This window comes from Ranitomeya imitator, chromosome 4 (assembly GCF_032444005.1).
Source record: "Ranitomeya imitator isolate aRanImi1 chromosome 4, aRanImi1.pri, whole genome shotgun sequence".
In the NCBI taxonomy this organism is placed as follows: domain Eukaryota; kingdom Metazoa; phylum Chordata; class Amphibia; order Anura; family Dendrobatidae; genus Ranitomeya; species Ranitomeya imitator.
The window spans coordinates 670,965,113-671,035,438 of NC_091285.1; the positions used below are offsets into that span (position 1 = coordinate 670,965,113).

Here is a 70,326-nt window from a genome sequence, read left to right on the forward strand (position 1 = left end):
AATTGAAGCATTAATGTCCTGTTTAGAAACCCAATTTCTTTCTTCAGGAACATATAACTTTCAGTCAATTAGATCGAATAGACTCCTATGACCCACTTGCAGTCCAGGTTTTCATTAACATGATAATTCCTGCTAGAATCTTGGAGGGAAACATGGAAGGTTTAGAACTTGGTAGAGAGGACAAAGCGGCGAAGCATGACAGCTGTAGCAATCTTAAGAGTAGGAAGCAATTTCAGTCAAAGGGTGACTGCAATGATTTCTTTAACCACTTTGAATAGGTCAATGTATCTAGGAGAAAACGTCATGAAGGGGACCTTCAGTTCAAAGTCCCTTGGAGAGAGCTGAACCTCATCACTGGGAGAAATATCTGGAGTAGGATGTCTAGAATAATCTGCATTCTTTTTAGCCTTGGTCCCAGATCGGTCCGCGCATGTTTAGACAAACCCTTTCTATGAAAAAGATAGAGAAAACTGCACATCCTTAATCCTTGTATAAAAACATCCAAATTTTATTCCATCTTGATAAAAGAACAGCATATCATAGTATTGCATATATCCTACAGAAAACCTCTCATGCATGTCTGGCATGTAGCTTCCCTTTCCATGGTAGGAGGCAATGGAAGACAAGATTTCAGTCCAATCGTCTGGTCTCCGTAACCAAGTTGTTAACGGAAAATTTAGCCTAAAGGGGTTGTCCATTACCAGGACAACCCATTCTCAGTCCTCATGTTTGACCTCAAAAAAAAACAAAAAAAAAAAAACACCTATACTCACCTCCTGTGCCGGCGCTATTCCTGCGGTGTTGGCACTCGCGTTCCCAGGGCTCTCGTGTTGTTGTTATGACACATGAGCGCTGCGCCCAATCAGTGTTGGCATCACTGCTCCCGCCTTCGAACAAATCGAACATGAAGAAAGAATCAGGGCTCCGTGGACTTATTAGTTCTCTCAGTCTCATTATTGTTCTAAGAATGGTAAACATAAATTTAATCCAATAAAATTCTAAGTACTTTGTACAGAACTCTCCAAAAGGTAGAGTCAAAATGAACTCAGTCCAAGACAATGTAGGCAAGAAAATAACACAAACAAAAAATATCCCACGAGGCAAAAGGCAAGCAAGACACTGGGACAAAGCCCCTATCTTGGACAATCAGTCCCACCACTATCCTTGGTCATGGATTTTGCTGCTGTCCGAGTCAGTAGACAATTAGGGACAGGGTTCCTGAGGAATGGACAGAGGTTGTAAATGTCTTAGAGGTGCCAGTTCAAAAACGTTTCAAGTAGGAAAATTTGGTACATGAAGCAACAGACTTCTTAACGTCTTGTCTTCACTTGGGACACCAGTACAAAAAAAAAGTAATGAATTCTGCAGTAAATATGATTAAAGGATACCCAGAAAGGATTGAGGCCAAGAACAGACTTCCCAGTGAAGTTTTTCTAAAACAGAGGATTACCCCGTGAAGGAACATTGGGAGACATGGGTGCTAGAATGCACTTGGCTTCAATGACGTGGGTAGGAGTCTTCTCAGAGATAAAGGATTGACAGATCTGGGGAAATGCATCAGTTTAGTAATTTTTTTCCAGTAGAACAATAAGAATAAAGTTAAAACTGAGAGAAGAAGAGCGACCGACATGCTTGGCGAGGATTCAATCTACCGCTCGATTCAAGACAAGATATTAGTTAGGTCAGTATAGTCTCTTCAAACTTATCTCCATCCAGAAGCCGGAACTTCAAGCTAATATATGAGCAAGAAGTTCACGGTCAGAGACAAAACAGTTATTCTCTACCGGAGTAAACATTTTGAAGACGCAACAGCAAGGGCGATTCTTGGTCTCATTGGGCTGCTGCAAAAGCTTGGCTCATACTCCTTTGGAGGTAGCACATCCAAAAATAAAATTGGCTAGCTAATGTCATGGTGATGCAGAATCGATGCCGAGAGGAAGTGAGTCTTGAAGACACTAAAGGCTTGTATTGTGGAATCTGACTAATTCCATAATTTGCCATTATGACTGAGAGCTATCAAAGAAGACATATTTGGGAATAATTCTTGATGAACTGCAATAATTGACTACAAACTTTTGAAGAGCTTGAAAGCCCACTTGTTGTCACCATATTTGAATTGCTGAAGACTTTTCAGGAGCCATTCATAGGATATAATAAATCCTAAGAATGGAAGCTCCTGGGACTCAAACAGGCATTTCTCTAGCTTGCAAAAAAGCAAGTGAAAAACTAAACAAACATGAAGGCGGTCAAAGGCAGAAATATCAGTATATCGTCCAGGTACAAGAGTAGGTACCGATTCTGTACATCTCAGAAGATATTGTCCATGAAATGCTGAAACAGATCAGATGCAATGCATAGGCCGAAGGACACCGGAGGTGACCATCTCAAGGGTTGAATGCTCTTGCCCATTCATGCCTCTCTTGCGATTCAAGCCTGAGGATATGCGGTTTAGTAAAAAAATGGGAGCTCTTCATCTGATCTAAGAGTTATTAGTAGTATTATTATTTACTATTATGGCGCCATTTATTCCATGGCGCTTTACATGTGAGGAGAGGTATACATAATAAAAACAAGTACAGTACTATACAAGTCACAATGGTACAGGAGGAGAGTGGATCCTGCCCGCGAGGGCTCAATCTCAACGGTGAGGATACAGTAGGTGAAGGTAACGCTGGTCGTGCAGTGGCTTGGTCGAGCGGTGGTTAATGCAGCTTGTAGGCTTGTCGGAAGAGGTGGGTCTTCAGGTTCTTTTGAAGGTTTCTATGGTAGGCGAGAGTCTGATATGTTGTGGTAGAAAGTTCCAGAGTAGGGGGGATGCGCGGGAGAAATCTTGTATACGATTGTGGGAAGAGGAGATAAGAGGGGAATAGAGAAAGAGATCTTGTGAGGATCGGAGGTTGCGTGTAGGTAAGTACCGGGAGATGAGGTCACAGATGTATGGTGAAGACAGGTTGTGGATGGCTTTCTATGTCATGGTTAGGGTTTTGAACTGGAGTCTTTGGGTAATGGGGAGCCAGTGAAGGGATTGACAGAGGGGAGAGGTGGATTAGTCAGGCAGCAGAGTTTAGAATAGATTGGAGGGGTGCGAGAGTGTTAGAAGGGAGGCCACAGAGTAGGAGGTTGCAGTAGTCGAGGCGGGAGATGATGAGGGCATGGACTAGGGTTTTTGCAGATTCTTGGTTGAAGAGTTCAGAAATAATTGTCAGAAGACAGCAATCTTTAATTGTAGCCTTGTTTAAACTTTGTTATTCAATAGCGAATACTTCAATGGTGTAAGAGATCCATTCTTTAAAAAAAAAAAAAAAAAAGATGCAGATTTCTGAATGAAGCTCCTCTTCAAGGTGTATTTTAGATATCAAGACATTGTCTCCATTTCTGGAGGAGACTAAGGAAACATGCTACCTTTTAGTGATTCTTTATCTGGGAGGAAATGAATTTTCAAATAAAAGCCGACGATGTAGACCTATGGAGTTTTGTGGAGAGAATAATGTCAGCAAAACCCTGATAAAGAGGTGAAAAGTCGAGGAATTACTTTTACATCACATTGCAAACAGGAGTACCCAACCAGGCAAACAATCAACTACTGTTCTAAAAGCAACTAAAATTAGTGCAAAAAACAGGGAGAATAGAAAAAGAAATATCTTCGCCTATTTAGAAGATTAAAAGTAGTCATTGTGCTGTTTAGTATCTTCTTGCGTATGCTGAACAGGGACCACTGAAAGGTAAGAAGAATATTTTCTTAAGAGATTAGAAAGAAAGTTACAGACAAACATGTTAAACGGTAAAGGCTATAAGACCATCAAGGTCCATCAGTATCATATTACACCATCTGTCGCTGTCTTGGCCAAAGTGGACATCATAAAAGACGACCGAGGAGGAAACCACTGTTGAAAAAATCATATAAAGGCATAACTGGAATTTACCAAAATGCATATTTACCTGCCACAAAAGCTTCTGGGAGAATACCATTTGAATGGATGAGACAAAACTGGAAGTTTTTTGGCGTCACATCAGCTCTATGTTCACAGACACAAAAATGAAGCCTACAAAGAAAAGAACATTGTTCCTACTGTGACACATGGAGGAGGCTCGGATATGTTTTGGGGCGGCTTTGCTGAATCTGGCACAAGTAGGTTTTTGTTGAATCTATGTAAGGTATAATAAAATCTCAAGATTATGAAGGCAATCTAGAGCCAAATGTGCTGCCGAGTGTCAGAAAGCTTGGCCTGAGTCGCAGTTCATGGGTCCTCCAACAGGATAATGACCCAAAACACCGATAAAAATATCAAAGAATGGCTGAGAGGAAAGCATTGTGGCTTCTATGAGCCCTGATCTAAAGCCTAGTGAGCATCTGTGGACGGAGCTGAGACCTGCAGTCTGGAGAAGGAGACTTCACACCTGAGACAGCGGGAGCAGTCTGCTCAAGAGAAGCTGCCAAAATACCTGTGGACGAGGGCAGAAGTCTCACTGAGCATTACAGAAATTGTGTGTTAGCCTCAAAGATTGTGACACAAAATATTAAGTTAAGAGGACCATCAATTTTGGCCACGCCAATGTCAGTAGCTTTTGTTTTCTCTGTAGAACCACAATTCAGAAGAAATGTCTAATTTTCACTATTGACATTCAGTAAATTTAAAGTGAAAATTGCTTTTTTCAGTTTCACGTTATTTCAGTGACCACAGTGGGGATTTCTTACATTAACAGAAGGTAAGAACAATTTTGTCCACGTGCGTACGTGCAGTCGTGGAAGTGAGCGTGCTGAACGACGCATTTCAGTCCTGTAAGTTGGGGTACAGCGCACGGCCATCTTTGGCCGTCCAACAGAATGAGTGGCCTAGAGGTGCGCTTGCTCCACTTCCGCTCCAATCAGATGGAGCTCTGCCCCGTTCTTGGGATCAAATCGAAGGAAATGATGTGCACTCTAAACAAAAGTAGAAGGGTGCAGGCTGAACGAAAAGTCCCAATGTTCATGAAAAAACAGCCGCACTCAAATAGTTTGAAGATTTATGCCAAAAATATATCTTTATTTGTGCGTACAGACATCACCAGGTGCTTTATGACGAATATGGGTTGCGGACAATAAGGTTAACGTTTCGACCAGGGGTGGCCTTTGTCAAAACCTCACTTGTGGTAAGGGTGCAGAGAGGAAAAAAGGAATCAGTCCAATAAAGGCGGTGCCTGTAAGAACGTGGGGAAGCTATGGCCGAACCATTGGTGATGCTGTACGTCCCTACGTTCTTACAGGCACTGCCTTTGTTGGACTGATTCTTTTTTTCCTCTCTGCACCCTTACCACAAGTGAGGTTTTGACAAAGACCGCCCCCCAGTCGAAACGTTAACCTTATTGTCCGCAACCCATATACGTCATAAAGCACCTGGTGATGTCTGTACGCACAAATAAAGATATAATATTTTTGGCATAAATCTTCAAACTACTTGAGTGCGGCTGTTTTTCATGAACACCGTTCTTGGGATCGTCGGGACCCAGTGGTCAGACCCTGGGCGATCAATAAAGTATGAACATGGCACAAACCCTTTAAGCAGAAAAGTACAAATTAAACAAAATTGAAACGTTTCCGAAAAGATTGTTCAAGCTGATCTGGGTTCAGATACTTATTCTTACAAGAACTTTTCAGACATAATATAGGGCTCCAGTTAAATTTATGGCCTACAAGATCTGATTTTATCTTTGCTTAAATGCTAGCAAAAGTACAGAAAAATTCTCAAGGGTTTACGTACTTTTTTTTTTGAGCACCTCTGCATTTACATCTACACGTTAGTGATTGCTCTATCGCACTGGATGGATCAGGCTGCGCTACGTAACCTGTCGGCGATACTACCATCCCGCTCAGGATTTGGGAGCTACAATAGGAAGATGGCCGTGAACACAAGGTTGCCCTGTCTCCCAGATATATGATGACAGGTGAAGTGCAGAGGAGGAAGACTCGGTCTGATCTTTCTACCAGACGTATGGAGGGAGGCGGAGGGGAAAGCTGCAGCTATGATTTCGTGACTGTCATGAACACCTAATCCTATATATTTCATTAGGTAAAAGGTATTCATCTGTCTGTAATCAGCCCAGGAATTCAGTTCCGATCCTTAGAACACCACCACCCCCATTTGCTTTCACATATTTAACCCTTTGCCGCTCTGAGTAACGCCAAAAAGCATAAGATGGTTTTCAAGTATAAGTAAAATTCCTGCGAAAAAAAAAAAAAAAAAATATATATATATATATATATATATATATATATATATTTTATGTAGGAATATTTCACACACTATATATATTATTTATTTATACACACAGTGCATGCACATAGATATTTCCTGGGGTAAACAATTATATAGACACACCCACAAAAAAAGATAATATACATACATGAAGAAGATCGATAGTTATATATAAATTACAGAGTGTATATATTAGAGTGCTTTTAGGAAAATTGCAGATAGAATGGATGGAATGATGGATAGATACATAGATAGATCGATGATAGATAGATAATAGATAGCAGATGATAGATAATAAGTAGATCATAAATAGACAGATAGATAATAGACAGATCATAGATAGAAAATAGATAATAGACAGATAATAGATATAGAACCCTAACCCAATCCTCATGTATAAGGTTTTTACCGGCATATTAGACCGCAGCTTTCATAATGTCATGGAATCTGGGCCATAAAAAGTTCCTATTTTCAGAGAATGTTTTTTACTATGTCAATAATACGAGACTGAAGAATAGATCTGCGCAATAAAAATGAATCTTTCACGCAATGAGCCATGTAAGTACGGAAGTGTATAGATAGATAGATATAAGGTAGCAGGAAGGATAGATAATAGATAATGATCTATCAACAAATAGCTGAATAGATAGGACAGACACAATTATGAGACAGACCTACAGATAAAGTTTATTAGATGTATAAAAAGTTACCATAAGTCTTCCTATGATAGTACGTTCATATATATTATTATGGGTTTATTAAAGTAAGGTCTAAATATTGTTTATTATCTTCCTCTCCACATATTCTACAAAATATACACACACGTATACCACAGTACTACATGAAGCACATTCTTTGGTGTGGGTGGGTGACGCAGGTTTGAGAAATCAAAGAAATCCTACTTTAATTTTTCAAGCACTCCCCCCTACCCCCGTAAGCACCATGTGCTTTATATGGAGAGATCCGGTACATGACAGGTTAAAAACCCTCCCCAGCCGCCACGTATAAATTTTAGGGGGACTGGAGTTTTGTTTTGCAGAGAGAGTGTGATACGGTATACAAGATGAGGTACGGGGAACCCCTCTGGGTCACCCTCCTGGTTGGACTGCTTGGATCTGTGGCCCCCGCAGCTTTGGACTCTACTGGGGGGATACAGGGTGGAGGACCATCTCAGCAAGGTATATTCATTTATTTATCATGAGTAGGGTATAATGCCCCCTAGTGGCAGAGTTACCATGAAAAAAAAAGAGACTGACATACCTAAAAATGATGTCTGCTATATGTATATTTAATAAATAGAAAAACTTGTTCAGGTACAAAATTAAGAGAAATTTCTGCTTTAATAATATAATTAAAATATATTTGATAACGTCCCTTACGTTGAGTATTATATTGGTTTCCATGATGTGCCATGTTATGTTTTATAGTCTCTGTGCTACATACTTTCTTATATAGATGTTATATATTAGATTATGCCACATTGTGCCACATGTGCTCGCTTGTGAGCTGGATATACATTATATGTCATATCTTCTGGGTCCCGCTATCTAATGTACAGTGGGTACGGAAAGTATTAAGACCCCTTTACGTTTTTCACTCTTGGTTTCATTGCAGCCATTTGGGAACTTCAAAAAAATTATTTTTTTTTCTCATTAATGTTCACTCTGCACCCCATCTTGACTGAAAGAACAAAACAAAAACAGAATGTAGTAATTTTTGCAATCAGAAGCTGATTGTGCAGGGCGCTAGCGATGGCGGCGATGTCTGTGCAGATATAAGACTACATGTGTCGTGTGATACTGAAATCTCTGTGACACGTTGCAACATTGGATGTATGGATTTCCTATGGCGTTTCGTTGTCACCTCCTGCAACATAAGGTGGCAAATGTTTCCAAATGTATTGGATTTTCAATTGCTGGTCACAAGCCACACTTATCATTGTTTTCAATGTAGGACTTAATCTTGCAACTTGGCTATTTATTTACAGGAAAAAAGTCACAAAAAAGTTGCATGAGATAAAGTTGCACAGACATTTTTGTTCTGCAACTTTGCAGAGAACTGTTGTCGCATGACACGTCACCATGTAACCCCTTCGTAATGACAACTAATATCTACGTCCCCCATTTGTCTCTTTACAGATGCTGGCAGTTTCTCGCTGTTATCAGATGGTGCCCCCCGCCCACGTTTTAGGAGGAGACTGCAGTCAGGACGACCTCGTATGGAGGATCGGGAATGCCGTCTGAAGACGCTGCTGCTGCGAGTTGGAGACCTCGGACTTGGCTATGACTCTGAAGAGACCGTCCTATTCAAGTACTGCGGTGGCGGATGTGCGCGATCCCGTACAAACCACGACCTGACTCTAACACTGCTTCTGCAGAAGAGCGACCTCCCTTCTCTTCTGGAGGAGAAAATATTTGGAGGGCCCTGCTGTCGCCCCACGCACTATGAAGACGTTGCCTTCCTGGATGACAGTCACCGGTGGCACACAGTGGAAAAGCTGTCGGCGGCAGCGTGTGGCTGTGTGGGGTAATGAGCCACCGGCGTAACGTAGAGCCACTCAGTAGTGAACTTATTTATGAATGTAATCTGTTTGGCCCAGGCCAAGGTGCAACAAAGTGATAAAAGGCAAACCCGACTACAGAAAAAAAAAAAAAAAATGTAACAACTGCACAGAAACATGGCTCTGAAAGATGGGATCTGGTTTGCTGATAACTTTGCCCCCTTCTTGCTTAGATCCAGAAGGTAAAAACGCCCATGTCCATATCCACCTGCCACTAGAGGAAGCACTGATAGCAGGACAGCTTGTTGCAGGGCACCAGGGCTCTCACTGGCATCGCTGGGCATCAAGGCTCTCACTGGCATCGCAGGGCTCTCACTGGCATCGCTGAGCATCAGGGCTCTCACAGGCATCGCTGGGCATCTGGGCTCTCACAGGCATCGCTGGGCATCAGGGCTCTCACAGGCATCGCTGGGCATCTGGGCTCTCACAGGCATCGCTGAGCATCAGGGCTCTCACAGGCATCGCTGAGCATCAGGGCTCTCACAGGCATCGCTGAGCATCAGGGCTCTCACAGGCATCGCTGAGCATCAGGGCTCTCACAGGCATCGCTGGGCATCTGGGCTCTCACAGGCATCGCTGGGCATCAGGGCTCTCACAGGCATCGCTGGGCATCAGGGCTCTCACAGGCATCGCTGAGCATCAGGGCTCTCACAGGCATCGCTGAGCATCAGGGCTCTCACAGGCATCGCTGGGCATCTGGGCTCTCATAGGTATCGCTGAGCGTCAGGGCTCTCACAGGCATCGCTGAGCATCAGGGCTCTCACAGGCATCGCTGGGCATCAGGGCTCTCACAGGCATCGCTGGGCATCAGGGCTCTCACAGGCATCGCTGGGCATCAGGGCTCTCACAGGCATCGCTGGGCATCAGGCCTCTCACAGGTATCGCTGGGCATCAGGCCTCTCACTGGCATCGCACTGACCAGACTTTTCAGTTGGATATGATCAGTACTAGATATGATGTGAATCGATTTGGAGTATTTAACCCAGCGGATGGGAATCCCAGGAACCGCCTCCTAACCGTTGCAATGTCACATGCACATCAAGACACAATGATGACATCATAACAGACCGGCTAATCCAATGAGTAGCAATGGAGGTCGTCTGGTCAGAGATGGCAGTTCTCACAGAACACATTTTGCAAATCGATTTGCACTCTCTCTAATTAGGACAGAGGGGTACAGAAATGATTCAATACACTGACAACAAGCAGACTAGGTTTTGGACTCACACCATGACCGATCCCATAGACAGGTCATATTATATGCCCAGACGACCCCTTTATATGCATTTTGGAAAACCTTTTTTGATAATGAGGTTGTTTTCTTTTTCAAGTTTTCCATATGACAATCTCTATAAAATAAAAAGAAAGAAATCTTGCCATTTTCACACTAGTCACCAAGCCTAATAGTAGACTCATACATACTGCTCTGCTTGCAACACTTTTCAGCAGTTTCATTACCATCACAGATGGGATTACAATGACAAATAACTCCTCTATATGCAGTAGATAACACAAGATCAACCAATCTCAGGTCACGTTCCCTTCACTATCGCAAAGTTCCTGTATACGATTAAGCGATCGCTTATCGTATGTCAATCAGTCAGAGATGCTCGAATGCAGCCTGTGTCCATGTGGCTGCTGAAAACAACAGCAACTATGAGTCTAATATTAACCTTCATTGCAAGATTTCTGATTTTTTTTTTATAGATTGTGATATGAAAAACTGTGAACAAAAAATCCTTTGTGACACAATAGGTCGTTTTCTGATGACACATTACCTTTAAATAAAGACCTGTGAAGTACGGCTCTGAACCTTCTAGCAAACCTGTGATGAGTGGGGTGAGGACATTGCCACGTATCTGCCCTCATGCTCTTTTTATATAAGTAGTCTTGCTTTTAGCAGCCAGTAAGATGAAGAAAAAAAACTATTTATGTACAAATAACTTATTTATTTATTCCATTGTAGATCTGAGACAAATAAAATGCAATTGATAAAAAAAAAAAAAAAAAAATCTACGCAGATCTTCATTCTTTTTTTGCAACCAAAAATGGACGTCATTTAGTAGGATTGTCCTGATCACTGATGGAGACGGCACTGTGGTGGGGTAGTAATAGTCCTACATGGGCCAAACGTCACCCCTTTATTACCCTTCCACTAGATACACAGAATTACCGTATATACAGGAAATCATCATTAAAGCTTAGTTACCTTTAGAATTGTATCAACAACAGGTAAAACCATTTCTCTCCACTGGATCATAAGTTAGGACAGGGGTAAAAGTCAGAGCAAACCATCAGCAGCGGTACTCTAGTCCTGAGACCATCAGCTCTCGGGAAGATTTCTGCAGATTACGGAGATACGGCGATCTCGCGGCACCGGCATGCCATTGAAGAAGGACTCCTCTCCGCGCAGGATTTCATGTGTAAACTTGTAGCGAGCGGCACCGCTGAGATGAAAAGTGAACAAAGTGTGAGTGACGTCCAAATAAAAATAGACAATGCAGCACGGCCATAGGATCTTACGGGTAGGTGGCCATACAACAGAGTTGGTGCAAATTGACTCAGAGGACTCGGTCCATTGACCACATCAGTAGTCTGTGACTGCTGGAGCCTTCACGACCACCTCTTACACAACGGCATGTGTCTCTCCTCTTGATTAGCCGGCCTGTCATGATGACATTGTTGCAGAGTGACGTCGCTGCAGGTCGGCTAATCAATAGAAAAGATGTGGATGCCATCAGGTAAGAGGCGGGTCTCCCATCCAGCAGCCACATATTACCCAGGTGGCCAACGGACCAGGTCCTTCAATCGATCTGCACCAACTCTCCCATAAGCCTTTTAACCTAGCCATTCTCCAGCCCCCATTAGATCTGCATGGCTGCCTCTACTGTTAATGTACATGCTCTCAATAGGGGATATCTTGCTGGCAGACACCTCTGGCAGCAGGTTTTCTTCTGAGAACAAACGATTGGGCATGTTAACATCTAACGTGTCCAATCCACCTTCCCTACTTCCAACATCTGCCATTAGAGGAAAGTCTGGACACCCCATACACTTTGCATAGACGGCTGGGTTCAGTCACCATTAGTGCAATGGGTACGGCCATTTTTAACAGGATCAGCTAACAATCTGCGAGGTCTTTCCCTAAAGGTACCTTCACACTGAACAACTTAACAACGATATCGCTAGCGATCTGTGACGTTGCAGCGTCCTGGATAGCGATATCGTTGTGTTTGACACGCAGCAGCGATCTGGATCCTGCTGTAACATCGTTGGTCGGAGCAGAAAGGCCAGAACTTTATTTCGTCGCTGGATCACCCGCTGACATCGCTGAATCGGCATGTGTGACGCCGATTCAGCGATGTCTTCACTGGTAACCAGGGTAAATATCGGGTTACTAAGTGTAAATGTATTTACCAGTGTAAATGTAAAAAAAAAAAAAAAAAAAACAGTACATACTTACATTTCGGGGTCTGTCGCGTCCCCCGGCGTTCTGCTTCCCTGCACTGTGTCAGCGCCGGCTGGCCGTAAAGCAGAGCACAGCGGTGATGTCACCGCTGTGCTTTACGGCCGGCGCTTACACAGTGCAGGGAAGCTGACGCCGGGGGACGCGACAGACACCGGAATTTAAGTATGTAGTGTTTGTTTTTTTTACATTTACACTGGTAACCAGGGTAAATATCGGGTTACTAAGCGCGGCCCTGCGCTTAGTAACCCGATGTTTACCCTGGTTACCCGGGGACTTCGGCATCGTTGGTCGCTGGAGAGCTGTCTGTGTGACAGCTCTCCAGCGACGCTGCAGCGATCGGCATCGTTGTCTAGATCGCTGCAGCGTCGCTAAATGTGACGGTACCTTAAGACACGAGTAGAGTAATGGAGCACACAAGCGTGAAGCCTGGACTACTGACCTCATTATATAAAGGCAGCGTCTGGGCAGCAATAGATCTGCGCGCTCCTCTCCATTTTCCACAGACACCAGGCGCATGACGCTGCTGGATAACAAGCAGATCCCGGCAATGGTGCCACCACAGAACTGGTGAAGGAGAGTCAGCGTGAGCTCAGTATAGGAGTCCTCTACTCAGTGCCAGGACCTAGCCTACCACACATCCTCACCTTCACGCTGTCCACGTGCGGTTTGATGTATCCATCTTTCTGAAGGTCTAAGACATGGACGAGGGACAGCTGGTTCTCTCCGGGGGGGAATGCCTTGTCTCTCACCCTCTGTATGACAGCGGAGGAGTCTGGGGACCAGTGCAGACGCTCAACCTCCCGGAAGCCATGGATCGCCTGCAGAGAGAGAAGATGTACATATGGTAAAGTAATGGCAGCGCAGCCCATCCACCATCTGCTGGCTATCGGGGGCGAGAAGAAGTCGGGCACTTATAGAGAAGTACTGAGGAGTGCAGCTGTGAATCCAGCACTTGGGATCAGGAAGAAAACACTTATTAGAAAGCAGCAGTAAGGTGCATGTCTGTAGGCAGCAGCAATCTGATCCATCAGTCACCTGACAGGACACGTTGTCTTAAAGGTATAGTTACATCTTCATAAAAGGAGTATAGTCAGTTAAAAAAAAGCAATTTTGCAATTTACTGCTTGTTAAAATTATTAACCGTTCTTGAGATGTTAATACTTTTTTCTTTTGTTCGCAGCTCGTTGCCTTGGAGATCGACCACTGCTGCAAGACAGCAGAACACACAGTGCTTACAAGCTATGAAGCAGCGGTGGTCGGTCTCCTAGGCAACGAGCTGCAAAAATAAAAGTGAATATCTCAAGAACGGCTGCAAATTTTAAGAAGCAGTAAACTGAAGACAAGCTGGAATTTACAAGAGCGGCCCGTCTGTGGCGCCGGGGATATCCCGATTTTAGGGCGAATACTGATAAGTGGCCCAAACACATCACAGGGGATATGACCCTATTCAGACGTCTGCGGCAGAGGGGCGACATTGTGGGGAAGACGTCCCCGGGCACTCACGTCATCCCAATGGCCGCTCTCATAGCGCTTCTTCCTCAGTACAGGCTCCAGCTCCCGGCACAGGGCGGCCTCCTCCTCGGCAGTAATGAAGTCCGGCTGCAGGGTGAGGCCGGGGGACAGCTGGGACAGCACGGCTGCGGAGGACGGAAACACCTGGTTATCCGGCAGCGGAGCCGCATAATGGAACCGGCACCAGATTCCCGGTGTTACCACAGCAAGACCCCGCGGCCTATTCACAGCGCAGAACCACCGCCGAAGGTTACCAAGGCAACAGCGACCACTGGACGCCGCCATCTTGTGACTGCGCACTGCATTCTGGGATGGGCAGGGAGCGCTACTCAGGAAGTGCCCGAAGTAACCAATCAGATCTCAGCTCTCTTTGTAGCAAGGCACTTTGGAAAATGAAATGTGTTACCTGATTGGTTGCCATTTTTATCATCTTCCCCCCCTCCTCACTGTAACTTGTTCATAGTTTATGGGACTTGTAGTCCTCAATTCTTTACTTTTATAATCTTCCCAATTTACCATGGAGAAATAATGCTCAGTGCACACATACTCTGTTTTATTGATAGCACTATACAATGATATTCTTGTCCACCAATCTCAAATTATTAGTGTAAGTATCCAAAAGCCCATCACCCAAACACCAGTCTGTAATAATCTGAAATATAGCACAATCCTGGTGCTCCCCCAACATAGTAAAGGTATATCTGGTAAAATAGCATCTGCAGTGCCCCCATAATAATAGCGATATCCAGAGTGCCCCCATAATAACAGCGATATCCACAGTACCCCCATAATATCACCGATATCCACAGTGCCCCCATAATAACAGCGATATCCACAGTGCCCCCATAATAACAGCGATATCCACAGTGCCCCCATAATAACAGCGATATCCACAGTGCCCCCATAATAACAGCGATATCCACAGTGCCCCCATAATAACAGCGATAGCCACAGTGCCCCCATAATAACAGCGATATCCACAGTGCCCCCATAATAACAGCGATATCCACAGTGCCCCCATAATAACAGCGATATCCACAGTGCCCCCATAATAACAGCGATATCCACAGTGCCCCCATAATAACAGCGATATCCACAGTGCCCCCATAATAACAGCGATATCCACAGTGCCCCCATAATAACAGCGATATCCACAGTGCCCCCATAATAACAGCGATATCCACAGTGCCCCCATAATAACAGCGATATCCACAGTGCCCCCATAATAACAGCGATATCCACAGTGCCCCCATAATAACAGCGATATCCACAGTGCCCCCATAATAACAGCGATATCCACAGTGCCCCCATAATAACAGCGATATCCACAGTGCCCCCATAATAACAGCGATATCCACAGTGCCCCATAATAACAGCGATATCCACAGTGCCCCCATAATAACAGCGATATCCACAGTGCCCCCATAATAACAGCGATATCCACAGTGCCCCCATAATAACAGCGATATCCACAGTGCCCCCATAGTAACAGCGATATCCACAGTGCCCCCATAGTAACAGCGATATCCACAGTGCCCCATAGTAACAGCGATATCCACAGTGCCCCCATAATAACAGCGATATCCACAGTGCCCCCATAATAACAGCGATATCCACAGTACCCCCATAATAACAGCGATATCCACAGTGCCCCCATAATAACAGCGATATCCACAGTGCCCCCATAATAACAGCGATATCCACAGTGCCTCCATAATAACAGCGATATCCACAGTGCCCCCATAATAACAGCGATATCCACAGTGCCTCCATAATAACAGCGATATCCACAGTGCCCCCATAATAACAGCGATATCCACAGTGCCCCCATAATAACAGTGATATCCACAGTGCCCCCATAATAACAGTGATATCCACAGTGCCCCCATAACAGTGATATCCACAGTGCCCCCATAATAACAGTGATATCCACAGTGTCCCCATAATAACAGTGATATCCACAGTGCCCCCATAATAACAGTGATATCCACAGTGCCTCATAATAACAGTGATATCCACAGTGCCCCCATAACAGTGATATCCACAGTGCCCCCATAATAACAGTGATATCCACAGTGTCCCCATAATAACAGTGATATCCACAGTGCCCCCATAATAACAGTGATATCCACAGTGTCCCCATAATAACAGTGATATCCACAGTGCCCCCATAATAACAGTGATATCCACAGTGCCTCATAATAACAGTGATATCCACAGTGCCCCCATAATAACAGTGATATCCACAGTGTCCCCATAATAACAGTGATATCCACAGTGCCCCATAATAACAGTGATATCCACAGTGTCTCCATAATAACAGCGATATCCACAGTGCCCCCATAACAGTGATATCCACCGTGCCCCAATAACAGCGGAGTACAGCACTTGACCATGTCCATCAGTCCCACGGGCAAAAACAAAGTGTGATAACGTTGTATGAACATCTCATAAAGCTCTGTTCACACGTTTGCTGCTTTTTTTCTTTGTAAGATCAAATAAAAAAATATTTTTTTAATTTGCCGTGACTCTACCATGATTCTCAACCATATCGGGGACAGTGATGATAATGTGTGCAAAACTGTAAAGCGCTGCGGAATATGTTAGCGCTATATAAAAATAAAGATTATTATATTATTATAATGACCGCACCTCGTGAACGCAGCCTCAGGACACCTCCGCACAGGGTGGACTTGCTGCAGATTTCACCCTCTGCGGTGCCGCATACAGTGACGCCCGTGTTCCTGGCGCAGACCTATGGGGGGGCCGTAACGCTTCTATTTCACCTATGGAGATGGTGGTACGTTAGAGATGAGAGAATCCATTCACAAGACCTAGGGCCCTGTCTAGGTGTGTGATTACCTGTCAGGCCTAATTTTGCCTCAGCAGTTCAGGAGTTAATAGTGTGCAGCTGATCCCCACAGGGCAATTAGAGGGAGTTGTTATATATCACCACAGACATGGCAGCCATTTTTCTGTAGTTTACTTTGACACTGGCGACCATAAGTCAGCAGCGTTGTAGAAGACAAATCTAATACTGCGCTGTAGCTGCGCCTTCTCCCAAGAGCTCACAATCAGCAGACACTGGTAAGGAGTGCTGTGTCTTATAGTCCCGTCAGTCGTTTTTTTTCCAAAACGTGGCAAAAACCTCAATGACCCCAAAGTGTGAACACTCCCTGTGCTGCCCTACTGCACGTGATGGCCTCACTGACTGCTATGGAAATTACTTCTATTGACCTTGGTTGTCATTTGTTTTAGTGCATTTGTATATGGAAATATTGTAGCTGGATGGTGTTTACTGTATAGAGTCCACGGACACTAATTACTAATGTGCCAGCTGCCGAAAATAACCGTCCTGTGTAGCCTAGGTGCCAGGGAAACATCAGGAAGCCTTGGAGGGGGATTATTGGAATAAGCGGTTACAGGGTAATAAGAGGATCAGGAGCTGGGTTACTGTAATAAGAGGTTACAGGGTAATAAGAGGATCAGGAGCCGGGTAACTGTAATAAGAGGTTACAGGGTAATAAGAGGATCAGGAGCCGGGTTACTGTAATAAGAGGTTACAGGGTAATAAGAGGATCAGGAGCCGGGTTACTGTAATAAGAGGTTACAGGGTAATAAGAGGATCAGGAGCCGGGTTACTGTAATAAGAGGTTACAGGGTAATAAGAGGATCAGGAGCCGGGTTACTGTAATAAGAGGTTACAGGGTAATAAGAGGATCAGGAGCCGGGTTACTGTAATAAGAGGTTACAGGGGTAATAAGAGGATCAGGAGCCGGGTTACTGTAATAAGAGGATCAGGAGCCGGGTTACTGTAATAAGAGGGTACAGGGGTAATAAGAGGATCAGGAGCCGGGTTACTGTAATAAGAGGGTACAGGGGTAATAAGAGGATCAGGAGCCGGGTTACTGTAATAAGAGGTTACAGGGGTAATAAGAGGATCAGGAGCCGGGTTACTGTAATAAGAGGATCAGGAGTCGGGTTACTGTAATAAGAGGATCAGGAGCCGGGTTACTATAATATTAAAAAAAAATAAAAAAATCAGCGCAATAGTGAAGATTAAAACACACAAATGATGCCAGATTAACCACAATGTAACTGTGGAATCTTTTATGGAAACTGGGGTTGCAATGCATATTGTCATGATTAAGTTATATTTTAATTATTTTTTTTTCACTCCAATTGGATTAGTTAGTGAATATTTAATTATATTTTTTGGAGAAATCATAAATATTGGTCTTCTTTGAATTCATTGGGTTACTGTAAAAAGTGTCACGAGCTGGGTTAATGTTTAGTTTTTCAAGTTTAGGGATACTAGGAGACATTTTATGGATTTAGATTAACAATAACCCTAATGTCCATTTGTTTTTTTCCCTTTTTGTGACGATTCTCTGCCCTATAAGAGGTATTAGGAGCCATGCATCGCTCGTCAGGGATGTCAGACAAAAATGTCCGTGAACTTCTGTCAGAGAATACGGAGCTGAAGAAATTCCATGAGCAGATGAGGAGAGAAGTGCAGGCCATCCTCGGCAGACATGAAGGCGTCCTCAGCGTGGTGACTAGAGATGTATGTCTGTCACGTCACAACCTCCTATTCCACCGTGAATGTCCACCTGTAAGTTTATTTTTACCTATGATATGTCGTTCAGGATTCAACAGCAGTAAACAAGCGTACGGGAGCCGGACGTACGAGACCCAACCGTGTTGGGGATGTTGGGTTAACAGCAAGCCTAAAGAAACAGTGGAACAGCCTCAAGCAGCTGGTGGAGATCCTGGAAGCTCGAGGTGAGGAGAAGAAACTAATTCTACTCATTGTGTGGAATTGATGGACACAGGCTTTGTAGCAATGTGTCCTTAGGCTGGCATAGCCAACAGTTCGATGTTTGATGCTTTTGTCAAGGCTTCACCTTATTTACTTTTCTTCTCTGTAGCGACGCAGGCCAATGTGATTAGCGTGACTGACCATGAGAAGGAACTGACCCGACTCAAGAAGGAGGTAGAGGAGCTTAAAGAAGAGCTAGGACAGAGCCAGGAGTTGATCACTCAACAGCAACAGCTATTACAGGTCTGCGGGGTGCACGGATGGGGCGATACAGGATGTTGAGGGTTTCGTTTATTGCCTGATTGGCAATTTTGCATCATGGATCAGATAATATAGGTTATACGAAGATGGAAGTGTGCTTGTATAGGCCATTGAGATGGAGGGGGGTAATTTTTTCTTTTTTTTTTTTTTCTTTTAAGTGCATGGGTATTGGGATCAAGGGGGTATGGAAGCTTGATTGTTTGGCTGATGGCAAGAAAGCAGAGCCAGTGACTGCAATGGTTGCTTGTGGAAAAAAGGAGCCAATGGCTGCAATGGTTGATGGTGGCAAAGTGGAGTCAATGGTGGCAGTGGTTGATGGGAAAGTGGAGCCAATGGTGGCAGTGGTTGACAATGAGAAAACAGAGCTTGTGGTGGCGATGGTTGATTGTGAGTAATAGGGTCCAATGGTTGACGGTGGGAAAGTGGAGACAATTATGGCAATGGTTGACGGTGGGAAAGTGAAGCAATGGTGGCAATGGTTGACTTTATGAAAGCGGAGACAATGGCGGCAATGGTTGACGGTGGGAAAGTGAAGCCAATTTTGGCAATAGTTGAAAGTGGGAAAGAGAAGCCAATGGTGGCAATAGGCAGACTTCTGGACCCACTGAGCTCAGGTTGTAAGAGATCAAAATACTTATACCAGTCTTTTCCAGGGCATAAATGCATATGGTGCCAGCCAAAAGGGAGTGATAACCAGTAAGGAAACCATTGTTAGAATATATTTATTAACCCTGTTCTGGAAACATTGAAGGTTTTTCTATCCATGTCTTGCCCAGGACCAGTTGATGCCACTGCCTGGTGAGGGTCAGCAATCTCCTCTCTGGGATGCATACTTCTTGGAAGAACAGCTGAGATTACAACAAGACCGTGCGGCCTTCGAGGAGCATAAGCTGGCCTTTCAGGATGAGCGGGATAAGTTTACGGAGGCGGCTATCCGTCTGGGAAGAGAGGTAACAGCAGAATCATTGCTTATGTAACCTCATTATGATAATAGGACGGGGCTCAACAACTTGATCTCCAAATGTTAGATCCATGTTGTCAGACTAAACTAATCTTCTGATAAAGTGGAAGTCAACTAGTCCATAGTTAAGATGAAACCAAATGTGGGGAGGATCTCCTCCCCCCCCCCCCTTCCCCATTGCTGCCATAGCCCTCAATTCTTGAGAACTACATAACCTGTCCGTCTTGGGATCTCTTCCATTTCCCAGCAGCAAGGCTTTGTTAACCAGTGAGTAATGTTTTCTGCAGCGTCTCCAGTTTAAGGCCGATCAGGCTCTTTTCATGAAGCAGCAGTTTTTGAGCATGACCCCTAGTCTGGGGACACCTCCGTGGAAGAAGACTCCTCCGTGGTCATCACTTAGTGAGTACGCTTATTTCCTGAGGTTGTGTATAGGGCATGGCAGGTATTTGGAACAAAATACTTGACAAGTTGGATTATAGCCTAATTGACTCTTTGTTTTTACGCTTCACCACGACAGCACCCACAATGAGAGAGGGACCCGCCCATAGGAACAGGAAACCTACAGAGATAAAAAGGGCGCTCCTCCTCTCCTCCTCAGTTGGTTTCCTGTTCTTATCGGAAATCCCTGGAATACCTACATGGACGGAGGTGGTTGGAGCACCTCCAGATTACCTGAGCCTGTGCACTCGCCTGTGTGGTTTCCGTGCGAACAGCAGGGGCTGCGGCGTGAGTAGCAGCGTCGGGGGAGCCACTGCATGCTGCCTCCCCCCTCGTCTGATCACATTCCTGGCAGGTTCCGGGCAGCAGGCCCGACCTATGGAGTGGAGGACGCAGAAGCGGTCGCTTCTAGGAGGTGGCGCCGGCGGCATCTCCTGGGTAAGTGCGCTCTGCCTCACTGAACCGGAAGTAGTGGGATCACTTCTGGTTCACGGCCCCGGCGCGCTGGGAAAAAAAAAGCCGCACAGTTTAAATTTGGAGCCGGGACACAGCAATCGTGCTCAGAATGGCGTCTCCGGTGCAGGAAGAGCATCCACTAGCAGTGGAGCAGGATAGCGCTGGCAAGGACAGCAGCGTAAAGGCTCAGTCTGCATCAAAGCCTTTGAGAAAGTGGTTGCTCTGCTAATGGGTCTGACACTCATACAAGAAGAAGTAGAGATACGGATCTACTTAGACTCCGCACAGCGTCTCCACCTCCAAGACCGGTATAATGAATGCTTCACTGGGTGAGTGTATATAATCCTCTACCTATAAGCTGATCCCTTCCTTCTCTATCCCTCTCCCCATGGGCTAAGAAAACCAGTAAATCGAAGCATAAGGAGTGCACCGTGTGTACAGCCCCTGCCCGATTCATATCCAAAAAGGTTGTGTCCAAGCTGCATAAATCAAACCTTACAGGACGAGGCTGCGGTTACAAGCACTAATATCAGGGCCATAATTAGGCAGGAGATCCAATCTTTGGGATCAAAAAGCCTAAAAAAACAAGAAAGCAAAATCTTTCCCTCGTTTCTCGTTTAGAGTCTGAGGAGGGTTTAATCCGGTCCTCTAATACCTCGGGATCATCATCCAGTTCTTCTGAGGATGAGGGCGGCGCATGCTTTCCGCTTGATAGTATAGACAATCTTATAAAATCAGTGAGAAACACTATATGGGTTGTCCAGACACTAAAGGGGTAAGATCAGCTCAGGATATCATGTTCGCAAGCCTAGGTCGCAAAAAAACGGCTAGCTTTCCCAGTTGTTTCCGCCATCAAAGACCTTGTAAAAAAAAAAAATGGGACAAACAAAGGAAGGGGTTTCTCCCATCCTCTTCTAAAAGGCGTTACCCCTTCAGTGATGGAGTTAAGTATGGTCCAAGGTTCCAAAAGTGGATGTGGCGGTGGCATCCACCTCGAAACAGTCATCTCTCCCTGTGGAAGATGCAGGAATCTTACTAGACCCATTAGACTGTAAAACCGAAGCTCTTCTTAAAAGGTCTTGGGTGACAAATACAGGAGCCTTTAAGCCCGCCATATCAAGTACATGTACAGCTAGGTCATTATTAGTATGGAAAGAACAGCTGGAGCAACAGGTAAAAGGCAAAGTGACGAGAGACAAAATCTTACAAGCAGTTCCATTGATTAGAAGTGCTGCGGCATTCTTAGCTGATGCTTCAGCAGATTCTCTAAGGCTGGCAGCAAGATCAGCGGGCCTTGTCAATGCAGCTCGTCTAGCCCTCTGACTGAAAGGATGGAAGGGGGATGCACAGTCTAAATCTAGATTATGTACAATCCCGTGCCAGGGTGAGTTCCTGTTTGGAAAGGTTCTTGATGACCTACTCAATAAAGCAGGAGAAAGAAGGAAGGGATTTCCTAAACAGTTTCTTCCTTCTTATGGGAGAGCGTTTAGAAGACGGCCATTTAACAGAAGGAGGCCGTATGAGCCGCAAAGAGATCGTTGGGAAACTAAGGAAACAAAACCGAAAGGTGCCTTATTCAGTAACCCCGAAACATCTAGACGTGGTAGATACCCTTAGTAATGAAATCCCGGTGGGTGGAAGACTGAAATTTTTCCATCGACAGTGGGAACACATAACCTCAAATCAGTGGATCCTTTGCATAGTTAGATCTGGACTAAAATTAGAGTTCTTTAAGCTACCACAGGATACTTTTATTATAACATCAGTGAAAGCGCTGGAACAGCAAAAAGCGCTTCAGTTAGAAATTCGAAGCCTTTTGGCTAAGAATGTTCTCATAGAAGTACCAAGAAATCAGGAAGGGAGGGGATTTTATTCTCCTTTATTTCTGGTTCCAAAACTGGATGGTACTTTTCGTACTATAATAAATCTAAAAAAAAGAATTCCCTTTTACATGAACACACCTTTAAAATGGAATCAACAAGGTCTACTATTAAACTTTTGTTTCCTAGGTGCTTTATGACGGGTCTAGATTTGAAGGATGCGTACCATCTTCCCATTCATGCAGAACACCAACAATACCTCAGAGTAGCGGTAAATCTACAGGGCCGGATCCGTCACTTCCAATTTACAGCCATGCCATTCGGCCTTTCCATGGCTCCTCAGGTTTTCACAAAAGTTATGCTCGAGGTGATGGCTTATCTGCGTCATCAGGATACGTTAATTGTGCCTTATCTAGATGACTTCCTAATAATTGGAAATTCAGCCTCACAATGTAAAGAACGCTTGACTAATACCATTTCATCGTTACAGGCTTTAGGTTGGATTGTGAACTTCAAAAAATCCAGACTACATCCGGAAACCCTTCAGTCCTTCCTAGGACTAATCTTGGACTCTGAAAGTCAAAGATGTCTCTTACCAGAAACCAAAAAAAAAAAACATAATCTCAAAAGTTACTATGGCAAGGTCTAATCCTCAAATGTCCCTGAGATGCCATGTCTCTCTTGGGTTCACTCTCCTCCTGCATTCCTGCGGTTCAATGGGCCCAATATCATACTAGAGACTTACAACACCAGATTCTTTATACACAATCACATTGCCATGGTCATTTAAATACAAATATTACCCTGTCTAAAGACATGCTTGATTCACTCCTTTGGTGGTTAGATAAAACCCATTTGTCCAGAGGAATCTCATGGACGATAACACCCTCGAAATTAGTCACTACTGATGCAGGTCCAGAGGGGTGGAGGGCCCATCTGGATCAAAATATAGCTCAAGGCCGCTGGAATTCTGAAGAAATTCAGCAGTCCTCCAACTGGAAAGAACTAAATGCGGTTTATTATGCCTTGAATTTTTTCCTTCCCCAGCTCCGAGGATCTCATATCAGAATCCTGTCAGACAATACGACGGTCGTCACATATTTAAATCGTCAAGGCGGAACGCGATCGGGAAGTCTGTGTTCAGTGGCAAACATCTTCAACTTGGCAGAACCCAATTTTCTATCACTCACAGCTCTCCATATCAGAGGAGTAGAAAACTCAAAGGCCGACTTCCTAAGTCGCCACACGCTCCGCCAGGGAGAATGGACTCTCAATCCTCAAATATTCAAGAGCATAGTGGACATATGGGGTCTTCCACAAATAGATTTGTTTGCAACCAGGAACAACAGACAGGTACCAATATTCGCCTCCTTAAATACAGCAGATCATCCAGATATGATAGACTCGCTCCAGTATCCATGGAAATACGATCTGGCCTATGCTTTCCCACCAATGATGTTAATCCCGTTAGTCATCAAAAAGATAAGGGAAGAGAAAGCAAGGGTGATATTGATAGCACCATTTTGACCAAAAAGGCCCTGCTTCTCCTGTCTTTGAGGGAAGTCAGTTTGCGATCCCTGGATTCTGCCAATGATCCCAGACCTACTGTCTCAGGGTCCATTCTACCACCAGCAAGTGAAAAGTCTTCACCTAACGGCGTGGAACTTGAGGCAAATACTAACGTTAAGGGTACCGTCACACAGTGGCACTTTGATCGCTAGGACGGCACGATCCGTGACGTTCCAGCGATATCGTTACGATCTCGCTGTGTCTGACACGCTACTGCGATCAGGGACCCCGCTGAGAATCGTACGTCGTAGCAGATCGTCTGAAACTTTATTTTGTCGCTGGATCTCCCGCTGACATCGCTGAATCGGCGTGTGTGACACCAATTCAGCGATGTCTTCACTGGTAACCAGGGTAAACATCGGGTTACTAAGCGCAGGGCCGCGCTTAGTAACCCGATGTTTACCCTGGTTACCAGCGTAAACGTAAAAAAACAAACATTACATACTTACCTTCAGCTGTCTGTCCCCGGCGCTGTGCTTCTCTGCACTCCTCCTGCATCCTGTGTCAGCGCCGGCCAGCCAGAAAGCACAGCGGTGACGTCACCGCTCTGCTTTACGGCTGACCGGCGCTGACAGTGCAGAGGAAAGCACAGCGCCGGAGGACAGACACAGAATGTAAGTATGTCATGTTTTGTTTTTTACGTTTACGCTGGCAACCAGGGTAAACATTGGGTTACTAAGCGCGGCCCTGCGCTTAATAACCCGATGTTTACCCTGGTTACCAGGGACTTCGGGATCGTTGGTCGCTGGAGAGCTGTCTGTGTGACAGCTCTCCAGTGACCAAACAGCAACGCTGCAGCGATCGACATCATTGTCGTATCGCTGCAGCGTCGTTTCAGTGTGACGGTACCTTAAGAGGGTTTTCTCGAGAGCTAATTAACACATTACTGCTAAGTAGGAAGAAGTCTACAACTTTAATATATAGCAGAGTATGGAGAAAATTCCTCACCTTCTATACAAAACTTTTCTCTAGCAAGGTTCCTATTAAAGCTATCCTAGAATTTCTACAAAAAGACCGAGCTCATGGCCCATCAGTCAATACTTTAAGAGTTCAGGTATCTGCTTTAGGAGCCCTTTATAGTGCTAACATAGCTGGTGACAGGTGGATAGCAAGATTTATTGGAGCATGTGAAAGGTGTATGGAGCGCCCCCAGACACAGGGCCACGCGTTTCGGTACCGGGCCTCTCTGCTTCGGTTCTGAGGCTGTCACGGTGGCTAGACCCGGTCCATGACCCTGCTAAGGGGCGTCCAATGTTATGAAAGGTAATTCAGTACCACAATGGACATAGAGGTCAGCGCACATACAGTGACCTGGCAATAACCCAAAAAACAAGAACGAGCTCTGAGACGTGGGAACTCTGTTGACCGCAATCCCTAATCCTCTCCAACCACACTAAAGGCAGCCGTGGATTGCGCCTAACGCTCCCTATGCAACTCGGCACGGCCTGAGAAACTAGCTAGCCTGAAGATAGAAAATAAGCCTACCTTGCCTCAGAGAAATACCCCAAAGGAAAAGGCAGCCCCCACATATAATGACTGTGAGTTAAGATGAAAAGACAAACGTAGAGATGAAATAGATTTAGCAAAGTGAGGCCCAACTTTCTGAACAGAGCGAGGATAGGAAAGGTAACTTTGCGGTCAACACAAAACCCTACAAAAACCACGCAAAGGGGCAAAAAGACCCTCCGTACCGAACTAACGGCACGGAGGTACACCCTCTGCGTCCCAGAGCTTCCAGCAAGCAGAAAAAAACAAATTGACAAGCTGGACAGAAAAAAACAGAAAACAAATGGCAAAGAGAAACTTAGCTATGCAGAGCAGCAGGCCACAGGAACGATCCAGGAGGAAACAGGTCCAATACTAGAACATTGACTGGAGGCCAGGATCAAAGCACTAGGTGGAGTTAAATAGAGCAGCACCTAACGACATCACCACATCACCTGAGGAAGGAAACTCAGAAGCCGCAGTACCACTTTCCTCCACCAACGGAAGCTCACAGAGAGAACCAGCCGAAGTACCACTTGTGACCACAGGAGGGAGCTCTGCCACAGAATTCACAACAGTCCAATAAAGGTGGTGGTGGTACAGTCTGTCAGGGGTTCGTGACGCCACCTGTGGTGTTCGGTCAGGGTGACCGACGCTGCTGTGGGGTCCGCTGGGGTGATGGAATGGCGGCTGGATGGTGTACCTTCCCACAGGTGAAGTATGTCCCCAGGGCTTCCCAGTGATGTAGGTGGCGATGGTGTGAGGTGCAGGCAATAACGAGGACACAAGGTTGCAGTCTCTTTACCTCTTTACTGAAGGCTTCAAGATCCTCAATCCAGAGTACGTTTAACAGGGCTATCAGAGACCGGCCGGTCCGATGGGCACTTCGAGTTTCCTTCGCAGATGGAAATCGTTGCCTACCACTAGCGCCTGTGTGTTGTAGTGTTACCCTGCTGAGCATTCGGAATAGTCCTCACAACTGCTGTTCTTGTTCGTTCGTTCGTTCGTTCTCTACAGCGCTCTTTCTCTTCAGTTCCAGATGTTGCTAGTTTCTCGTCCCCAGGTATATTTTGGCTAGGACGCACCCGTATGACGGGAAGGCTTGGAGGTCTTCCGGGACCCTAGAGACGCCCCTCTCCCAATGTTGCCCCCTATGTCTACGTAGGAAATTTAAGGTAGACAGCCAACCTATAATTAACTGTCCGGCGGAGTTTGAAGTAAGGCCTGAAGTCAGTTACTCCTACGGTGTTCCGGCCACAGACTACGCGCCTCAGTAAGATGTTGCCTCTCTCTCTCGGCACGACTCTTACTGGCTCTCCTTTATGCTTGATCTCGTTTACACGGTTCCACAATATCCTTCCCTTTGTGTCTCTCTCCTGGATACCGCCGCAGGGTGTGCAGGCGCGGTTCCGTTACGTTCTGCTCTGTTCGCTAGGCACCTGCCAGGTTCCCACGCCTGACAGGGATCCCCTGTGCCTTCTCCCTGCAACACCCCCTGCCACGGGATGTTGCCTGAATCCGACCCAGTGAGCTTCTGACTAACTTCCTCCCCAGCCCCTAATTTTACCAATGTGAGGAGTGGCCCAATAAATAAAGCCTTTTTCTCCCCCTAGTGGCCGGAGTGTGAAGTGTAATGTGTTCTGGTGATACCTGGTCAGGAGAATCCCTTCAGTGCCATCAGACGTACCATCGCTCCCCTTAGTGGCAGAGTGTCATACTGCAATGACCAGATCTCTACATTCTATTTCTCTGATAAATATAGCCAGAAGAATAGGAGACACCCAGGCCCTCTCCATAGACCCTCCATTCTTAATTACAAACCAGGACAGGGTAGTTCTCAAACCAGATCCATCATATCTCCCTAAAGTAGCAACACCCTACCATAGATCTCAAGAGATTTTTCTGCCTTCCTTTTATGATAATCCATCAAATCCACAGGAAGAGAAGCTACATATGTTGGATGTGAAAAGAACAGTCTTAAAGTATATAGAGAGAACCCAGTCCTGGAGACAGAGTAGGGCTCTGTTTATATCTTTTCAGGGTCACCGAAAAGGCCACGGGGTCACAAAGGCTACTTTGTCTCGCTGGATCAGAGATGCCATCTGTCTAGCCTACCTAACTAAAGGCAAAGATCCTCCACAAGAAGTAAAAGCACATTCAGCTCGGGCCGTATCCTCCTCTTGGGCGGAGAATAAAGACATCTCCATCGAGCTTATACGTAAGGCCGCAACCTGGTCGTCGCCTTCAACATTTTATAGACATTATAGTCTTGATCTTTGATCTATCTTCTACATCTGACTTGGCATTCAGGAGAGCTGTCCTCAGCATGGTGATCCCACCCAGGTGAAGGTTCTCTGTAAATCTCTTTGTGGGTGCTGTCGTGGCGAAGGGTAAAAAGCTGGATTACTTACCGGTAATATCCTTTTAATGAGCCACGACAGCACCCTGTCACTTCCCACCCTAGTTAGTTATGTATAGTTATTTATACAAAATATTCTCATGGGTGAATATAAATAAGATGAAATGTACAAACAAATTACGGACATATATACTAATTTAACAACGGTGGTTCCTCTTGTACTCTGAAACAACTGAGGAGGAGAGGGGGACCGCCCTTTTTATATCTGTAGGTTTCCAGGTCCCTCTCTCACTGTGGGTGCTGTCGTGGCTCATTAATAGGGCATTACCGGTAAGTAATCCGGCTTTTTCAAGGCTTGTGGGGCAGTGATTGGCATATATATATTCCAGAACCCATCAACTTAATTATTCCGGCCATACATTGTATATAAATATTGGACAAACCGCAGATTTGGGCACAACTGGTCAACTGTATATCGAGTTTAGGGGTGTCCTGGCTCCCCGCTACATATGTTGGGTTAAAAAATAAAGCATTGGGCATGTTGAATTTCTACAAGCCCAATCCTTTGTCCTTTAGATCCAATACTGCCTGGCTTTTTACCTTCACTAGCTACAAGCCCAGCGGGTATGTGGGTGTGCGGAGAAATGGCTGTCCACTAAATGACCATTCGGCTGACATCCAAGGGGGTTATGACCACCTTTACTGATCAATTTTACAAATTTTTCTGTTGTAGGTCTGTTGGCCCAAATTTGGTTTTAAAGCATTAATAGCGTATACTGTATATTCACAGCTGCGGACACCCCAAATAATCCCTCCAGTAACCCCAAACAGCAAGCCACAGCCAATCAGTCCTGCGGCACTAAACCTCGCAGAAAGCTTCCTTCTGCAGATCCTGGGACCCCAAGCACGGCGGAGCTGTACAGGGTCCTGAGACTGGCGCCCCCCAGCAGGTGACGAGATCAGACATTACTTACCCAGCCATTATAAACTGATAGCAATAATAAGTCTACAGGAAATTACAATAATCGAAAATTGGCATCTGCCATATTGTGCACAGATTACCTGCGCTCACCTGTATGCATCAAAGGGTAGAGTAGAAATGCATCTTGTGTAGTCTGATCTGTTACTAATGCAGACCTAATCCTTCTCACAGCTGAGCGTTTGCTGCTTTATTTCCAGTCTACACAATGCTGTATAAGACTGATCTGTAGCTCAGAACAGGACGGAGATTTTCACTGCAGCAACTGTTGTGGCTCATAAAGAAAAGACTACTGCAAAGTCATTTTTATTAATATATGTATACCTGCGTAATGTTGTTCCCAGGTCCATGAAGACTCATAGATGTGAGAGCAGCTGTCGTCAAGACACAGAATCAGAGGAGAGTAGCCAGAGATGGAGTGACAGCCTGTCACCAAGTAGCGAGTGTAAGAAACTTCCAGTTCTACTAATATATATATATATATATATATATATATATATATATATATATATATATATATATATATATATATATATATATATATATATATATATATAGTTATACTGCCTCCATGTACAATAATATAACTACTATAATACTGCCCCTATGTACAGGAATATAACTACTGTAAGGCTGTGTGCACACGCTGCGGATCCGCAGTTTTCCGAAAGTTTACAGTACCATGTAAACCTAAGGGGAAAAAAACCGCTGTGCACATGCTGCGGAAAATGCAGCGCGGAAACGCTGCGGATTTTTTTCCGCAGCATGTCAATTGTTTGTGCGGATTCTGCAGCAGGTTTCAACCAGCACCAATAGGAAAGTGCTGGTGAAAACCCGCAGAAGAAACCGCTAGAAAATCCGCAGTGAAAACCGCAGTGGTTTTGCACTGCGGATTTTCCAAATCCGCTGCGGAAAAATCCGCAGGAAAATCCGCAGCATGGGCACATACCCTTATACTGCTCCCTATGTACAAGAATATACTATAATACTGTCACCTATGTACAAGAATATAACTACTATAATACTGCCTCTATGTACAAGAATATAACTACTATAATACTGCTCCTATGTACAAGAATATAACTACTATAATACTGCTCCTATGTACAAGAATATAACTACTATAATACTGCCCCTATGTACAAGAATATAACTACTATAATACTGCCCCTATGTACAAGAATATAACTACTATAATACTGCTCCTATGTACAAGAATATAACTACTATAATACTGCCCCCATGTACAAGAATATAACTACTATAATACTGCTCCTATGTACAAGTGTTGGGTTGAACAATTAATAAAATGTTCACTCTCTAGTTGCCTACTCCTGGCCTAATGGATATTGATCAGGTGCGCACTAAAGAAATAAACATATGACACAGTCAGATGTAAACTCTCCTTGATCAATCTATGGCTCAGCTCCAAGGGGTTTATTTAGTCAGGACACAGATTTATATAACCCCTGTAAAGGGGGCTCGGTTAACTTTAAAATGGGAGTGATCGGATGCATTCCATTGGTTAGTGGGTTGGGCAATGAGCAAGTCCATGGTCGGATCCATGAGGTCATCAGGGTGGGTTGGTCCATGAGGTCATCAAGGTGGGCATCACTGTGGGTGGAACCATGAGGTCATCAGGGTGGGCGTTATCTTGGATACAAGCACATGGCTCTGATATAGGAAATGGCAGCCATCTTTAGGGTCTCACTTTAATCTGAGAAAGCTTAAGTAAGGTTAAACAATACACGTTATGGGTCACTTGTCTCAACCTCTTATGTCTTGAGGTTAATTAAGTATTTGATCTTATGGCTCTCCTCAACACAAGAATATAACTACTATAATACTGCCCCCTATGTACAAGAATATAACTACTATAATACTGCCCCCTATGTACAAGAATATAACTACTGTAATACTGCTCCTATGTACAAGAATATAACTACTATAATACTGCCCCTATGTACCGGAATATAACTGCTATACTACCGTAGCTTACAAGTTTAGACCTGTTTTGGATTTTTTTTCTCCCATAAATCCTTCTTTGATTTTTATGAACTCTCCTTCTAGCTCCAGAGCTGCACGCTCTTCCTCAGTTCGTGATTCCCTTTAAGCTGAGCATGACCCCTTATCTTCGCCCCAGGCCCACCCCAGTAAGCTTGCCTCGCAGCCACTCTGAGCCTCGCACACCCGCTACCGCAGAGCTCTTTAGAGCCTTGCATCTTACTCCAGCTGACAGGTGAGGGGTAAAAAAGAGAAACTGTAGGAAATGTTAGGGTTTTGTGCACCTCTGGGTGGCAGGGTAAATTTGGTGATGGGTGATATTTATTCTTGGGGAGGAAGTTTAGTTTTTGTGCTGACTTTTCTCTTTTGGGCTTGTAGCATACCTTCAGTGAAGAAGGGGCGTGGAGATGAATTAAGAAGATCCATCCTCCATCATTCCCACCGCAGAGCCAGTATCTCCAAGGCTGCGGAGTCGCCTTGTTGCAATGACGATGTCAGGAGACGTGAGGAAACTCCGCACTGTCCCTATGAGTTGGATTCTCTGTCTTCTGAAGATAGCAGACAGACGCACGGAGAAGCGGACACTCCCAATAGTGATGTGCTGTCCTCGACTAAGGAGAACTCTGAATGTTTTGACAATGACTCTTTGTACAGAGTGACTCCTCTTCATGACGCCACCTACGTCTACCATGGAGAGAACGTACCTCATCTTAGGGTTGATGACCACTGCTGCAGCCAACATGGGGACCAAAGCTTGTGGCCATGTCAAGAGCTGGAGAATAAATTTTCCACTAGGGCTTCTTCTAATAGCACCATTAATAAAAAGCCAAAAGTGACCCTCCAGGATGACGACCGCAGATCACGAGATACCCTTCATCCTCAGGATGCTTGCAGAAGTGGGTCACAAGAGAGACCACTCTTTAAAGACCAATGTAGAACCAGATCCAAGGAAGATGTTCGCCGTAGAAGTCTCCCCTGCCACCAGTCCAAAGTCATTCTCCATTTTGAAGATGATGGTACCATGGAAAGAAACAAGGCACCTCCTCATGGCACATCCAAGAGGAGAAGATCATTGGACTCTCTTCACAAACATGGCTGCAAAGCCCAGTCGAAAGAGAGCCATTCTCTCCATAAGAGATCATCTCGTCCCCACAGAGACTCCTTGTACACCTCAGGTCCGGGATGTTCACCCCTTCATTTACATCACTCATGTCCATCTGCTCGAAATGCTACACCATGCACTACTAAATATGTAGTGTCATCAAATCTTTATGCTGACCTGTTCACCCATGTTCAGGATTGCTCCTTCTAAATAATCTGAACTTGGGTAATTGGGAGAGACTTGATTACATTTATTTTTAGGACAAGACCCTCTAAATTATTGAGCCCCTTTATCTATAAAGGCTTGTCACCATTTTTGATGGGTCCTGGGTAATCAATTTGGATTAGGACTTCCTAGTTTGAAAGCACTTAAACGAGTTTCCAACCCTACATCCATAATGGCATCTTAGTTGGCACCACTCATGTTTTTAAGGAGTAATGACCCCCCCCCCCCCAAAAAAAAAAAGCTCTTATCTGTGTCTTGTACCCCCATTGATGTGCATTTTTTGTGAATGGGTAGTTATCATTTGGTGGAGGAACCCACTGTTTCTTGATCGCCTACCACAATTTTGAGGGCAGGAGTAAGGGAGTGCATTTCAAACTTTTTGTAGAGCATTGCGCACCATTTTTGCACATTCTGGAGCACTATGGGGTTTGGATTTGTGTTTACAGAAATTACTGATATTATAAAATTGATGTCTGTATTAAAAATAATTAAAGCCATAGGCAATTCCCTAGTGTGCCTGATTCTTTGGGCCCTACTACGGAGCAGGTGTTGGTGATGAAGACCCATTGAGTGTTTATGGGTAGAACAGGATGAAGCTCATCACTACATAAGAGCATGCGTGATCACATACCAGGTCTAAGACCGGTGATATATGGTGATGAGACGGCAGATGACGGATGGGCTGGCGGCCGGGTGCTCACATACCAGCGTTCATTCATGTACTGGACCTCATTCAGTAGTTGAGTTCACTGGTGGAGGAATCCCAGTTATGCGCGGGTCACATATTTGCTTTTATATCCATAATGAGCAAATCCTCTAATTTTTACGTATCCACCCATTGCTTACTTAAAGGCACGCCAAGGCTCCATTAAGCCTCCAGATGTCAAGGCCCAACCACAATAATAATAAAAAAAAAAATATTAAAGGCTTTGGACAAATTATTATTTTTTTTTTTTAAAGATCTGATAATAAAATTATTACAGGATGTTTCCCAACAATTGTCTGTAATTTGTGGGGAATCAGACAGCAAGTATTACATGACAGCCATCAGTCAGATCAACAAATGCGCTGGATCCGCCAGAGCACGGGGGTGCGCAATTCACTTTCCCTAGGGGCCACATGAGTGTGACTGTTGTGGAGGCCGAACCTATAGGCTGAAATTGTTGTGGAGGCCGAACCTATAGGCTGAAATTGAGCACAATTAATCTACTATATAATTGTCTAAGGGTCACTTCCATCTGTCACGGTTATTCATTCGCTGACTGGTCTTGCCAGCTGCCTGTCATGGCTGCTGCGACCAATCAGCGACGGGCACAGTCCGGAAGAAAATGGCCGCTCCTTACTTCAGTAAGTGCCTGTCGCCCGCATACTCCCCTCCGGTCACCGCTAACACAAGGTTAATGCCGGTGGTAACACACTCCGTTACCGCCGCTATTAACCCTGTGTGTCCCCAACTTTTTACTATTGACGCTGCCTATGCGGCATCAATAGTAAAAAATGTAATGTTAAAAAAAAAAAAAAAAAAAAACCCTGCTATATTCACCCTCCGTAGTCGCTTGCACCGGCTGCCATCTTCCGTTGCAGGTTCCGGAGGTAAAGATGGTATGGGAGAAGGACCTGCCATGACGTCACGGTCATGTGACCGTGACGTCATCACAGGACCTGCGCTAGAAAACCTGCCATGACGTCACGGTCATGTGACCGCGATGTCATCACTGGTCCTGCGCTCATACCAACCCTGGGACCGGAAGCTGCCATGGACTACAAGGCTCCCTCAGAAAGGTGAGTATATATTTATTTTTTAACCTGTGACAAACCTGGCTGGGCAACATACTACGTGGATCTGTGCTGTATACTACGTCACTGGGCAATATACTACATGGCTCTGTGCTGTATACTACGTCACTGGGCAATATACTATGTGGCTGCGCAATATACGTCACTAGGCAATATACGAGTCTGGGCAATACACTACGTCACTGGGCAATGTCCGGGATTGACATCTGCACCGTTGCAGCTACAGCCACAAAATTTTCCACAGTCACACGTCTGGACCCCGAGAGCGTCATAGGCTATGTTGTGAGGTGAAATTTTAACCCCACGCGTTCCAATTCACCAAACAATTTTGCCCCTATCCTCCCTGTTGGAGGCGAATTGACAGCTGCCAGATGTGAACAAGGGGGACTTAAAGAGTTTAAAGCGTGAGAGCGATGGCGCCAAAGTGTATATACCGTACAGTTGCTAAGGTGGGGCCCCGACATGGGATACTCACCACACACGGGGATATGAACACACACATAAAATGTGCCACACACTACCATGTGCTTGAACACATATACCACCCTCAGCACACATTTCACCACACATACACCAACCTCACCACATAAGTCGAAACACAAAAGTCACCACTCAAAACTCGCCACATGCAAAACTAGGCTCACGCAAAACTCACCTCATGGAAAACTCGCCACACGCAAAACTTGCACACGCGGTAAAAATGCCACATGCAGAAAAGTTGCAACACATGCAAAACTTGCACATACTCAAAATGTACCACAAATGTACCATATAGGAAATCCGGCAGCTGTCAGTCACATGACCTGTCTATAATGTGTATGTGTGAGCTAATATATACTGCCAGGGGGAGGGCTTCCTGTTGGCTTGAGATTTATCAGGCTGCCAATTTAGATTAAAAATACTGACCAAATAACATGTGAACGAGGTCTAATACAGGAGGAGATGACATACAGCAGGTATATACTACATACAGGAGGAAATGACATACAGGTATAAACTATATACAAAAGGAGATGACACAGGTATATACTATATACAGGAGGAGGTGACATACAGGTATATACTACATACAGGAGATGACACAGGTATATACAGGAGGAGAGGACACAGGTATATACTATATACAGGAGGAGATGACATACAGGTTTATACTATATAAAAGAGGAGATGACATACAGCAGGTATATACAGGGGAGATGACATACAGGCATATACTATATACAGGAGGTGACATACAGGTATATACTATATATAGGTGAGATGACACAGGTATATACTATATACAGGAGGAGATGACACAGGTTTATACTATATAAAAGAGATGACATACAGCAGGTATATACTATATACAGGGGAGATGACATACAGGCATATACTATATACAGGAGGTGACATACAGGTATAGACTATATACAGAAGAGATCACATAGGTATATACAATATACAGGAGGAGATGACATACAGCAGGTATATACTATATACAGGGGAGATGACCTACAGGTATATACTATATACAGGAGATGACATACAGGTGTATACTATATATAAGGGAGATGACAAACATGTACGGTTATATACTGAGAGGAAAATGTGAGGTGAAAATGAGGGGTGTGAGTGCAAAATGAGAGGAGTGAGGGAAAATAGTGGAGTGATCAGAAAATGACAGATATGAGGTCGAAATGTCAAGTGTTAGGGGGAATGAGAGGAGTGAGGGGGGAAAATGAGAGGTGTGAGGTGCTATAACTAACCACAGATATTTACTATGCACAGGCAACGCCGGGCTCTTCAGCTAGTCTTAATATAAATTAGAATGTTAATATTGATTGTATCATTCCATATACAAAAAAATTAAGTATGCGGATATCCCTCTATATTCTGTATGAGCCCCCCACAAAATCTCTATATATGCCATGTGAGCCCCCACCTGGCCTCCAATCATACAGTGTGAGCGCTCTATATACACTGCTCAAAAAATAAAGGGAACACTCTAAAATCCCACATCCTAGATATCACTGAATGAAATATTCCAGTTGTATATCTTTATTTATTACATAGTGGAATGTGTTGAGAACAATAAAACCTAAAAATTATCTATGTAAATCACAACTAATATCACACAGAGGTCTGGAGTTGGAATGATGCTCAAAATCAAAGTGGAAAATGAAGTTACAGGTTGATCCAACTTCAGTGGAAATGCCTCAATACAAGGAAATGCTCAGTAGTGTGTGTGGCCTCCACGTGCCTGTATAATCTCCCTACAACGCCTGGGTATGCTCCTGATGAGGCGGTGGATGGTCTACTGAGGGATCTCCTCCCAGACCTGGACTAAAGCATCCGCCAACTCCTGGACAGTCTGTGGTGCAACGTGATGTTGGTGGATGGTGCGAGACATGATGTCCCAGATGTGTTCAATCGGATTCTGGTCTGGAGAACGGGCGGGCCAGACCATAGCTTCAATGCCTTCATCTTGCAGGAACTGCTGACACACTCCAGCCACATGAGATCTGGCATTGTCCTGCATTAGGAGGAACCCAGGGCCAACCGCACCAGCATATGGTCTCACAAGGCGTCTGAGGATCTCATCTCGATACCTAATGGCAGTCAAGCTACCTCTGGCGAGCACATGGAGGGCTGTGCGGCCCTCCAAAGACATGCCACCCCACACCATTACTGACCCACTGCCAATCTGGTCATGCTGAAGGATGTTGCAGGCAGCAGATCGCTCTTCACGGCGTCTCCAGACTCTGTCACGTCTGACACATGTGCTCAGTGTGAACCTGCTTTCATCTGTGAAGAGGACAGGGCGCCAGTGGCAAATTTGCCAATCCTGGTGTTCTGTGGCAAATGCCAAGCGTCCTGCAAAGTATTGGGCTGTGCGCACAACCCCCATCTGTGGATGTTGGGCACTCAGACCATCCTCATGGAGTCGGTTTCTAACCGTTTGTGCATACACATGCACATGTGTGGCCTGCTGGAGGTTATTTTGCAGGGCTCTGGCAGTGCTCCTCCTGTTCCTCCTTGCACAAAGGCTAAGGTAGCGGTCCTGCTGCTGGGTTGTTGCCCTCCTACGGCCCCCTCCACGTTTCCTGGTGTACTGGCCTGTCTCCTGGTAGCACCTCCAGCCTCTGGACACTACGCTGACAGACACAGCAAACCTACTTGCCACAGCTCGCATTGATGTGCCATCCTCGATGAGCTGCACTACCTGAGCCACTTATGTGGGTTGTAGAGTCCGTCTCATGCAACCACGAGTGTGAAAGCACAACCAACATTCAAAAGTGACCAAAACATTATACATATACATATATATTATATATATACAGGTCCTTCTCAAAAAATTAGCATATAGTGTTAAATTTCATTATTTACCATAATGTAATGATTACAATTAAACTTTCATATATTATAGATTCATTATCCACCAACTGAAATTTGTCAGGTCTTTTATTGTTTTAATACTGATGATTTTGGCATACAACTCCTGATAACCCAAAAAACCTGTCTCAATAAATTAGCATATCAAGAAAAGGTTCTCTAAACGACCTATTACCCTAATCTTCTGAATCAACTAATTAACTCTAAACACATGCAAAAGATACCTGAGGCTTTTATAAACTCCCTGCCTGGTTCATTACTCAAAACCCCCATCATGGGTAAGACTAGCGACCTGACAGATGTCAAGAAGGCCATCACTGACACCCTCAAGCAAGAGGGTAAGACCCAGAAAGAAATTTCTCAACAAATAGGCTGTTCCCAGAGTGCTGTATCAAGGCACCTCAATGGTAAGTCTGTTGGAAGGAAACAATGTGGCAGAAAACGCTGTACAACGAGAAGAGGAGACCGGACCCTGAGGAAGATTGTGGAGAAGGACCGATTCCAGACCTTGGGGAACCTGAGGAAGCAGTGGACTGAGTCTGGTGTGGAAACATCCAGAGCCACCGTGCACAGGCGTGTGCAGGAAATGGGCTACAGGTGCCGCATTCCCCAGGTAAAGCCACTTTTGAACCATAAACAGCGGCAGAGGCGCCTGACCTGGGCTACAGAGAAGCAGCACTGGACTGTTGCTAAGTGGTCCCAAGTACTTTTTTCTGATGAAAGCAAATTTTGCATGTCATTCGGAAATCAAGGTGCCAGAGTCTGGAGGAAGACTGGGGAGAAGGAAATGCCAAAATGCCTGAAGTCCAGTGTCAAGTACCCACAGTCAGTGATGGTGTGGGGTGCCATGTCAGCTGCTGGTGTTGGTCCACTGTGTTTCATCAAGGGCAGGGTCAATGCAGCTAGCTATCAGGAGATTTTGGAGCACTTCATGCTTCCATCGGCTGAAATGCTTTATGGAGATGAAGATTTCATTTTTCAGCACGACCTGGCACCTGCTCACAGTGCCAAAACCACTGGTAAATGGTTTACTGACCATGGTATTACTGTGCTCAATTGGCCTGCCAACTCTCCTGACCTGAACCCCATAGAGAATCTGTGGGATATTGTGAAGAGAAAGTTGAGAGACGCAAGACCCAACACTCTGGATGAGCTTAAGGCCGCTATTGAAGCATCCTGGGCCTCCATAACATCTCAGCAGTGTCACAGGCTGATTGCCTCCATGCCACGCCGCATTGAAGCAGTCATTTCTGCCAAAGGATTCCCGACCAAGTATTGAGTGCATAACTGATCATTATTATTTGATGGTTTTTTTGTTTGTTATTAAAAAACACTTTTATTTGATTGGATGGGTGAAATATGCTAATTTATTGAGACAGGTTTTTTGGGTTATCAGGAGTTGTATGCCAAAATCATCAGTATTAAAACAATAAAAGACCTGACAAATTTCAGTTGGTGGATAATGAATCTATAATATATGAAAGTTTAATTGTAATCATTACATTATGGTAAATAATGAAATTTAACACTATATGCTAATTTTTTGAGAAGGACCTGTACATATATATATATATATATATATTATGCTGTTTAAGTGTTCCCTTTATTTTTTTGAGATAAATATAAATATATATATATATATATATATATATATATATATATCACAAAAAAACACATGCTCACCCCACTCCTGTCTCTTGTGCACGGAGTCTCGGCAGCATGTGATGAAATGATGTCCTTGTACCTGCTGTCTCAGACGCTGATTTGTAGAAGATGGAGCTGACCAAGCAGAGCAATGGGGGAGCTGGCCATCGTATCAATGATTACTCATGTGTATGGGAGGGCTCGCTGCCTTCTTTTTCTATAGGGTCCTGGACAGGAGACCACTCTATATACAAAGGGCTTGTCTGAGATTTGGAAAAAAAACATTTCTGCTTTCTTCCAACACATGCTTGTGTTTAGTACTGCAGCCGCATCACCTCAATGAAGCTGTAATCCCACCTGTGACCCAAGGACAGGGATGGCGCTGTGCTGGAAGAGTTTTAATATTTAGTACGAACCTTTCATTTAAAAGGATTGTCTACCCGATTTTTTATTTTTTTTTTCCAGAATGCTGACCCATCCTTAAACTTTAAGTATCCGTGCAGCCCGGCTCTTACACCACCCTGGTATAATAAAATCCACTATATTATTATTATTATTATTTATTTCTATAGCACCATTGATTCCATGGTGCTGTACATGAGAAGGGGTTACATACAAGTTACAAATATCACATACAGTAAACAAACTAACAATGACGGACTGATACAGAGGGGCGAGGACCCTGCCCTTGCGGGATGGTGGGGAAGGAGACAGTAGGTTGAGGGTTGCAGGAGCTCTGGTGTTGGTGAGGCGGTAGCTCCGGTGTTGGTGAGGCGGTAGCTCCGGTGTTGGTGAGGCGGTAGCTCCGGTGTTGGTGAGGCGGTAGCTCAGGTGTTGGTGAGGCGGTAGCTCCGGTGTTGGTGAGGCGGTAGCTCAGGTGTTGGTGAGGCGGTAGCTTCGTTGGTGATGAGGCAGCAGCGGGGTCAGTGCAGGCTGTAGGCTTTCCTGAAGAGATGGGTTTTCAGGTTCCGTCTGAAGGATCCAACTGTGGTTGATAGTTGGACGTGTTGGGGCAGAGAGTTCCAGAGGATGGGGGATATTCGGGAGAAGTCTTGGAGGCGATTGGATGAGGAGTGAATAAGTGTGGAGGAGAGAAGGAGGTCTTGGGAGGACCGGAGGTCACGTGAGGGAAGATATCGAGAGATTAGTTCAGAGATTCACTATATAATAATAATAATAATAATAATAATAATCTTTATTTTTATATAGCGCTAACATATTCCGCAGCGCTTTACAGTTTGCACACATTACTATATGAAAACAGTTACAGAAAAGGGAAAACTTTAACCCCTTCGTGACCGCCAATACGTCTTTTTACTGACCTGAAATATAAGAGACAGTTCGTGGCCTTAGCGTCTGACGGCTGTTGTAACCTGTTCAGAAGTTATCATCATTTAGGAGGTAAAAATACATATTTTCATTCCTGTCATGTCACTTTGCATTAATTCCTGAAAATCACCTGAAGGGTTAATAAACTACCTGACTGCAGTTTTCAATGTCCAGGGGTGCTGCTTTTAAAATGGTATAACTTTGGGGGGTTTCCAATATATAAGGCCCCAAAAGCCACTTCAAACCTGGAGAGGTCCCCAAAAAAAAAAAAAAATTTGTAAATTTACATAGAAAAAAGGAAAAATTACAGCTACATCTTTAATCCTCCTAAAATGCTAACAAAATCAAATAACAGTATACAAATGGTGCTGATGTATATCCGACATGTGGTAAATGTTATTTATTAATGTTTTGCTGTGGTATGACTATCTTGATTAAAGAGATAATCATTCAAAGTTTGGAAATTGCATTTTTTTCTACATTTGTCAATTTTTTTTATATTTTTTTTTTTATAAATAAGCAAAACATATCGGCCTAAATTTACCATTATCATAAAGTACAATGTGTCTCGAAAAAGCAGTCTCCAAATCAATGGGATCTGTTGAAGCGTTCCAGAGTTATTACCACATAAAATGACACTGGTCAGATTTAAATAATTTGGCCCCGTCACTAAGGGGTTAAATAAATTTTAGTAATTAACTGTGGTCATAACAGAATGAAATAAAAAAAAAAAATTTGTGGGGGGGGAACTTATTTCCAACACAGAAAAGGTGAAGTAAAAGATTTAACCTGTACAAACCAATTTGGGGTAAAACTTTGTACATTTTTGTTTTGTACGGTCAAAACAAGTCTCCTGTAATTCTAAGAGAAAAGTTAGCCAAAAAGTACAAACCAAGAAGATGCACCAGCACGAAAAACTTCCAGAAACTTGACCAGACGATGGCGCTGCTCTACGCGGCTCCCGTCAGGAGTACCGGCCCTCTGATGAAATCCACGTAAAGGGCTTTTCCCATCGTCCCATATGTCGATAGTGCTAGTAAAATTAATTTATGGCTAGTGAGAGTAACACTTCTCTTTACCACTCGTTGCCTATGAGACCGACCACCGCTGATATTTCGTTTACTAGTGAAGCTGATCGGGATATGGAGGTAACGGCGCTCCCCAACGATCCTGTCCAGCTGTAAAATAGTGCTTACAAGCCCAATAGGGAAGAGCTTGTAAGCGCTGCACACTTTATGCTGTCTAGCAGCGGTGGCCGGAAAAAGAAACGACACCACAATATCTGAAGATAATTTTATTTTCAATTTTTTTTCCTTTACCTGCCCTACAAGCCAGAAGCTATGGGGACCTGAGAAAGATCCCTCTGCCCAGTTCATACTGGTTGTGAGAAATCCGCCTTTTTTCTGCCAGCAGGGGGCAGTATAATGTGAATTATACACTAATGTCCAACAGTCCGGCCCCATCCAATGATCGGGGTCTCCTGTGGGTGAGGACGCTGCCAGGCTACGGCTCGGTGTGACCGGTCGCTGCACAGTCCTGCCTCTCCTCTAAGGCTCAGATGGTGGCGGCAGCTCCTCCGTTTTTCGGACAAGTTCTGGTTCATCTTCTCCATTTTGAGGGGGGTGCACCAACACTTTGTCCAGGATACCAAACTCCTGAGCTTCTGTGGGACTCATGTAGCGATCTCTCTCCATGACGGACTCTGGAGGCAGGAAAAAAGGTGTTATATGGGGGGGGGGGGCGGGCAGAAAAAAAAACGTCATCTCCGACCAGCAAATCGAACGGTCAATAATGGATGCAAACTGCAGAAATACAGAAAAATAACAAAAAGGAATGTACAAAGCATTGCCAGGAGGTGCCACTGCGTCAAAATGAAGCCCCCAGAGACCGTATTAACCCCTTGCCTTCACAGCCAACCATGGAAGACCTTAAAATTTGACTTCTCGGGCCTAAGGGTCTGTTCACACTGTCTTTTTACAATGTTTTAAATTACTGTTTTTCAAGCAGGAAGACTCTTGTATTTTTTTTTTTTTAGCATTTTCTAGTCTTTTTATTTATTTTTTTTAATCTCTGTGACGGAAGAAAAAAAAAGAAAGAAAGTGATTATTGCAGTGGAAACGCTGAACAATGTGAGTAGGCGTGGGGCGGAGCGTGCACTCACCGATCAGAGACAGCGGCTGACGCGTGTGCTTTGCGTAGATGTCGTTGATCTGTTTCTTGAGCTTCAGGATTTCCTCCGCCTGTATAGCGATGTCTGTGGCCTGACCCTGAGGATGATATACAGGTATCAGTACGACATTCGCTCCCGGGCCCCCAGATCTGTCACAGTCCCAGGGGAAGACTATAGGACTGCCAGCTTACAGAGGTAACAGTTACCTCTGCACTCCATCTCTATGTCTAAGAGTGCACCTCCATGTCTGTGCTTATAGGGCATGTGACTTACCCGGGCTCCTCCTGAGGGCTGGTGGATCATAATTCGGGAGTTCGGCAAAGAGTGTCTCATTCCATGGGATCCGGCTGCCAGCAGGAGGGACCCCATACTGGCTGCTTGCCCCACACACCACGTACAGATGGGGTTCAGTATATACTGCATGGTGTCGTATATTGCCAGACCGGCCGTCACCGAGCCCCCTGCAAATAGATATAAGCAAAGTATGACCGCTATATACTGAAAAACAGACCCCCAAAACTGGAGATTGGGGGGCTGCAATCTGCTTACACCAGGCAACATCACTCATAACTAGGGGCAAAAATACCCAGAGCTTCAACTTATCACAATGTGCAAAAATATATGCTTGCTGTCAGTGAATGCAAACCGATCCTGACCTGTGACTAAATATCAGCTGCACAGTTCTCTCCCATGTTCTGTTGCAATGTGTCAGTGCAGTCTAGATACCATTCCAATAAACCCTCAGCTATGGGAACTATTATTACTTCTGTGTATTAATAACAATGTTCCAAATCGCTAACAGCAATAAGAGATCTTGGAAATAGTGAAACACAAAGTATATTAGAGAGCTGCACACTTTCTATAAAGGTGATGGGAGGCGAGGAGCGGAGCACACGGTGCCGTGATGGAAACATGGAGGTGACCCCAAGCATCAAGGCTCCTCCGGTCACCTGGGCTGTTGATGTACATGTGAATAGGCTTCTTGTTACTCTCTGACTGCAGGAACAGGAGCTGAGCGATCACCAGGCTGGAGAGAGAGTCGTCAATCTGAATGAATGAAGAAAGAGATGCAAGTGTTGGGGGAGGGGCGCTGGGGAAGAGAAGGGGTTAATGATCAGGAATCTCACCGGCCCCATGACGCAGATAATCCGCTCCCGCAGTAACCTGGAGTAAATGTCATACGCTCGCTCCCCGCGGCCCTGAATAATAGAGAAACAATGAAAAACATGCAGAATAGTGAGTGCAGCTCTGGAGTATAATACAGGATGGAACTCAGGATCAGTAATGTAATGTATGTACATAGTGACTGTACCAGCAGAATAGTGAGTGCAGCTCTGGGGTATAATACAGGATGTAACTCAGGATCAGTAATGTAATGTAATGTATGTACACAGTGACTGCACCAGCAGAATAGTGAGTGCAGCTCTGGAGTATAATACAGGATGTAACTCAGGATCAGTAATGTAATGTATGTACACTGTGACTGCACTAGCAGAATAGTAAGTGCAGCTCTGGGGTATAATACAGGATGTAACTCAGGATCAGTAATGTAATGTAATGTATGTACACAGTGACTGCACCAGCAGAATAGTGAGTGCAGCTCTGGAGTATAATACAGGATGTAACTCAGGATCAGTAATGTAATGTATGTACACAGTGACTGCACTAGCAGAATAGTGAGTGCAGCTCTGGAGTATAATACAGGATGTAACTCAGGATCAGTAATGTAATGTAATGTATGTACACAGTGACTGCACCAGCAGAATAGTGAGTGCAGCTCTGGAGTATAATACAGGATGTAACTCAGGATCAGTAATGTAATGTATGTACACAGTGACTGCACTAGCAGAATAGTGAGTGCAGCTCTGGGGTATAATACAGGATGTAACTCAGGATCAGTAATGTAATGTATGTACACAGTGACTGCACCAGCAGAATAGTGAGTGCAGCTCTGGAGTAAAATACAGGATGTAACTCAGGATCAGAAATGTACTGTATGTACACAGTGACTGCACCAGCAGAATACTGAGTGCAGCTCTGGAGTATAATACAGGATGTAACTCAGGATCAGTAATGTAATGTATGTACACAGTGACTGCACCAGCAGAATAGTGAGTGCAGCTCTGGGGTATAATACAGGATGTAACTCAGGATCAGTAATGTAATGTATGTACACAGTGACTGCACCAGCAGAATAGTGAGTGCAGCTCTGGAGTATAATACAGGATGTAACTCAGGATCAGTAATGTAATGTAATGTATGTACACAGTGACTGCACCAGCAGAATAGTGAGTGCAGCTCTGGGGTATAATACAGGATGTAACTCAGGATCAGTAATGTAATGTATGTACACAGTGACTACACCAGCAGAATAGTGAGTGCAGCTCTGGCGTATAATACAGGATGTAACTCAGAATCAGTAATGTAATGTATGTACACAGTGACTGCACCAGGAGAATAGTGAGTGCAGCTCTGGGGTATAATACAGGATGTAACTCAGAATCAGTAATGTAATGTATGTACACAGTGACTGCACCAGGAGAATAGTGAGTGCAGCTCTGGAGTATAATACAGGATGTAACTCAGGATCAGTAATGTAATGTATGTACACAGTGACTGCACCAGCAGAATAGTGAGTGCAGCTCTGGGGTATAATACAGGATGTAACTCAGGATCAGTAATGTAATGTATGTACACAGTGACTGCACCAGCAGAATAGTGAGTGCAGCTCTGGAGTATAATACAGGATGTAACTCAGGATCAGTAATGTAATGTATGTACACAGTGACTGCACTAGCAGAATAGTGAGTGCAGCTCTGGGGTATAATACAGGATGTAACTCAGGATCAGTAATGTAATGTATGTACGCAGTGACTGCACCAGCAGAATAGTGAGTACAGCTCTGGAGTATAATACAGGATGTAACTCAGGATCAGTAATGTAATGTATGTACACAGTGACTGCACTAGCAGAATAGTGAGTGCAGCTCTGGAGTATAATACAGGATGTAACTCAGGATCAGTAATGTAATGTAATGTATGTACACAGTGACTGCACCAGCAGAATAGTGAGTGCAGCTCTGGAGTATAATACAGGATGTAACTTAGGATCAGTAATGTAATGTATGTACACAGTGACTGCACTAGCAGAATAGTGAGTGCAGCTCTGGGGTATAATACAGGATGTAACTCAGGATCAGTAATGTAATGTATGTGCACAGTGACTGCACCAGCAGAATAGTGAGTGCAGCTCTGGAGTAAAATACAGGATGTAACTCAGGATCAGAAATGTACTGTATGTACACAGTGACTGCACCAGCAGAATAGTGAGTGCAGCTCTGGAGTATAATACAGGATGTAACTTAGGATCAGTAATGTAATGTATGTACACAGTGACTGCACCAGCAGAATAGTGAGTGCAGCTCTGGAGTAAAATACAGGATGTAACTCAGGATCAGAAATGTACTGTATGTACACAGTGACTGCACCAGCAGAATAGTGAGTGCAGCTCTGGAGTATAATACAGGATGTATCTCGGGATCAGTAATGTAATGTATGTACACAGTGACTGCACCAGCAGAATAGCGAGTGCAGCTCTGGGGTATAATACAGTAGTCGCTCAGTACAGTATTCGTATCAGACAGGACCCATGTATTTCTTACTGACCGTTTGCTCCACCACTATAGGGATGAGTGGTGAGAGCCGCAGTGGAGCTCGATGCAGGTTCCTCACGTGCTGGAGAGCACATAGCCCTTTTAGTACCGGCCTCTATAAAGAAAATACATAACAGACGAGTCAGCAGATATCCATCACAACAGAATATATCAGCAAACAGTCCTCAATGCAGCACGAGACTAGAAGTCCCAACAAATAACACTAGCAGTGGTTGCTGGGACTAGTAGTCCCACCACTGCTGTAATCATTTTAGCTGTTGTCTCTAATACAAGAGATCACCTGCCTGGGATGTTATTTATACCAGATGCAGCACCATGCCCGGGCGTCTATATCTTATTAACAGATGGCATCCAGGTCTCCCTCCATGACAGACACGTACCGTCCCTCTGATAAGCAGCTCCATGCCGTCCTGGTGTCACCAGCTGCCTCCCAAAGTTACAAAAAGCCAAATGTCACCGACAAATAAGAAACAAAAAAATGTCTCCATTTGTGCAGGGTTGACTAGACCTGGGTCGCCATGTTTTTGAAGACCTCCTGGTTAGCAGAAACAAATACCGGCCCCGGAAAAATGGCTCCAGTGACAGAGACACAAATTTCAGGAAAGAGATGCAAAGGGGGGAAGTGACGTCAGGCAGGGCTCTTTGAAGCCTGATTGGTCGCCGCCATGTCAGTTGCTGGCAAGTCATGTGGTGTGAGAGGCGTGTTGCTATGGTAACGAGCGCAGTGTACTGAACGCCTGTATATTTACAGAGGCGGCTACTACTTGTTAACCGCAATTTTATTGTAGCTGTGTAGGTGACAAAGTGTCAGTGTGTGGCTATGGCGGACTAGAAGCAGATAGACGCTACTACGGATATCATTCATGACATGTTTTACTTCACCACCAGCAAGTTGGAGTAGTCACCCACTTCCTGTTTTGCATGTTACTAGGCAACAGCCAGAGCCTAGAAAAGATTGTGCCCAGAGTGAACTCCTGACTGCGCCTGCACATCTCACCCGCACTTCTCACTGCTCGCCCGCACCTCTCACTGCTCGCCCGCACTTATCACTGTTTGCCCGCACCACTCGCTCACACTTCTCATTCCTCGCCCGCACTTATCACTGTTTGCCCGCACCACTCGCTCACACTTCTCATTCCTCGCCCGCACTTATCACTGTTTGCCCGCACCACTCGCCCGCACTTCTCATTCCTCGCCCGCACCTCTCACTCCTCATTTGCCTGCACCTCTCACTGCTTGCCCGCACCTCTCACCGCTCGCCCGCACTTATCACTGTTCACCCGCACCTCTCACCCGCACCTCTCACTGCTCGCCCGCACTTATCACTTCTCACCCGCACCTCTCACCCGCACCTCTCACTGCTCGCCCGCACTTATCACTTCTCACCCGCACCTCTCACCCGCACCTCTCACTGCTCGCCCACAGCGCTCGTCCGCACCTCTCACCGTTCGTCCGCACCTCTCACCCGCGCCTCTCACTACTCGCAAACGCCTCTAACAGCTCACCCGCACCTGTCACCCTCACTGCTCGCCCGCACTTATCACTGTTCACCCGCACCTCTCACTCCTCGCCAACACCGCTCGCCCGCACCTCTCACCGCTCGCCCGCACCTCTCACTCCTCGCCAACACCGCTCGCCCGCACCTCTCACCGCTCGCCCGCACCTCTCACCGCTCGCCCGCACCACTCGCCCACACCTCTAACTCCTCGCCCGCACCTCTCACCGCTCGCCCGCACTTATCACTGTTAGCCCGCACCTCTCACCGCTCGCCCGCACCACTCGCCCGCCCCTCTCACTCCTCGCCCGCACCACTAGCCCGCACCTCTCACTCATCGCCCGCACCTCTCCTCGCCCGCACCTCTCACTCCTCGCCTGCACCTCTCACTCCTCGCCCGCACCTCTCACCGCTCGCCCGCACCTCTCACTGCTCGCCCGCACTTATCACTGTTCACCCGCACCTCTCACACGCACCTCTCACCCACACCTCTCACTGTTCGCCCGCACTTATCACTGTTCGCCCACACCTCTCACTCCTCGCCCACACCGCTCGCCCGCGCCTCTCACCGTTCGCCCGCATCTCTCACTGCTCGCCCACACCTTTAACAGCTCGCCCGCACCTCTCACCCTCACTGCTCGCCCGCACTTATCACTGTTCACCCGCACCACTCGCCCGCACCTCTCACTCCTCGCCCACACCGCTCGCCCGCGCCTCTCACTGTTCGCTCGCACCTCTCACCCGTGCCTCTCACTACTCACAAACGCCTCTAACAGCTCGCCCGCACCTCTCACCGCTCGCCCGCACCTGTCACCCTCACTGCTCGCCCGCACTTATCACTGTTCACCCACACCACTCGCCCACACCTCTCACTCCTCGCCCACAGCGCTCGTCCGCGCCTCTCACCGTTCGCCCGCACCTCTCACCCGCGCCTCTCATTGCTTGCCCACGCCTTTAACAGCTCGCCCGCACCTCTCACCCTCACTGCTCGCCCGCACTTATCACTGTTCACCCGCACCACTCGCCCGCACCTCTCACTCCTCGCCAACACCGCTCGCCCGCGCCTCTCACTACTTGCCCACGCCTCTCACCCTCACTGCTCGCCCGCACTTATCACTGTTCACCCACACCGCTCGCCCGTGCCTCTCACCGTTCGCCCGCATCTCTCACTGCTCGCCCGCACCTCTCACCGCTCGCCCTTATCACTGTTTGCCCGCACCACTCGCCTGCACTTCTCATTCCTCGCCCGCACCTCTCACCCCTCGTTTTCCCTCACCTCTCACTGGTCCCTGCAACTATCACCCCTTGTTTGCCCTCACCTCTCACCCACACTTCTCACCGCTCGCCCGCACCTCTCACCGCTCGCCCGCACCTTTCACCGCTCGCCCGCACTTATCACTGCTTGCCCGCACCACTCGCCCACACTTCTCATTCCTCGCCCACACTTATCACTGTTTGCCCGCACCACTCGCCCGCACTTCTCATTCCTCGCCCGCACCTCTCACTCCTCATTTGCCTGCACCTCTCACTGCTTGCCCGCACCTCTCACTGCTCGCCACGCCTCTCATCGCTCGCTCGTGCCACTCACTGCTCGCCTGTACTTATCACTGCTCGTCCGCACTTATTATTATTATTATACATTTTTATAGCGCCATTTATTCCATGGTGCTTTACATGTGAGGAGGGGTATACATAATAAAAACAAGTACAGAACAATATAAGTCAAAATGGTACAGGAGGAGAGAGGACCCTGCCCGCGAGGGCTCACAATCTACAAGGGATGGGTGAGAATACAGTAGGTGAGGATAGAACTGGTCGTGCAGTGGTTTGGTCGATCGGTGGTTACTGCAGGCTGTAGGCTTGTCGGAAGAGGTGGGTCTTCAGGTTCTTTTTGAAGGTTTCGATGGTAGGTGAGAGTCTGATGTGTTGTGGTAGAGGGTTCCAGATTAGGGGATGATGTGAGAGAGAAATCTTGGATGGGATTGTGGGAAGAGGAGATAAGAGGGGAGTAGAGAAGGAGATCTTGTGAGGATCGGAGGTTGCGTGCAGGAAAGTACCGGGAGACGAGGTCACAGATGTATGGAGGACAAAGGCTGTGGATGGCTTTGTATGTCATAGTAAGGGTTTTGAACTGGAGTGTCTGGACAATAGGAAACCAGTGAAGGGCTTGGCAGAGAGGAGAGGCTGGCGAATAACCCGTTCGCCCGCACCACTCGCCCGCACTTCTCACTCCTCGGCCACACCTCTCACCACTCGCCTCTCACTGTTCGCCCGGACCTCTCACTGCTCACTTGCACTTATCACCACTCACCTACACTTTTCACTCCTCACCCGCACCTTTCACTCACCGCTCTCACCTCTCACCCATGCCTCTCACTGCTTGCTCACACCTCTCGCCGCTCACCTGCGGCTCTCACCCCTCACCCACGCCTCTCACCGCTCACCTGCACCCCGCACCACTCACCCACGCCTCTCACCACTCGCCCGTGCCTCTCACTGCTTGCTCACGCCTCTCACCGCTCACCCGCACCTCACCGCTTGCCTGCGCCTCTCACCCCTCGCCCACGCCTCTCACTGCTTACCTGCGCCCCTCAACGCTCGCCCGCGCCGATCATGACTTGCCCGTGCCTCTCACCTGCCCCCTCACCGCTCGCTCGTGCCTCTCACCCCTCTCACTGCTTGCTCACGCCTCTCACCGCTCGCCCACACCTCACCGCTTGCCTGCGCCTCTCACCCCTCGCCCACACCTCTCACGTCTTACCTGCGCCCCTCACCGCTCGCCCCCGCCTCTCACCACTCGCCCGTGCCTCTCACCCCTATCACTGCTTGCTGACGCCTCTCACCGCTCGCCCGCACCTCACCGCTTGCTTGCGCCTCTCACCCCTCGCCCATACCTCTCACCCCTCGCCCACACCTCTCACTGCTTACCTGCACCCCTTAACGCTCGCCCGTGCCTCACCACTCGCCCGTGCCTCTCACCACTCTCACTGCTTGCTCACGCCTCTCACCGCTTGCCCGCGCCTCTCACCGCTTGCCCGCGCCTCTCACCCCTCGCCCACGCCTCACCGCTTACCTGCGCCTCTCACCACTTGCCCGCGCCTCTCACCACTCTCACTGCTTGCTCACGCCTCTCACCGCTCACCCGCACCTCACCGCTTGCCCGCGCCTCTCACCCCTCGCCCGCGCCTCTTGCCTGCAACCCTCACCACTCGCCCGCGCCTCTCACCACTCGCCCGTGCCTCTCACCACTCTAACTGCTTGCTCACGCCTCTCACCACTCGCCTGCACCCCTCACCACTCGCCCATGCCCTGGACGGCTCGCCTGTGCCTCTCACCGCTTTCACCACTCGCCCGCGCCTCTCACCACTCGCCCATGCCTCTCACTGCTTGCTCACGCCTCTCACCGCCCGCACCGCTTGCCCGCGCCCCTCACCCCTCGCCCACACCTCTCGCCTGCACCCCTCACCACTCGCCCGCGCCTCTCACCACTCGCCCGCGCCTCTCACCACTCTCACTGCTCGCCTGCACCCCTCACCACTTGCCCACGCCTCGGACCGCTCGCCTGTGCCTCTCACCGCTTTCACCACTCGCCCGTGCCTCTCACCGCTCGCCCGCACCTCTCACTGCTTACCCATTTTCAGTCTAAAACATTTTTATGTAACAACATCGCGAGAGCCATGGATCTTTACTGTCCAGAGTTAGGGCTCGTGCGCTCCCTGACTGACGGGTGCCGGCCGATCCGTTATCCCATAGCGCATTAACCCATTCAGCGGGGCAGTGCAGATGGGAGACTCACTGACAAAATCTGAAAGCCTCAGCCATTCACATCAATGGGTGTGAGAAATCCGATGTCACAATGCGGAGATACAATATCGCATCTGATGTTTACGGATACATTACAATTTTGTAACAGGAACCGAAATGGTCTTGTGAGTGATTAATAACTCCTGTAAGAAACGGATCGTACATTGCTGACAAGTGAGAAAAAATCCAACCACTTTTCTGGATGAGAATGACACCGATTTTATACTGTGGTATGACCCCAGTAACAATCGTCTATAGAGCACCTATACATCACCAATTCATGGACATCACACGTACCAACACATCACATCACTGGCTGCATACATAGGGTATCAATACAGCCCCATACAGTAATCATACATTACTAATACATCACCCATACAGTAATCATACATTAGTAACACAGCCCCCATACATTGTTGCTGTGACGTGCGGTTTCGGTATGTGGTGGCAGCCTCTATTCCCAGCTGTGTATAAGAATGTCAGCGGTGCGGAGAATGGGAGCAGAGAGCCGGCGGAGGGTGCGCCTGCAAACAAAACCCTAAAATATGCCCCAACAAAAACAGGCACAAAAAGGAATGACACCTCACACAATACCCACAGGAGGGTGTGAGCCCAGAGATAGCAGGGATTAGTCATCTGGGCCGGCACATACCTGAGAATATTATTTCTGCTCCGACCTCACATTCCCTGTGTCACTCATTATAGTAACCACCTCCATCGCGACTTATTCTCCGATTGCTGCAATCAGAATAAATAGACTGCAGGCGATCCGCACACCACAGCCACTCATACTGGGGCAGATTTATTCCATCTCCCTCCTATGTGTAGCTTAGGCTACGTTCACATTTGCGGTGTGTCGGGCGCAACCACGGCGACGCATGCGTCATGCTCCCCTATATTTAACATGGGGGCGCATGGACATGCGTTGTATTGCGTTTTGTGACGCATGCGTCTTTTTTGGCGCAAGCGTCAGGGCGCAGAGGACGCAGCAAGTTGCATTTTTTTTGCGTCCACAATTGGCCAAAAATGGACGCATGCGTCACAAAACAATGCGTTTTTGCATGCGTTTTGCATGCGTTGTGCGTTGCGTCGCCGACGCAACACACAACAACGCAAATGTGAACGTAGCCTTAGCAGGGCGACAGAGCAGAGATAAACGCGACAGCGGCTCTGACAACACATGGTTTGTTTGTAGTCTGTTACCATGGAGACGGTCGGTATTTATTTACGTCCAAAAAAGTTATAGTAGGATTCTCAACCTTTGCATACTGTATAGTGATTATGTCCGAAGATTAAAAGGCATATTAACTTCTCCTCTGCATTTACAGAGTCACAGGCTCAGTCTACGACAGAAGACGTCTCCGACACTTACCCCCAGTTACACGTTTTAGGGGTCTGTCCACATATGTGATTATTTCACTCCAATGTTTAGAAGAGGAAACATTGGAAGGAGTTTCACTAAACACAAACCCACTCTTCTTACTGTTTTCAGTGCACACAGCTCCAATGTGTTTCCATGGCTACAGACTACAAACAGTAGTCAGAGCTCCACTCCTCTTATTCTGTGGTTTTCTCCGCCTCGTCATGAACACAGAAGCGTGACATTTATTATGCTAGACTTCCGCGATATCTCGGCTCCCTACGTGTAGAATGGCATTGTCACAAAGGTTTGGTGATACAGATCAAAGGCTGGGGGCATTGGGTCCCTGCCCGCACCCCGACGCTCGTGACAGGTTATCTGATGGAGAGCAGACATAGAGGGTGAACATTAACAAGTCCCTGACAGTCCAGGAAGGGCAAACTGTGACTATGTGCATCCTAAAGAAGTGCTGATCAATACAAGATGAGGACGCCATTATTCCATCTTTTCTCACCTTGCCCATCTCAGTGTCATTTCATACTGCAGTTCTGTGCCAGGCATGGCTGGGATTTGTAGTTTCCCTGCATTTGACATTACTGCTTGGATTCCCAGTATCCGAGAACGCCTCTCCCTCTGTAAACAGTGACCTGTAATGGCGCGGGCAGCGAGCAGCAGCTAAGTCTCCTGATGGCAAAGGTTGTATTTACACCAGGCTGGTTATCTCTTATCGGATTATTAGATTTTCTGTAGGCCGGATTAGCAGCCCATACATTTTTAATGCGCTGCTTTCAAACTTGATTACGGTTCCCATTATTGGGCCGCCCGGATCTACACAACGTCTGGATGGAGAGAAACCTGCGACATTTTAAAGCTTATTGAAAGAATTGAGCAACGATTTACCCTAGAGATGCCCCTCTCCACGCTTGCCCCTATGTCTTCTTAGGTGATGTATGGTAGACAGCCAACCTATAATCAACTGTCCTGCCTCTGTTTGAAGTAATGCTTGGAGTCAGTTACTTCCTCGGCGTTCTGGCCACCGGCTACGCGCCTCAGTAGGATGTTGCCGATCTCGGGGTACGACTCCTGCTGGCTCACCTTTGTGCTTTGATCTCGTTTCTCACTTCTCCACAATATACTTCGCTTCATGTCTTTTCTTTAGATACCGCCGCAAGGTAGTGCAGGCGCGGTTCTGTAACGATCTGTCCTTGTCACTAAGTCACTGCCAGGTTCCCACGCCTGACAGGGACCCCTCTGAATCTTCCCCGCAACACCCCCTGCCACGGGATGTTGCCTGGACAAAACTTAACCCAGCCAGCTTCTGACTAACTTCCTATCCAACCCCCAGTTTTACCAAAGTGTGAGGAGTGGCCTAATAAATAGAACCTTTTGCCCCCCTGGTGGCCGGAGTGTGAAATGTAATGTGTGACTGTGATACCTGGTCAGGTGAACTCCTTTAGTGCCATCAGACGTACCATAACTCCCCTTAGTGGCAGAGCGACATTACTGCAACGACCAGGTCTCTGGGGCGCTGTATATATATATATATATATATATATATATATATATATATTTTGGGTTGTGCTTTAATTACTTTAATCTCTCTCTCTATCCTGTATATATCCACACAGATTAAGGTAATTAAAGGACAACCCAATATTTTCCTGCCCCACATAAAGCCAAAGCCCTGACGTAGACTCAGACAACCCATTTCAAATATGCTATCAAACCAGACCTACTGCCGACATCTCCGGTTCCCTGATCAGAATCATTCATCATTCCTTACGGTATTATCAAAAAAAGTACATCTTCCCACTGTCCTCCTACTAAGACATCATTGGCCTCTTAGCCAATTTTCATTTTCCCTTCCCCTTCACAAGATTTTCATTTTTCTGTTTACATTTCCGTTTTCCTACATTTTTCCAGTTTTGAACAACGCCATTCATTTTACCATATCATGTACTGAAAACCTGAAAAAAAAAGCAAATGCAGTAAAATGACCAAAAAAAGAAGCTCATTTGTTATGCAGAAAAAATGACTCGGTAGCAGTATTCTCCAGTGCAGTACCATTACGGTGATAGCAGACTTGTATTAGTTTAGTCTTAAAAAAAAAATTAGCTATTTGTAAAAAAATAAATAAATTGGCGTTTGTTGCCATTTTCTGACCCCCGTATATTTTCTATTTAGACTTATTTAACCGTCAGGTCCATAGTCCGATGGCCCGGATTTATTTTGAGGTTTTAAGTGGTATCAGAAATTATGTAAAGATCTCGGGTCTGGGTTCTAGTGTGGTGGCAGAATTTATTAGGGGCCTGGTCTGGGGTTGTAATGCATTAAGAAGGTCTAGTCTACAGTCTAAACACCTTTAGGGGTCTAGTATGGGAAATTAATATAATGTGGGGTCTGGCCTGGGGACTGAACGTTTTTAAGGTTTCAGTTAGGGGTCTGAATACAGGTCTGGTCAAGGTTCAGTATTTATTTTCAGATCTGAACTCATTTTTGGGTCTAGTCTGGAGTTGAAATATATTTAGTGGTCTGGTCTGGGGTCTGAATTTATTTAGGGTCCTGGATTGGGGACTAAGTGTATTTAGGGGTCTGGTCTGGTCTTATTTAAGGTTCTAGTCGGGGATCTGAATTTATTTGAGGTTTTGTGGTCTGGATCTATGTACAGATCTGGTCAGAATTTAGTATTAATTCTGCTATCTGAACATTTAGGTCTGAATTTATTTATGGTTCTGGTCTGGGAACTGAATATATTAACGGGTCTGGTCTGGGGTCTAAGTTTATTCGGAGGTCTAGTCTGGAATCTGAGTTTATTTAGGGGTCTGGTCTGGGGTCTGAACCTAATAAAGATTCTAATCATGGGATCCAAATTCATTTTGAGGTCTTGGGTCTGAATTTATTTTGGGTTTTATTATCTGAATTTATTTACAGGTCTGATAAGTGTTCATAACTCTAGCATATGGACTAATTTATGAAGCCAATCTGGGGTCAAAATGTACTTAGGGGTCTGGTCTGAGGTCTGAATTTATTTATGGTTCCAATCTGAGGACTGAGTATGTTTTGGGGCCTGGTCTGTTGTCTGAGTTTGTTAGGGGTCTAGTCTGGGATCTGAGTTTATTTAGGTGTCTAAGTTTATTTAATGGTCTGGTATGTGGTCTATATTACTCTCAGGTCTGAGCTTATTTAGGAATATGGTCTGGGTTCTGCGTTTAGGTGTCTGGTCTGGGTAGTCTGAATTTATTTAGGGATCTGATCTGGGGATTGAGTTTATTTAGGTGTCTGATCTGGGGTCAGAGTTTAGTTAAGGGTCTGATCTGGGTTCTGAGTTTATTTATGGGTCTGGTCTGGGGTCTGAGCTTATTTAAGGGTCTGGTCTGGGGTCTGAGTTTATTTAAGGGGCTGGTCTGGGGTCTGAGTTTATATAAGCATCAGGTCTGAGTTTATTTAGGTGTCTGGTCTGGGTAGTCTGAATTTACGTAGGGATCTGATCCGGAAACTGAGTTTATTTAGGGGTCTCCACGGGGGTCAGAGTTTACTTATGGGTCTGGTCTGGGGTCTGAGTTTATATAAGCATCTGGTCTGGGGTCTGAGTTTATTTAGGTGTCTGGTCTGGGTAGTCTGAATTTATTTAAGGATCTGATCTGGGGACTGAGTTTATTTAGGGGTCTCCACGGGGGTCAGAGTTTACTTAGGGATCTGTTCTGGGGTCTGAGTTTATTTAAGGGTCTGGTGTGGGGTCTGAATTTATTTATATTACCAACATTTTATATTATACTGGCTCGCTATGGGTGCCTTTATCTGCCTGTGCCATTGATGCCCAGCAGGGCCGCCATCAGGGCATTACAGCCGTGACTGGCGTAAGGGGCCCGGTGAGCAGAGGGGGCCCGCATCGGGCCCCCTCTTACCTGCTCACCGGGCCCCTACCGGCAGCCGCAGGCTGAACCGGGCCCTTAGCGGCGGCCGGCGCTGCAGCTGTACGCTATTGACATGCGGGCCCGCGCCCGCCGCACGTCAATAGTTAACAGCCGCCAGCCGCAGCGTGCAGGTCGCCGGCGTCTGACGTCATTGTCAGTCGCCGGCGAGTGCACAGTGCAGCTGCGTGGAGAGAGGAGCGCGGCAGGTAAGTAGAACTTTTTTTTTTTTCTATTAAGAGCGGAGAGCGGCGATCGGGGCCCGGGGGGGGGGGGGGTTTGGGCAGAAGGCAGCTGGACACAGAGGGGGCAGAAGGCAGCTGGACACAGGGGGGCAGAAGGCCGCTGGACACAGAGGGGGCAGAAGGCAGCTGGACACAGGGGGGCAGAAGGCCGCTGGACACAGGGGGGCAGAAGGCAGCTGGACACAGGGGGGCAGAAGGCCGCTGGACACAGGGGGGCAGAAGGCAGCTGGACACAGAGGGGGCAGAAGGCAGCTGGACACAGGGGGGCAGAAGGCCGCTGGACACAGGGGGGCAGAAGGCAGCTGGACACAGGGGGGCAGAAGGCCGCTGGACACAGAGGGGGCAGAAGGCAGCTGGACACAGGGGGGCAGAAGGCAGCTGGACACAGAGGGGGCAGAAGGCAGCTGGACACAGAGGGGGCAGAAGGCAGCTGGACACAGGGGGGCAGAAGGCAGCTGGACACAGAGGGGGCAGAAGGCAGCTGGACACAGGGGGGCAGAAGGCAGCTGGACACAGAGGGGGCAGAAGGCAGCTGGACACAGGGGGGCAGAAGGCAGCTGGACACAGAGGGGGCAGAAGGCAGCTGGACACAGGGGGGCAGAAGGCAGCTGGACACAGAGGGGGCAGAAGGCCGCTGGACACAGGGGGGCAGAAGGCCGCTGGACACAGAGGGGGCAGAAGGCCGCTGGACACAGAGGGGGCAGAAGGCAGCTGGACACGGGGGCAGAAGGCAGCTGGACACGGGGCAGAAGGCAGCTGGACACAGAGGGGGCAGAAGGCAGCTGGACACAGGGGGGCAGAAGGCAGCTGGACACGGGGCAGAAGGCAGCTGGACACAGAGGGGGCAGAAGGCAGCTGGACACAGAGGGGGCAGAAGGCAGCTGGACACAGAGCGGGCAGAAGGCAGCTGGACACAGAGGGGGCAGAAGGCAGCTGGACACAGAGGGGGCAGAAGGCAGCTGGACACAGGGGGGCAGAAGGCCGCTGGACACAGGGGGGCAGAAGGCAGCTGGACACAGGGGGGCAGTAAAGCTGGACACAGGGGGGCAGAAGGCAGCTGGACACAGAGGGGGCAGAAGGCAGCTGGACACAGAGGGGGCAGAAGGCAGCTGGACACAGGGGGGCAGAAGGCAGCTGGACACAGAGGGGGCAGAAGGCAGCTGGACACGGGGCAGAAGGCAGCTGGACACAGAGGGGGCAGAAGGCAGCTGGACACAGAGGGGGCAGAAGGCAGCTGGACACAGAGGGGGCAGAAGGCAGCTGGACACAGGGGGCAGAAGGCAGCTGGACACAGAGGGGGCAGAAGGCCGCTGGACACGGGGGGCAGAAGGCTGGACACGGGGGGCAGAAGGCTGGACACAGGGGGGCAGTAAAGCTGGACACAGGGGGGGCAGAAGGCTGGACACAGAGGGGGCAGTAAAGCTGGACACAGAGGGGGCAGTAAATCTGGACACAGAGGGGGCAGTAAATCTGGACACAGAGGGGGCAGTAAATCTGGACACAGAGGGGGCAGTAAATCTGGACACAGAGGGGGCAGTAAATCTGGACACAGAGGGGGCAGTAAATCTGGACACAGGGGGCAGTAAATCTGGACACAGGGGGCAGTAAATCTGGACACAGAGGGGGCAGTAAATCTGGACACGGGGCAGTAAATCTGGACACAGAGGGGGCAGTAAAGCTGGACACGGGGGGGGGGGCAGAAAGCTGGACACATGGGGGGCAGAAAGCTGGACACATGGGGGGCAGAAAGCTGGACACATGGGGGGCAGAAAGCTGGACACATGGGGGGCAGAAAGCTGGACACATGGGGGGCAGAGTGCTGGACAGAGATGGGGCAGAGTGCTGGACAGAGATGGGGCAGAGTGCTGGACAGAGATGGGGCAGAGTGCTGGACAGAGATGGGGCAGAGTGCTGGGCAGAGATGGGGCAGAGTGCTGGACAGAGATGGGGCAGAGTGCTGGACAGAGATGGGGCAGAGTGCTGAACAGAGATGGGGCAGAGTGCTGGACAGAGATGGGGCAGAGTGCTGGACAGAGATGGTGCAGGATTGGAAACAGATGGGGCAGGATGGATACGATGGAGACAGATGGGGCAGGATGGGGAGATCATATGGGGTAGAATGGATACTCATGAGGGCAGGATGAGAGAACATATGGCTGGAGCCTGAAATGAGACACACGGTGGCCAGGATGGCGAATATTACCATAGGGGCTAATTAAGGGATATTATTATTGCAGTGATGTATTTATTTTATTTTTTGAGTATACTGTTTTAAATGGGGGGGGCGGTCCTGTTACTGTGTAGAGTGATACTATGTTGCCTTCTTCATGTGGTGTAATGTAGAAGTTGGGAAAATTAAGTAATGTGTTCTACAAGCGGAACTCGAGATAACTGTTTTATTTCCTGCAGAGACGAGTCCTGGCTGGATAAAGTGATGGCGGTCTGTGCTGGATGAAAGATGAAGGACTTCACCTAGAGACGTCACTGGTGAGTCAGTGTTACCTATACACTTACACTATACACTGTATACTATATACAGAGGTCCTGTGTACAATGTCACCAGTGATCACTGTATTATCTATACATTATATACAGAGCTCCTGTGTGTAATGTCACCGGTGATCACTGTATTACCTGTACACAGACACTGCTTACTAATTACAGATCTCCTGTGCATAATGGCACTGATGGTGATAGTATTGTGGGTTTTTTTTGTATTACTGATCAGTATTGTAGTATTCAGTCATTGTTGGTAATATGTGGTCTGGTCATGATGTGGAGGTTATATGTGGTCTGGTCATGGTGTAGCGGTATTTGTTCCTTGTATTTTATATTATTCGATCACTGTGGTGGTAATATGTCATCTGGTCATAGTGTTGTGGTATTTGTTCCTTGTATGTAGTATTATAGGTCATTTTAAAAATTGAAAAATAAATAAAAATATACCTAAATTGTATTGCATATTTTAACAAATATTTAGTAGGTTACAGTAGAGTAGGGCCCGGCCAAAAGTGTCTACCTTGTTGTGGTGGCGGCTTAAAAAATCTTTTGGCCAAAACAAAAGCTGCCTGCTATATGTGTGATCTGGTGATGGGAACTGTCAATGTGTGATAGGTGAGAAGTGGAGATTTTCCAAGAGAGAGCGGTGGGACTGTGGACAGTTCGTGGGGTGGAGCCTGGAGGCGGGGCTGGGGTGGAGCCTGGGCGGAGTTTCAAGGGGGCCCCGAAAATTTTGCCAGTATGGGGCCCCGAAATTTCTAGTGGCAGCCCTGATGCCCAGTTACACTCCTTGAGTGCTCTACGCCAACCTGACCTGTCTGTCCACCTCAGAGAAGATCAAAGAGAAAGGGGAGGTGGAGGAGGCAGGTACTAAAAGCAGAAGCAGGGAGTATCCCACAAAACACATACAGAAGCATTGGAATGGAGAAAGGGACAATCAGTCTTTGCTTTCCAGCCTGTATCAGCTGTCTGACAGGGTGGAGGCGGCCATACTGTGAGTAATGGGTATATAAACCACTCCACCTGCTATATATATACTGCCCGCGCTCAGTAATGTCCTCTACAAACACATCGCTCCTTTCGGGGACCTCGCCCTCTCAGCACACTCATTTTTTTTCCATGTGAAAAGAAGATCTTAGGTGGACCCAGAAGGGGATTTGAGCACTGAACCCGCCGTGTTTGATCCAGTGGCTTTTGTTCATGACTTATGTTCCTGAGTCTCGGGGTGGAGAGTTGTATATTTGACATGAGATTAGTGAATGATTGCTGATCACTTGTGAAAAGCGAAGAGAAAGGAAACTATGAGAGAGAAACTAGCACATAGGAAGAAGTGATAGCACTTAAAGGAGAACTCCAGCCATCGTGCAATGTGCCATAAAGGCAAGGAAATAGATCACATGCTCATCACTGATCTGGAACATCACCCCTCACCCTATAACTGTGCTCATCACTGATCTGGTACATCACCCCTCACCCTATAACTGTGCTCATCACTGATCTGGAACATCACCCCTCACCCTATAACTGTGCTCATCACTGATCTGGTTCATCACCCCTCACCCTATAACTGTGCTCATCACTAATCTGGTTCATCACCCCTCACCCTATAACTGTGCTCATCACTGATCTGGTACATCACCCCTCACCCTATAACTGTGCTCATCACTGATCTGGAACATCACCCCTCACCCTATAACTGTGCTCATCACTGATCTGGAACATCACCCCTCACCCTATAACTGTGCTCATCACCGATCTGGTACATCACCCCTCACCCTATAACTGTGCTCATCACTGATCTGGTACATCACCCCTCACCCTATAACTGTGCTCATCACTGATCTGGTTCATCACCCCTCACCCTATAACTGTGCTCATCACAGATCTGGTACATCACCCCTCACCCTATAACTGTGCGCATCACTGATCTGGTACATCACCCCTCACCCTATAAGTGTGGTCATCACTAATCTGGTACATCACCCCTCACCCTATAACTGTGCTCATCACTGATCTGGTACATCACCCCTCACCCTATAACTGTGCTCATCACTGATCTGGTACATCACCCCTCACCCTATAAGTGTGGTCATCACTAATCTGGTACATCACCCCTCACCCTATAACTGTGCTCATCACTGATCTGGAACATCACCCCTCACCCTATAACTGTGCTCATCACTGATCTGGTTCATCACCCCTCACCCTATAACTGTGCCCATCACTGATCTGGTGCATCACCCCTCACCCTATAACTGTGCTCATCACTGATCTGGTACATCACCCCTCACCCTATAAGTGTGGTCATCACTAATCTGGTACATCACCCCTCACCCTATAACTGTGCTCATCACTGATCTGGTACATCACCCCTCACCCTATAACTGTGCTCATCACTGATCTGGTACATCACCCCTCACCCTATAACTGTGCTCATCACAGATCTGGTACATCACTCCTCACCCTATAACTGTGCTCATCACTGATCTGGTACATCACCCCTCACCCTATAACTGTGCTCATCACCGATCTGGTACATCACCCCTCACCCTATAACTGTGCTCATCACTGATCTGGTACATCACCCCTCACCCTATAAGTGTGGTCATCACTAATCTGGTACATCACCCCTCACCCTATAACTGTGCTCATCACTGATCTGGTTCATCACCTCTCACCCTATAACTGTGCTCATCACTGATCTGGTACATCACCCCTCACCCTATAACTGTGCTCATCACAGATCTGGTACATCACTCCTCACCCTATAACTGTACTCATCACTGATCTGGTACATCACCCCTCACCCTATAACTGTGCTCATCACTGATCTGGTACATCACCTCTCACCCTATAACTGTGCTCATCACTGATCTGGTACATCACCCCTCACCCTATAAGTGTGGTCATCACTAATCTGGTACATCACCCCTCACCCTATAACTGTGCTCATCACTGATCTGGTACATCACCCCTCACCCTATAACTGTGCTCATCACAGATCTGGTACATCACCCCTCACCCTATAACTGTGCTCATCACCGATCTGGCACATCACCCCTCACCCTATAACTGTGCCCATCACTGATCTGGTACATCACCCCTCACCCTATAACTGTGCTCATCACCGATCTGGTACATCACCCCTCACCCTATAACTGTGCTCATCACCCCTCACCCTATAACTGTGCTCATCACTGATCTGGTTCATCACCCCTCACCCTATAACTGTGCTCATCACTGATCTGGTTCATCACCCCTAACCCTATAACTGTGCCCATCACTGATCTGGTACATCACCCCTCACCCTATAACTGTGCTCATCACTGATCTGGTACATCACCCCTCACCCTATAACTGTGCCCATCAATCATCTGGTACATCACCCCTCACCCTATAACTGTGCTCCTCACTGATCTGGTACATCACCCCTCACCCTATAACTGTGCTCATCACTGATCTGGTACATCACCCCTCACCCTATAACTGTGCTCATCACTGATCTGGTTCATCACCCCTCACCCTATAACTGTGCTCATCACAGATCTGGTACATCACCCCTCACCCTATAACTGTGCTCATCACCGATCTGGTACATCACCCCTCACCCTATAACTGTGCTCATCACTGATCTGGTACATCACCCCTCACCCTATAACTGTGCTCATCACTGATCTGGTTCATCACCCCTCACCCTATAACTGTGCTCATCACTGATCTGGTACATCACCCCTCACCCTATAAGTGTGTTCATCACTGATCTGGTACATCACCCCTCACCCTATAACTGTGCTCATCACCGATCTGGCACATCACCCCTCACCCTATAACTGTGCCCATCACTGATCTGGTACATCACCCCTCACCCTATAACTGTGCTCATCACCGATCTGGTACATCACCCCTCACCCTATAACTGTGCTCATCACCCCTCACCCTATAACTGTGCTCATCACTGATCTGGTTCATCACCCCTCACCCTATAACTGTGCTCATCACTGATCTGGTACATCACCCCTCACCCTATAACTGTGCTCATCACTGATCTGGTTCATCACCCCTAACCCTATAACTGTGCCCATCACTGATCTGGTACATCACCCCTCACCCTATAACTGTGCCCATCAATCATCTGGTATATCACCCCTCACCCTATAACTGTGCTCCTCACTGATCTGGTACATCACCCCTCACCCTATAACTGTGCTCCTCACTGATCTGGTACATCACCCCTCACCCTATAACTGTGCTTATCACTGATCTGGTACATCACCCCTCACCCTATAACTGTGCTCATCACCGATCTGGCACATCACCCCTCACCCTATAACTGTGCCCATCACTGATCTGGTGCATCACCCCTCACCCTATAACTGTGCTCATCACCGATCTGGTACATCACCCCTCACCCTATAACTGTGCTCATCACTGATCTGGTACATCACCCCTCACCCTATAAGTGTGGTCATCACTAATCTGGTACATCACCCCTCACCCTATAACTGTGCTCATCACTGATCTGGTACATCACCCCTCACCCTATAACTGTGCTCATCACTGATCTGGTACATCACCCCTCACCCTATAACTGTGCTCCTCACTGATCTGGTACATCACCTCTCACCCTATAACTGTGCTCATCACTGATCTGGTACATCACCCCTCACCCTATAACTGTGCTCATCACTGATCTGGTGCATCACCCCTCACCCTATAACTGTGCTCATCACCGATCTGGTACATCACCCCTCACCCTATAACTGTGCTCATCACTGATCTGGTACATCACCTCTCACCCTATAACTGTGCTCATCACTGATCTGGTACATCACCCCTCACCCTATAACTGTGCTCATCACTGATCTGGAACATCACCCCTCACCCTATAACTGTGCTTATCACTGATCTGGTACATCACCCCTCACCCTATAACTGTGCTCATCACTGATCTGGTACATCACCCCTCACCCTATAAGTGTGGTCATCACTAATCTGGTACATCACCCCTCACCCTATAACTGTGCTCATCACTGATCTGGTTCATCACCCCTCACCCTATAACTGTGCTCCTCACTGATCTGGTACATCACCTCTCACCCTATAAGTGTGTTCATCACTGATCTGGTACATCACCCCTCACCCTATAAGTGTAATTCATCACTGATCTGGTACATCACCCCTCACCCTATAACTGTGCTCCTCACTGATCTGGTACATCACCCCTCACCCTATAACTGTGCTCATCACCGATCTGGCACATCACCCCTCACCCTATAACTGTGCCCATCACTTATCTGGTGCATCACCCCTCACCCTATAACTGTGCTCATCACTGATCTGGTACATCACCCCTCACCCTATAACTGTGCTTATCACTGATCTGGTACATCACCCCTCACCCTATAACTGTGCTCATCACTGATCTGGTACATCACCCCTCACCCTATAACTGTGCTCATCACTGATCTGGTACATCACCCCTCACCCTATAACTGTGCTTATCACTGATCTGGTACATCACCCCTCACCCTATAACTGTGCTCATCACCGATCTGGTACATCACCCCTCACCCTATAACTGTGCCCATCACTGATCTGGTGCATCACCCCTCACCCTATAACTGTGCTCATCACTGATCTGGTACATCACCCCTCACCCTATAACTGTGCTTATCACTGATCTGGTGCATCACCCCTCACCCTATAACTGTGCTCATCACTGATCTGGTACATCACCCCTCACCCTATAACTGTGCCCATCACTGATCTGGTGCATCACCCCTCACCCTATAACTGTGCTCATCACCGATCTGGTACATCACCCCTCACCCTATAACTGTGCTCATCACTGATCTGGTACATCACCCCTCACCCTATAAGTGTGCTCATCACTGATCTGGTACATCACCCCTCACCCTATAACTGTGCTCATCACTGATCTGGTACATCACCCCTCACCCTATAACTGTGGTCATCACTAATCTGGTACATCACCCCTCACCCTATAACTGTGCTCATCACTGATCTGGTACATCACCCCTCACCCTATAACTGTGCTCATCACTGATCTGGTACATCACCCCTCACCCTATAACTGTGCTCCTCACTGATCTGGTACATCACCTCTCACCCTATAACTGTGCTCATCACTGATCTGGTTCATCACCCCTCACCCTATAACTGTGCTCATCACTGATCTGGAACATCACCCCTCACCCTATAACTGTGCTTATCACTGATCTGGTACATCACCCCTCACCCTATAACTGTGGTCATCACTAATCTGGTACATCACCCCTCACCCTATAACTGTGCTCATCACTGATCTGGTTCATCACCCCTCACCCTATAACTGTGCTCCTCACTGATCTGGTACATCACCTCTCACCCTATAAGTGTGTTCATCACTGATCTGGTACATCACCCCTCACCCTATAAGTGTAATTCATCACTAATCTGGTACATCACCCCTCACCCTATAACTGTGCTCATCACTGATCTGGTTCATCACCCCTCACCCTATAACTGTGCTCATCACTGATCTGGTACATCACCCCTCACCCTATAACTGTGCTCATCACAGATCTGGTACATCACCCCTCACCCTATAACTGTGCTCATCACTGATTTGGTACATCACCTCTCACCCTACAACTGTGCTCGTCACTGATCTGGTGCATCACCCCTCACCCTATAACTGTGCTCATCACTGATCTGGTACATCACCCCTCACCCTATAACTGTGCTCATCACAGATCTGGTACATCACCCCTCACCCTATAACTGTGCTCATCACTGATTTGGTACATCACCTCTCACCCTACAACTGTGCTCGTCACTGATCTGGTGCATCACCCCTCACCCTATAACTGTGCTCATCACTGATCTGGTACATCACCCCTCACCCTATAACTGTGCTCATCACAGATCTGGTTCATCACCCCTCACCCTATAACTGTGCTCATCACTGATCTGGTACATCACCCCTCACCCTATAACTGTGCTCATCACTGATCTGGTACATCACTCCTCACCCTATAACTGTGCTCATCACTGATCTGGTTCATCACCCCTCACCCTATAACTGTGCTCATCACTGATCTGGTACATCACCCCTCACCCTATAACTGTGCTCATCACAGATCTGGTACATCACTCCTCACCCTATAACTGTGCTCATCACTGATCTGGTACATCACCCCTCACCCTATAACTGTGCTCATCACAGATCTGGTACATCACCCCTCACCCTATAACTGTGCTCATCACTGATCTGGTTCATCACCCCTCACCCTATAACTGTGCTCCTCACTGATCTGGTACATCACCTCTCACCCTATAAGTGTGTTCATCACTGATCTGGTACATCATCCCTCACCCTATAACTGTGCCCATCACTGATCTGGTACATCACCCCTCACCCTATAAGTGTAATTCATCACTGATCTGGTACATCACCCCTCACCCTATAACCGTGCTCCTCACTGATCTGGTACATCACCCCTCACCCTATAACTGTGCTCATCACCGATCTGGCACATCACCCCTCACCCTATAACTGTGCCCATCACTTATCTGGTGCATCACCCCTCACCCTATAACTGTGCTCATCACTGATCTGGTACATCACCCCTCACCCTATAACTGTGCTCATCACTGATCTGGTACATCACCCCTCACCCTATAACTGTGCTCATCACTGATTTGGTACATCACCTCTCACCCTACAACTGTGCTCGTCACTGATCTGGTGCATCACCCCTCACCCTATAACTGTGCTCATCACTGATCTGGTACATCACCCCTCACCCTATAACTGTGCTCATCACAGATCTGGTACATCACTCCTCACCCTATAACTGTGCTCATCACTAATCTGGTACATCACCCCTCACCCTATAACTGTGCTCATCACTGATCTGGTACATCACCCCTCACCCTATAACTGTGCTCATCACTGATCTGGTTCATCACCCCTCACCCTATAACTGTGCTCCTCACTGATCTGGTACATCACCTCTCACCCTATAAGTGTGTTCATCACTGATCTGGTACATCATCCCTCACCCTATAACTGTGCCCATCACTGATCTGGTGCATCACCCCTCACCCTATAACTGTGCTCATCACTGATCTGGTACATCACCCCTCACCCTATAACTGTGCTCATCACTGATCTGGTGCATCACCCCTCACCCTATAAGTGTAATTCATCACTGATCTGGTACATCACCCCTCACCCTATAACCGTGCTCCTCACTGATCTGGTACATCACCCCTCACCCTATAACTGTGCTCATCACCGATCTGGCACATCACCCCTCACCCTATAACTGTGCCCATCACTTATCTGGTGCATCACCCCTCACCCTATAACTGTGCTCATCACTGATCTGGTACATCACCCCTCACCCTATAATTGTGCTAATCACTGATCTGGTACATCACCCCTCACCCTATAACTGTGCTCATCACAGATCTGGTACATCACCCCTCACCCTATAACTGTGCTCATCACTGATCTGGTTCATCACCCCTCACCCTATAACTGTGCTCATCACTGATCTGGTGCATCACCCCTCACCCTATAACTGTGCTCATCACTGATCTGGTACATCACCCCTCACCCTATAACTGTGCTCATCACTGATCTGGTTCATCACCCCTCACCCTATAACTGTGCTCATCACCGATCTGGTACATCACCTCTCACCCTATAACTGTGCTCATCACTGATCTGGTTCATCACCCCTCACCCTATAACTGTGCCCATCACTGATCTGGTGCATCACCCCTCACCCTATAACTGTGCTCATCACTGATCTGGTACATCACCCCTCACCCTATAACTGTGCTCATCACTGATTTGGTACATCACCTCTCACCCTACAACTGTGCTCGTCACTGATCTGGTACATCACCCCTCACCCTATAACTGTGCTCATCACTGATCTGGTACATCACCCCTCACCCTATAACTGTGCCCATCAATCATCTGGTACATCACCCCTCACCCTATAACTGTGCTCCTCACTGATCTGGTTCATCACCCCTCACCCTATAACTGTGCTCATCACTGATCTGGTACATCACCCCTCACCCTATAACTGTGCTCATCACTGATCTGGTTCATCACCCCTAACCCTATAACTGTGCCCATCACTGATCTGGTACATCACCCCTCACCCTATAACTGTGCCCATCAATCATCTGGTACATCACCCCTCACCCTATAACTGTGCTCCTCACTGATCTGGTACATCACCCCTCACCCTATAACTGTGCTTATCACTGATCTGGTACATCAGCCCTCACCCTATAACTGTGCTCATCACCGATCTGGCACATCACCCCTCACCCTATAACTGTGCCCATCACTGATCTGGTGCATCACCCCTCACCCTATAACTGTGCTCATCACCGATCTGGTACATCACCCCTCACCCTATAACTGTGCTCATCACCCCTCACCCTATAACTGTGCCCATCACTGATCTGGTACATCACCCCTCACCCTATAACTGTGTTCATCACCGATCTGGTACATCACCCCTCACCCTATAACTGTGCTCATCACTGATCTGGTTCATCACCCCTCACCCTATAACTGTGCTGATCACTGATCTGGTACATCACCCCTCACCCTATAACTGTGCTCATCACTGATCTGGTTCATCACCCCTAACCCTATAACTGTGCCCATCACTGATCTGGTACATCACCCCTCACCCTATAACTGTGCCCATCAATCATCTGGTACATCACCCCTCACCCTATAACTGTGCTCCTCACTGATCTGGTACATCACCCCTCACCCTATAACTGTGCTTATCACTGATCTGGTACATCACCCCTCACCCTATAACTGTGCTCATCACCGATCTGGCACATCACCCCTCACCCTATAACTGTGCCCATCACTGATCTGGTGCATCACCCCTCACCCTATAACTGTGCTCATCACTGATCTGGTACATCACCCCTCACCCTATAACTCTGCTCATCACCGATCTGGTACATCACCCCTCACCCTATAACTGTGCTCATCACTGATCTGGTACATCACCTCTCACCCTATAACTGTGCTCATCACTGATCTGGTGCATCACCCCTCACCCTATAACTGTGCTCATCACTGATCTGGTACATCACCCCTCACCCTATAACTGTGCTCATCACTGATCTGGTACATCACCCCTCACCCTATAACTGTGCTCATCACCGATCTGGTACATCACCCCTCACCCTATAACTGTGCTCATCACTGATCTGGTACATCACCCCTCACCCTATAACTGTGCTCATCACTGATCTGGTACATCACCCCTCACCCTATAACTGTGCTCCTCACTGATCTGGTACATCACCTCTCACCCTATAACTGTGCTCATCACTGATCTGGTTCATCACCCCTCACCCTATAACTGTGCTCATCACTGATCTGGAACATCACCCCTCACCCTATAAGTGTGTTCATCACTGATCTGGTACATCACCCCTCACCCTATAACTGTGCTCATCACTGATCTGGTACATCACCCCTCACCCTATAACTGTGCTCATCACTGATCTGGTACATCACCTCTCACCCTATAACTGTGCTCATCACTGATCTGGTACATCACCTCTCACCCTATAACTGTGCTCATCACTGATCTGGTACATCACCTCTCACCCTATAACTGTGCTTATCACTGATCTGGTACATCACCCCTCACCCTATAACTGTGCCCATCACTGATCTGGTGCATCACCCCTCACCCTAT

General features: G+C 46.9%; 3 protein-coding genes across 4 annotated transcripts; 1 reads left to right on the top strand and 2 right to left on the bottom strand.

Moving 5' to 3' along the window:
* Nucleotides 1-10,721: 10,721 nt before the first annotated feature.
* ALKBH7 (alkB homolog 7) lies at nucleotides 10,722-14,079 on the bottom strand. The gene is made up of 4 exons (XM_069767273.1): nucleotides 13,766-14,079; nucleotides 12,907-13,080; nucleotides 12,702-12,826; nucleotides 10,722-11,240 (listed from the first exon to the last, which is right to left on the bottom strand). The coding sequence occupies exons 1-4, from the start codon at nucleotides 14,057-14,059 to the stop codon at nucleotides 11,117-11,119; spliced, it is 717 nt and encodes a 238-aa protein (XP_069623374.1). The 5' UTR covers nucleotides 14,060-14,079; the 3' UTR covers nucleotides 10,722-11,116.
* A 4,112-nt stretch (nucleotides 14,080-18,191) lies between these two features.
* Nucleotides 18,192-32,760, top strand: LOC138677262 (uncharacterized). The gene is made up of 9 exons (XM_069767274.1): nucleotides 18,192-18,341; nucleotides 18,424-18,559; nucleotides 18,706-18,839; nucleotides 19,634-19,807; nucleotides 20,106-20,217; nucleotides 28,736-28,895; nucleotides 29,269-29,369; nucleotides 30,995-31,163; nucleotides 31,307-32,760. The coding sequence occupies exons 1-9, from the start codon at nucleotides 18,192-18,194 to the stop codon at nucleotides 32,238-32,240; spliced, it is 2,070 nt and encodes a 689-aa protein (XP_069623375.1). The 3' UTR covers nucleotides 32,241-32,760.
* An 8,919-nt stretch (nucleotides 32,761-41,679) lies between these two features.
* On the bottom strand, nucleotides 41,680-46,770 carry CLPP (caseinolytic mitochondrial matrix peptidase proteolytic subunit). 2 transcript variants are annotated; one of them, XM_069767275.1, is made up of 7 exons: nucleotides 46,624-46,770; nucleotides 46,236-46,337; nucleotides 43,698-43,769; nucleotides 43,427-43,617; nucleotides 42,844-43,031; nucleotides 42,562-42,667; nucleotides 41,680-42,102 (listed from the first exon to the last, which is right to left on the bottom strand). In XM_069767275.1, the coding sequence occupies exons 1-7, from the start codon at nucleotides 46,645-46,647 to the stop codon at nucleotides 42,000-42,002; spliced, it is 786 nt and encodes a 261-aa protein (XP_069623376.1). In that variant the 5' UTR covers nucleotides 46,648-46,770; the 3' UTR covers nucleotides 41,680-41,999. The 2 variants fall into 2 exon arrangements, with proteins under 2 accessions (XP_069623376.1, XP_069623377.1); XM_069767276.1 differs by having other exon boundaries at nucleotides 43,521-43,617; nucleotides 46,624-46,769.
* Between the last annotated feature and the right edge of the window lie 23,556 nt (nucleotides 46,771-70,326).

What these genes read in the sequence shown, in the direction of transcription:
- ALKBH7 (XM_069767273.1), bottom strand. Translation starts at nt 14,059, where the DNA reads ATGGCGGCGTCCAGTGGTCGCTGTTGCCTTGGTAACCTTCGGCGGTGG. An exon ending in CGCACGTGGACAGCGTGAAG is followed by an intron (nt 12,827 to 12,906) that starts GTGAGGATGTGT and finishes CTCCTTCACCAG; the next exon opens with TTCTGTGGTGGCACCATTGC. An exon ending in CGCTGCCTTTATATAATGAG is followed by an intron (nt 11,241 to 12,701) that starts GTCAGTAGTCCA and finishes TTTTCATCTCAG; the next exon opens with CGGTGCCGCTCGCTACAAGT.
- LOC138677262 (XM_069767274.1), top strand. Translation starts at nt 18,192, where the DNA reads ATGCATCGCTCGTCAGGGATGTCAGACAAAAATGTCCGTGAACTTCTG. An exon ending in GGAGATCCTGGAAGCTCGAG is followed by an intron (nt 18,560 to 18,705) that starts GTGAGGAGAAGA and finishes TCTTCTCTGTAG; the next exon opens with CGACGCAGGCCAATGTGATT. An exon ending in TCCTCCGTGGTCATCACTTA is followed by an intron (nt 20,218 to 28,735) that starts GTGAGTACGCTT and finishes GTATATTCACAG; the next exon opens with CTGCGGACACCCCAAATAAT.
- CLPP (XM_069767275.1), bottom strand. Translation starts at nt 46,647, where the DNA reads ATGGAGCTGCTTATCAGAGGGACG. An exon ending in TTATCTGCGTCATGGGGCCG is followed by an intron (nt 43,618 to 43,697) that starts GTGAGATTCCTG and finishes TCATTCATTCAG; the next exon opens with ATTGACGACTCTCTCTCCAG. An exon ending in TCAGCCGCTGTCTCTGATCG is followed by an intron (nt 42,103 to 42,561) that starts GTGAGTGCACGC and finishes TCCTGCCTCCAG; the next exon opens with AGTCCGTCATGGAGAGAGAT.